Source organism: Salmo salar, chromosome ssa02, assembly GCF_905237065.1.
Source record: "Salmo salar chromosome ssa02, Ssal_v3.1, whole genome shotgun sequence".
NCBI classification, from domain to species: Eukaryota; Metazoa; Chordata; class Actinopteri; order Salmoniformes; family Salmonidae; genus Salmo; species Salmo salar.
The window spans coordinates 62,092,067-62,164,155 of NC_059443.1; the positions used below are offsets into that span (position 1 = coordinate 62,092,067).

The 72,089-nt window shown below is 45.0% G+C and overlaps 1 protein-coding gene and 1 non-coding gene across 2 annotated transcripts; both read right to left on the bottom strand.

Moving 5' to 3' along the window:
• Positions 1 to 7,870: 7,870 nt before the first annotated feature.
• Positions 7,871 to 59,581, bottom strand: LOC106593355 (B-cell lymphoma/leukemia 11A). Its single transcript, XM_045707291.1, has 3 exons — positions 59,172 to 59,581; positions 55,514 to 55,921; positions 7,871 to 13,259 (listed from the first exon to the last, which is right to left on the bottom strand). The coding sequence occupies exons 1-3, from the start codon at positions 59,224 to 59,226 to the stop codon at positions 11,272 to 11,274; spliced, it is 2,451 nt and encodes an 816-aa protein (XP_045563247.1). The 5' UTR covers positions 59,227 to 59,581; the 3' UTR covers positions 7,871 to 11,271.
• LOC123740251 (U7 small nuclear RNA) lies at positions 41,423 to 41,477 on the bottom strand. The gene has a single exon (XR_006768256.1). It is a non-coding gene; the product is annotated as a U7 small nuclear RNA (small nuclear RNA).
• Positions 59,582 to 72,089: the final 12,508 nt, after the last annotated feature.

The following is a 72,089-nucleotide window of genomic DNA, read 5'->3' on the forward strand; positions in this document are numbered from 1 at the left end:
CATCTCTCCCCAGTCCCCATCTCTCCCCAGCCCCCTCTCTCCCCAATCCCCATCTCTCCCCAGTCCCCATCTCTCCCTCCTGGACTTAGACTGTTTAGAAAGATTAGGTTAATATGAATATCCAGAAACAGAAAGGGACCCCCAGACTGTGAACGCTATCAAAAGCATATTTGCATCTAATTCTCCTCCCCCCCAGCCCTACTCCACACTCCCTCCGCTATGTCCGTCCTCCCCCCCAGCCAGTCGCCCCAGCCACCCCAGTCCAATTCCCAACCGTTACCCCAGCAAGGCAGTGTGTCCCCCAGACCAGACCAATCCTAGAGGGAATTATTTAGACTTAGCCATGATGAATAATGGATGGATATCTATCTAACCCTCTGGGCTTGGAACAGCCACCTCTCAATTGGCCTTGGCTTTGAGTCATTCACTGGCCATGTCTGTCTGTCTGTCTGTCTGTCTGTCTGTCTGTCTGTCTGTCTGTCTGTCTGTCTGTCTGTCTGTCTGTCTGTCTGTCTGTCTGTCTGTCTGTCTGTCTGTCTGTCTGTCTGTCTGTCTGTCTGTCTGTCTGTCTGTCTGTCTGTCTGTCTGTCTGTGCAATATATTGTCAATATATTGTCAGAGGTCAATACATTATGTTGTCAGTATATTGTCACAGTGTATGTTGTCATAAACAAGAGGTTAGGTTGGAGTTTCTGGGGAGCGTGGGAGAGTCGCTGAAAAGCAAAAGAGACACTGTCCTTTATTTTAAAATCTCCTTTTTTTTTTTTTTACACTTTATCTCTTTCACTCCCTCTGGTTTCCTCTCTCCTCCTCTCTTTCTTGTTTTCAATGGCACACTTAAAGGCATGGAGATGTCAGCCAGTGAGATGCACACACAAGGGCACACCTGTGTGTGAGAGGCCAGACCATCTGAATGGGACGAGTTCAGCCAATAGGGCTGTCTGTCCTCTCCGGGCCTCGAGGGCCGAGGGCCGAGTCTTTTGTGGCCCTTCTAAGGGCTGGGAGACACTTACACTTACAAACTCACCCCTGATTGGCCGGAAGACGAAATCCACCAAGGTGCAATTAGCAATTAGGCAAGACGTTTTATTTTGTGAGTGTGTGTTTTTGTGTACTCCTTATTGAGGTCTGGCTCGGGTTTCATGCTTTGTTTGTTTGTCCCTTTCAAGGAGCTCCTCCAGAGTAGCCCCACTCCCCTCTCCCCACTATCTTTGAACAGGCCACAGCAGCTGTGCAGCTAGGCTACATAAAAACAAGACAAGTTGACCACAATGACTGACAAAGTGCTTTGTGGGTCGAGGCCCATTCAGTTAGGGTTCTGCCAAGCACAAGTGTCTCAGGCAGCCCCCATAAAGGCCATAGAACCAGGGAATGGGTTATCCGAGGAGTGGCCCTCGGAAGGGACCCCTGGTTTACGGGGTGAGAGGATGGGGAGGCCTGCTGGTTAGGGGGTGAGAGGATGGGGAGGCCTGCTGGTTAGGGGTTGAGAGGATGAGGAGGCCTGCTGGTTAGGGGGTGAGAGGATGGGGAGGCCCGCTGGTTAGGGGGTGAGAGGATGGGGAGGCCTGCTGGTTAGGGGGTTTGAGAATGGGGAGGCCTGCTGGTTAAGGGGTGAGAGGATGCGGAGGCCTGCTGGTTAAGGGGGTGAGAGGATGAGGAGGCCTGCTGGTTAGGGGGTTTGAGAATGGGGAGGCCCGCTGGTTAGGGGGTGAGAGGATGGGGAGGCCTGCGAGAGAAAGAGAGAAAATTAGGGTTAAGTGCCTTGCTCAAGGGCCCATTGACATATTTTTCACCTCAGGTATTCGAACTAGCGACCGCTCAGTTACTAGCCGGTAGGTAGCCTAGTGGTTAGAGCGTTGGGTCAGTCACCAAAAGGTTGCTGGATTGAATCCCTGAGTTGACAAGGTACAAATCTGTTGTTCTGCCCCTGAGCAAGGCTGTTAACCCACTGTTCCCTGGGCGCTGAAGATGTGGCTGTCGATTATTTCAGCCCCCTGCACCTCTCGGATTCAGAGGGGTTGGGTTAAATGTGGAAGACACATTTCAGTTAAATACATTCAGTTGGACAACTGACTAGGTATCCCCCCCTTATTCTAAATGCTAGGCTACCTTAGGTAGTCAGGTTATTAGGTGTTTTCCTGACCAGGACAAACTATGGCCTGAGGTTTCTGTTAAGGTCACATGGTCAGGCATCAGGCAATGTGCATGTAATGTACTAGGTTGAAAGGTCAGTGGACTGCCCCACGCCCAGTTACAGAAATCTGCAGTGTCACTCCTTAATAGCACAGAAAAAGACAGGGGCTGAACTTTGGCCCTTTATTGATGGGGCTGTAAACTGGTGCCCTACTGTCTATTACTGTACTGTACTGTACTGTACACACAGCAGAGAGAGAGAGAGAGAGAGAGAGGGCGAGAGAGAGAGGAGAGAGAGAGGAGAGAGCGAGAGAGAGAGAGAGAGGGCGAGAGAGAGAGAGAAGAGAGAGAGAGAGAGAGAGAGAGAGAGAGAGAGACAAAGGGCCGAGGTCAGCGATAACATTACCGTTTTTACAGGCAGTTGGGACATTGTGCCACTTTGAGCTCCACGCTCCTGGTTCAAGGGCAGACTATGACCTAATTTCCTGTTCCTGTTAGGGGCGGACGGACTCTGAAATCTACCCCCCTCCGGGCGAACTAACCGACACCCTGCGTCCTGACCCGTGGAAAGCCCTAGAACACACTGACTCACTAACTGACAAACGTGTGACAATACGCTAAACTGTGAAAACATGATGTATGGTACAGACAGAAACAGACTGTTCAATACAGGTCAACGTTGTCCCAAATGCCCCCTAAAAAGCATGTCTTGGTGCCGCAGACACAGGGCCAAAGTTGAAACGTTTCTGTAACCAGTCCCACCTCTGCGAGGAGTTGTGTTTAAACTGCTGCAGGTCATTTCCTTTGCCTAAAGCTCTCAAAGGAACATTTCACAACCCAAAACCACCAGTCCATTGCCAAGACTTATTTTTCTCCCCCCACATATTGGCTTTGTCCCAAAATGGCACTCCATTCCCAATAAAGTGCACTACCTTTGTCCAGAGCCGTGGGCCCTGGTGAAAAGTAGCGCACTATAGGGAATAAATAGTGTTCCATTTGGGACGGAGCCACTGTCTCACACTTGAGTTGTCAGATGTTTCTGAAGGGGGTTCTGTGATCTGCTATACGCTTTACTCTTCTGGCTCCTTCTTCTCTCTGTGTGGCCATGGATGGGGAAGAAGCCCCGACAGGGCCGACAGCCATGGATCCCCCTCTGCGTGCCTGGCCACAGCCCCACACAGAAGCCACATGGTGGGGGAGGATGTGGGGGAGAGAGTGGGGAGGGACAGGGGGAGGGAGAGGGGCAGTTGGAGGGGAAGTTGATGTGGGGGGAGGGAAGAGTTTCTATACTTTTTCTAGCGGTTTTCTCTCTATCCCTCTCTATCTCTCTATCTCTCTTGCTCTCTCTCCCTTTCTTTCTCTCTTTTCACCCATCCCCTCTCTCCCTAACCCCCCCCCCACCTTCCCCATCTCCCTCACCCTCAGACAGACATGGCAAACCTCCTGGACGTTTCCTTTCTGCCGGCCTGCTCCAACAAAGGTGTTCAGTCATGTGAAACCTAATCTAGAACCCCCCAAAAGCTGACCTGTAACCCCTTCCATCTTCACACAAGGAGAGAGGGAGAGGAGGAGGGCAGGAAAGAGGGAGGCTTTTGGGAAAAGGTCACATTCCCCAAGACACTGTGTGCACACGTGTGTGTGTCTGTCTGTCTGTGTGTGTGTGTGTGTGTGTGTGTGTGTGTGTGTGTGTGTGTGTGTGTGTGTGTGTGTGTGTGTGTGTGTGTGTGTGTGTGTGTGTGAGCGCATGTGTTGGTGCATGCGTGTGTGTGTGTGTGTATGTGTGTCCGTATGCAAGTGTGATTGATTGGGTGTGTGTGTGCACTTATCAGTGCCTTCAGAAAGTATTCACACCCCTTGACTTTTTCCACATTTTGTTGTGTTACAGCCTGAATTTAAAATGGATTAAACTGAGATTGCTTTACCACTGGCCTACACACAATACCCCATAATGTCAAAGTGGAATTATGCTTTCTGAAAAAGTCAACATCAAATATCCCTTTGAGCGTGATGAAGTTATTAATTACACTTTGTATGGATACAGGCGTCCTTTCTAACTCATTTGCTGGAGATGAAGGAAACTGCTCAGCGATTTCATCATGAGGCCAATGGTAACTTTAAAACAGTTACAGAATTTAAGTGCTCCACATTACTAACCTAATTGATAGAGTGAAAAGAAGGAAGCCTGTACAGAATAAAGATATTCCAAAACATGCATCCTGTTTGCAACAAAGCACTAAAGTAATACTGCAAAAAAATGTGGCAAAGCAATTAACTTTTTGTCCTGAATACAAAATGTTATGTTTAGTGCAAATCTAATACAACTCATTACTGAATACCACTCTCCATATTTTCAAGCATAGTGGTGGCTGCATCATGTTATAGGTATGCTTGTTATCGTTAAGAACGGGTGCATTTTTCAGGATAAAAAAGAAAGAGAATGGCGCTAAGCACAGGCAAATTTCTAGAGGAAAACCTGGTTCAGTCTGCTTTCCACCAGACACTGGGAGATGAATTCACCTTTCAGCAGGACAATAAAATACAAGGGCAAATCTATCTATCAAATCTTACCAATAAGATAGTGAATGTTCCTGAGTGGCCGAGTTACAGTTTTGACTTAAATCTACTTGAAAATCTATGGCAAGACCTGAAAATGGTTGTCTAGCAATGATCAACAACCAATTTGACAGAGCTTGAAGTATTTTTAAACAATAATGAGCAAATGTTGCACAATCCAGGTGTGAAAGCTCTTAAAGACTTACATAGAAAGACTCACAGTTGTAATCACTGCCAAAGGTGCTTCTACAAAGTATTGGTTCAGGAGTGTGAATACTTATGTAAATGAGATATTTCTGTATAAAAAAAATGTCTAAAAACATGTGTTTGTATAGATTGGTAAGAAAAAAAATATTGAATCAATTTTGAACTCAGGCTGTAACACAGAGAAAATGTGGAATAAGTCAAGGGGTATGAATACTTTCTGAAGTCACTGTGTGTGTCCCAAGTTCTCTCACGTCACCCCGCTCCTCCGCTCTCTCCACTGGCTTCCAGTTGAAGCTCGCATCCGCTACAAGACCATGGTGATTGCTTACGGAGTTGTGAAGGGAACGGCACCTCCATACCTTCAGGCTCTGATCAGGCCCTACACCCAAACAAGGGCACTGCGTTCATCCACCTCTGGCCTGCTGGCCCCCCTACCTCTGAGGAAGCACAGTTCCCGCTCAGCCCAGTCAAAACTGTTCGCTGCTTTGGCACCCCAATGGTGGAACAAGCTCCCTCACGACGCCAGGACAGCGGAGTCAATCACCACCTTCCGGAGACACCTGAAACCCCACCTCTTTAAGGAATACCTAGGATAGGATAAAGTAATCCTTCTAACCCCCCCCCTTAAAAGATTTAGATGCACTATTGTAAAGTGGTTGTTCCACTGGATATCATAAGGTGAATGCACCAATTTGTAAGTCGCTCTGGATAAGAGCGTCTGCTAAATGACTTAAATGTAAATGTAAATGTCACTCTATGTGCCTGTATGTCCTCAAAGAAGTCTGCATTTCTACTCTCCTGTGTGTGTACCTGTGCCTGTGTGCCTGTATGTGTGTGTGTTTGCGAGAACACACCAAACACTCCCTCTCCTTCAGCCACTGAGCGTTGTAGCCTCTACACAAAACACAGACTTTGTTTTCTTGCTCCACCAGACCGCTGCTCTTGTTTGGGCAGAGCTCTCCTGGCCTCTCCACTCCTTCAACCTTACTGACAATCCTGACAACTATGTGAGGTTCTCTCCCTCTCCCTCTCCCTCTCTCCCTCTGTCAGCTGTCCAGGGTGATTAGGGCTTTTATATTGTTCCAAGAACCCACTCTTCTCTTCTTCTCCTCTCCCACTCTTCACTTCTCTCCTCTTCAGTCTGCAGCTGAAATCAGGCTCTCTTCTTCTTTTCTCTTCAGGCTACGAGACCACTACTAGGAGAGATGATAGATAGATAGATAGATAGATAGATAGATAGATAGATAGATAGATAGATAGATAGATAGATAGATAGATAGATAGATAGATAGATAGATAGATAGATAGATAGATAGATAGATAGATAGATAGATAGATAGATAGATAGATAGATAGATAGATAGATAGATAGATAGATAGATAGATAGATAGATAGATAGATAGATAGATAGATAGATAGATAGATAGATAGATAGATTTTTTTACAGGGGTGGAGAGGGGATGAGAGAGAGAGAGCGCTATGGGAAAAGTATATCTGCAATGCATGGATTATTTGGTGGCGGGATTTGTGGGGGCATAGCATTGTTTCTCCACTGACATTGAACTTGGGATATGGGAGACAGGGGGAAATCCTTCCCCTACCCTCCCTAAGCAAACACACACACACATACACAGACACAGATGCATGCACAGACATGCACACACAGCACCTTCTTCCACACCTCCCACTACCCCCACCCACACACAGCACCTTCTTCCACACCTCCCACTACCCCCACCCACCCACAGCACCTTCTTCCACACCTCCCACTACCCCCACCCACCCACAGCACCTTCTTCCACACCTCCCACTAACCCCACCCATACACAGCACCTTCTTCCACACCTCCCACTAACCCCACCCATACACAGCACCTTCTTCCACACCTCCCACTAACCCCACCCACACACAGCACCTTCTTCCACACCTCCCACTACCCCAACCCACCCACAGCACCTTCTTCCACACCTCCCACTAACCCCACCCATACACAGCACCTTCTTCCACACCTCCCACTAACCCCACCCATACACAGCACCTTCTTCCACACCTCCCACTAACCCCACCCACACACAGCACCTTCTTCCACACCTCCCACTACCCCCGCCCACACCCCTTTTCACCCCTACCCCCACCCACACACAGCACCTTCTTCCACACCTCCCACTACCCCCACCCACGCACAGCACCTTCTTCCACACCTCCCACTACCCCACCCACACAACACCTTCTTCCACACCTCCCACTACCCCCACTCACACCCAGCACCTTCTTCCACACCTCCCACTACCCCCACCCACACCCAGCACCTTCTTCCACACCTCCCACTACCCCCACCCACACATCCCTACAACTCGGCTTCATCTTAACTGTCAACACCTCACCAAAGCAGGAACCTCTATCTGTGGACTTTAATCTGGCCCTGCTCGCCAAACATCACTGGCTAGGACCAGAGGAACGATTAGTCTGTCATGAGGGAGGGAGATAGAGAGGGAGATAGGAGACGGGGGAGGGAGGGAGCAAGGTCAAATAATGAATGCATACGAGACCTAGGAAGAGAGAGAGGGAGGGACTGAAATATAGAGGGGAGGAGCAGTAGGGAGGGAGGGAGGGAGGGAAGCGGTTGGAGATATAATGCAGACACCCAGGTGACCAGACAAGACCAGAGACCAGAGATAAGGGAGTTGAACTTCCACCCCGTCTGACAACGACGACTCAAGTACAGCCGGGCAAACGCACCTGGCAGACGCTATCGCATGCAGACACACACACACAGACACACACACACTCACACACAGACACATGCATAACTCTCTATGGGTGGTGATGATATTCCAAGACAATGAGGTGTCATAGTTGTGTATTAACTGCAAGTGTGTGTGTGTGTGTGTGTGTGTGTGTGTGTGCATGTTTGCATGTGTGAGTGTCATCCCAAATTAATACCGTAGTTATTTAGGTAAACAACCAACAATTCCATAAATGTATGTAATACTTTTTATTTTTCATTTTTTCAAGACAAAATGGCTGAGTGTAGAGAATAACGCAGACAACCGTTGTTGAAAAAAGAGTGGCATCTCCAAAAGAACAAGAACTCAACAGAAGAGAGTAGAATTCCCAGAAACTGAATGGTGTGGTCAATGACATTTGGTCATTAAAAATAAATTAAAAAAACATCAGATATTCAACAAGAGAGAGAAAATGTATTGATTCCTAGCTGTGTGTGACTCTGTTTTGAACAAAGTTGTGTATAGTCATAATAAATAGGGACGTCCACTGTCGGAGGCCAAGTTCAAGTTCAGTTCAGAATAATCAGCGTTTAGAACAGACAGAAAAAAAATGGCTGAAAACCGCAAACGTACCAATGTAACATTGTCATGTACACAAAACATGTAGCCTACTTTACTTTACCAGCTCAAGCAGGCTTGTCTTTTTCCCACACCAATAATTTCTGTTTTCATTAGAAATGTTTTGCAAATGAGATTTACCACTTAAAAAAAACCATAAAGCACCATGTACTGTTTAGCAATGAAAAATAGATTTAAAAAAAAAAAACTGTTAAATTGATTTCCAGATTGATGTTTTTTTTAATCAATTGACTGCATAATGACTAGAATAGTTCTTCATTCATTGTTATGACTGGAATGTGGTCAGGTGGTCGAGAGGAACGGACAGTAAAAAGTTACACTACCAAGAACCCAACAATAGCTTGTATTACTGCATATAAAATGGCAGGAGAGGAAAAAATATATATAAAAAAAACACAAATAAAAGATATATACAACCACCTGTGTTACCATGTTGTGGCACATTCCGACGGGACTGCTTGAAAAAACCATTACATGGCTTCTCTTATCCATAGAATGCCACAACGTTTCAAATTTTCAAAAACATACTTAACTTTTGTTCAAGCATACAAATTATTCACACTATAATAGTATTATCCTGCCAAATTAAGAAAATATATACGGTGGCAGCTTGTTGGGCGTTTTTTTCTTCAACTACTGAAAAGAGTACATTGAAACCTTTTAAAGAGAACAAGCGAACAGTTAAAAATACAGGCTTCAACATAAATACTAGAAGTGCCTACGCTAAGTGAACATTAATTTCAAATACCATTCTAAATACAGGAAAAAGTAGACCGTAAATGTGTATTTTAGCATAGGAACATGAGTGTGCATTTTCCTATGTTTTTTAAGTTCTCTCTATATATTCACATATAATCATAAAATCTCTCGCCGATGAAAATGTTGTTAAACCTGAAGACCTGTGTATAGCAAAAAGGCAAAAAGATGAGAGTCATGTTCATTTCATATTCATAATATAGTGATAAAATCTTGAGCATAATCATCAAGATTTAACGAGAAACCAAAAAAATATAATCAAAACAAACTTAAATAAAGTCTCCCCTAAAGATATTGAAGTGTTACTTTAAAAAACAAAGTTTATTTTTTCATTTTTATAAAATTTGTAGTAGGAAAAAAAATCTTGCCCTATTTGAGCAGCAAGGTTTCTTTCTTTCTTTCTATCTGAAGCAGGAGGGAGTATGGCGGTTCCTGCATTGATACTGTATTACCCAGAGGCCCCAAAAACTGCTAGGCCCCCTGGGAAACAAAATGGCTGGCGATGGTTTCTCGTTTCACTCTTATCTGCATGAAGCAATGACACCACATCAATCGGTCTGCATTAGAGCAAAGTTTTCCCTTGAGTGTCCACCTGTAAACTGGGAAAATTGAACAGTGCACATATTTCATCCTGGGAAAAGTCCCAGTTCTTATTATTTTATACTCAACCGACTGTACCTCCGATTAGAGAGACAGATACAGGATCCAAGGCAGAGTGACAAGTGCTTTACCAACAACATTATGAAAGGGGGGTTGATGCAAGTCTGTAAAATAAAAACAACAGCTGTGAGGTCTAACGTGTCAACTCAAAGAGCACAAAACGATGTGAAAGATTGAAATTATGTCAAAATCGAGCGGGGGATGTGTTTTACTGAATACACTTCTCAAAATTGTTCTTAAATAAAAAAAAAATGAATTTCCAATATCAATTAGTTTAAGAGGCAACATTTCAGCTTTTAGGAAATCTGATATAACATGCGGAAAAAAAGAAAAAAGAGCTGATTAAAAAGCTTATAATGCATAAAAAAATTATGAATTGATCAAAATCTGGTCATTCCTTGCCCCCAACCTCACCCCCTTTTCAAAATCAGCCTGACATGTCAGAACTAAGAAAAACAAGTCTTCAGGTGCCCAGCCGCCACAGCAACACACTGTCATGGCCGACTCACAGAAGATCCCAGCAACAAGGACAACAACATAGTTTTGTGCTACTTACAAAAAACTGTAAAACCTTTCATTTCAAAACAAAACACTCTAACACATTAAGAGCTTAAGTTTACAGAATTATAACAACTCATTATTACATTTAGTACCCCTATGTAAGGTACCAAACAAAACACAAATAAAACCCTTTATATAAACACCACATAATCCCCAAATAGCATGTAGCTAGCATGCCAGTAAACAGAATGAGCATCTGAAGTATATTATACAATGAGTCAGGCAGATAAAATGATTTACCAGAAATATATATTTTTTGTTTCAACTGGTTCCTTGTGTTTCGCTGGGTCACGGAGGACGATGTCATATTGTACAGGTGCTTGATGCAAGAACCTGTTTTTTCCTGTTAAACACATGTCCGCTAGCTATCGTTTGTAGCTGAATCTCCGAGCTTATAGCAAAAAGGAGGATTAACTAATGCAGGTAAAATATTCCAAGGCACAATTATTTTGCTTTTTCAAACGATAACTATTCATTTCAAATTGACCACCACTATATCTTCTAAAAGAAAATGTTATGTTGCTAAGTGGCTACCATTTCCTAGGCAAACCCAATTGATATTCTTAACCCAGTAATGGACAGAAAATATTTTTAAAAGACTAGTCAAAATTTGACCCTGCTTTTTGTAGCTAGACCATTCAAACTGCCCACCATGTTTCCAACACCAAACTGTACAAGATATGTAAAACAGTATGTATATGCAGCATGGGGGTTTTCTTCCTCTTATCTTTTTCTTTTTTTTTAATCAAAAGTACCAACCAACAGCAACACAATTACAACCAACCAACCAATGAAGGACAATGTTCTCTAAGTAGCCAAAACACACTGAGCATGCCGTCCAGTTACAAAAGTACAAAACATGTAAATTATTGCACAATAGAAAGACTGAAAAGTTTTTGTGTCCGATGCAATAGTATTGCCCCAAATATGGATCAGCTTTTTCAAAGGTACGGGGTTTTTAACTGGTGTCTAACCCCTGTCAGTCTCCCCACCTTTTGCCATGATTCAGCGAATCAGGGAGCTGTCCTGCCTCCCCTACTCAGTCTTAATTTCCAGGGTGGTTGGCATGGGTTGATCGCTGTGCCACTTCTTCATGTGTTTCTCTAGAGTGCTGTACACACTGAAAGGCATGTGGCAGATTTCACATTTATAAACGTCCTTGCCCATCTGGCCGTGCGTCTTCATGTGGCGAGTGAGCTTGCTGCTCTGGGCGCAGGCGTAGCTGCACAGGTCGCACTTGTAGGGCCTCTCTCCCGTGTGGCTGCGCCGGTGCACTGTCAGGTTGCTGCAGTTCTTGAAGATCTTGCCGCAGTACTCGCACGTGTCGCTCCGCCGGCTGCCATCCTTGGAGCTGGGGCGCCCACCGCTCCCTGACAGGTGGGGGGTGCTGGCCCCACTGCCCGTCCCGCTGTGGCCCGAGGCCCCGCAGCCGCCGTCCAGCTCCTCTGGAGGCGTGGAGTAGCGCAGGCTGCCGTTCTCGGAGGAGTGCTCGGAGGATGTGGCGAAGGGCGATTGTATGGTGGAGTATTCTCCAAAGCTGAGTAAGGGGTCCTTGAGTTGTCGAGAGGCGGCGTAGCCGGCCAGCCACTGGGAGTAGACGTTATCTGTGTTGGGGATGGTAGGCGTGGGAGGATCCAGTTCTTTCTCCACCTTGATACGCTTGGTCATGGTGCTGAGGGAGCCGGGGCTCCCCATCAGGAGCTTCCTGGTCAGGGCCTCATTAGAGAGAGGACCCAGGCCATTGGCCATTGGGGTGGTGCCACAGACCTCGTCGGCCCGGTCCGACTCCAGGGCCAAGTCCTCTTCACAGGCGTCCCGGGGAGTGCTCCGTCGGTGGGGATGGGAGTGAGGGTGGAGGGCCTGGCTGTTCTGGTGGTGCCGGGCCCCTTCCAACAGCAGGCTGAAATGATAATCGTTCTTCTCACCTTCCTCAGTCTCCATCTCTTCCTCTGCCTCCTCTCCTTCTTCCTCTTCTTCCTCCTCTTCTTCCTCGTCTCCCTCTTCCTCTTCATCTCTCTCCTCCTCCTCTTCTTCCTCTTCCTCCTCCTCACCATTCTCAAGCAGCCCGTTGTTCTCGCTCTTGAACTTGGCCACCACGGACTTGAGGGCGCTGGTAGCGCTGCCCACCAGGTCGCTGGTGCCTGGGTCGGGTGAGCTGGCAGTGGACAGACCGTCATCCGACTTGGCGTTGAGGGAGTTCTTCTGAGAGTGCGTCTTCATGTGGCGCTTCAGCTTGCTGGCCTGGGTGCAGGCGTGGTTGCACAGGTGGCATTTGTAGGGCTTCTCTCCTGTGTGGCTGCGCCGGTGCACAATCAGGTTGCTCTGGAACTTGAAGGTCTTCCCGCAGAACTCGCACGACTTGGCCTTGAGCGGCGTGGTAGGCTGGGCCGGGTTGGGGGTGGAGCGGAAGCCGGACGAGGGCGACTGGGAGGTGGAGAGAGGAGGCGTGGCCGAGAAGGGGGGCTTGGAGCCCGGCTGGAAGGGCTGCAGCAGCCGTTGCATAGGGCTGGGCTTGTTGGGCGACAGAGGTGGGGAGGCCCCCGTGGGGTTACCCGCCAGCTCCCGCAGTCTCCTTGAGAAGTCCATTGTGGGCGGTGGGTCCAGGACGACTGAGTTGAGCCGCATCACCCTGTCGAAGGCGCTCGGGTGATGGGTGGCCAGCGCCAGGTTCTCCGGGCTCAGGTGGTGCCGTGGAGGCGGACTAAACAGAGGAGGCGTCCGGGGGTAGCGCCCCTCGTGGGGGACAGAGGCGGCCCCTTCCCGGCCAGACCCGGACCCAGGCAATCTCAGCAGACTGAAGGGGCTCCCATCGGCCAGGTGGACACCGTGGAGGGGGGGCTGGGAGGTGCAGTCACCTCCCATCCCGGGCGGGGCGGCTACCCTGGGGGTGAGGGGGCTGCCTGGCTCACTCTCCAGATAGATGCGGAAGCCGTGGGTGTTCTGGGCGTGCTGGAGCAGGAACCAGGCACTGCTGAACGGATGCTTGCAGGTCGTACACGTGTAACTACTGGGCTCATCCTTATCTGAGAGAGAAAGAGAGAGATAAGAGAGAGAAAGAAGAAGGGTTACTTGACTGAAAGAGAATGAGGACCTCTGGGATTGCTAGACCGTAACACTTCATATTTCAGTTCGACACCAAAGATATCCATTGTATTTGATAAATAATTCAGCTTCAGTTTTTACTAGCTTAATTAATACACTGAGACTTAAACATGCATTCGATTACACAGCCCATCTAAAACAACACCAGCAACGAGATCTCAATCAGTGTGTACAATTTACACAGACGAGGAGGTAATTAGGAATATTTTAAACAATAATTGAATTTCAATGGCCCTTGCACGATGACCTGAGATTTGCCTGACAATGCGTTTGCAATCTCGTTAAACACACTCAACCATCCTCCATAGATGTGTTTAGAGAATTAGAGGGGCTAAAGTAGAACATGTATCTGATGCTGACACATTTACATTTCACATTTTAGTCATGTAGCAGATGCTATTAGCCAGAGCGACTTACAGTTCATCTTAAGATAGATAAGTGGGACAACCACAGCCATAGTAAGTACATTTTTCCTAAACAAAGTAGCTAACTGCAAAGTCAGAGCTAGTAAGGGGGAAAAAAGTTACTGAAATACTTTTAATATATACACTGTGTGTGTATATATATATATATATATATATATATATATATATATATATATATACACACACACACACACAGTACCAGTCAAAAGTTTGGACACACCTACTCATTCCAAGGTTTTTCTTTATTTTTACTATTTTCTACATTGTAGAATAATAGTGAAGACATCAAAACTATGAAATAACACATACGGAGTAACCAAAAAAGTGTTAAACAAATGAAAATATATTTTATATTTGAGATTCTTCAAAATAACCAGCTTCATGAGGTAGTCACCTGAAATACATTTCAATTAATTGTTAAAAGCTAATTTGTAGAATTTCTTTCCTTCTTAATGCGTTTGAGCCAATCAGTTGTGTTGTGAGAACGTAGGGGTGGTATACAGAAAATAGCCCTATTTAGTAAAAGACCAAGTCCATATTATGGCAAGAACAGCTCAAATAAGCAAAGAGCAACGTCAGTCCATCATTACTTTGAGACATTAAGGTGGGTCAATCCGGGAACTTTTCAAGAACTTTGAAAGTTTCTTAAAGTGCAGTCGTAAAAACCATCAAGCGCAATGATGAAACTGGCTCTTATGAGGACCGCCACAGGAAAGGAAGACCCAGAGTTACCTCTGCTGCAGAGGATAAGTTCATTAAAGTTACCAGCCTCCGAAATTGCAGCCCAAATAAATGCTTCACAGAGTTCAAGCAACAGACACATCTCAACATCAACTGTTCAGAGGGGACTGCATGAATCAGGCCTTCATGGTCGAATTGCTGCAAAGAAACCACTACTAAAGGACACCAATAAGAAGAAGAGACCTGCTTGAGCCAAGAAACACGAGCAATGAACATTAGACCGGTGGTCTAATGAGTCTAAATGTTAGATTTTTTGAGAAGCAGAGTAGGTGAATGGATGATCTCCGCATATGTGGTTCCCACCGTGAAGCATGGAGGAGGAGGTGTGATGGTGTGGGGGTGCTTTTCTGGTGACACTGTCAGTGATGTATTTAGAATTCAAGTCACACTTAACGAGCATGGCTACCACAGCATTCTGCAGCGATACGCCATCCCATCTGGTTTTCGCTTAGTGGGACTATCATTTTTTCAACAGGACAATGACCCAACACACCTCCAGACTGTGTAAGGGCTATTTGACCAAGAAGGAAAGTGATGGAGTGCTGCATAAGATGACCTGGCCTCCACAATCACCCGGCCTCAACCCAGTTGAGAAGGTTTGGGATGATTTGGACCACAGAGTGAAGGAAAAGCAGCCAACAAGTGCTCAGCAGATGTGGGAACTCCTTCAAGACTGTTGGAAAAGCATTCCAGGTGAAGCTGGTTGAGAGAATGCCAAGAATGTGCAAAGCTGTCATCAAGGCAAAGGGTGGCTACTTTGAAGAATCTCAAATATAAAATAGATTTGTCACGCTTGTCGTTGGAAATGGAGGACCAAAACGCAGCAGGTATGTGCAGGCTCATCTTGACTTTTATTAACTATCAAAATGAACACCCAAAATAACAAACATAATTATGATCGACAAAAACAGTCTGGTAAGGCCCAAGGCTACACACAGAACAATCACCCACAAATCACACACACAAACACACCCTAATATATGGGACTCTCAATCAAAGGCAGATAGACAACACCTGCCTTCAACTGAGAGTCCCAACCCCAATTAACCAAACATAGAAACACACACACCAGACTAACCATAGAATACAAACACATAGACCATCAACCAAAAACCCGGAAATACTAAATCAAACACCCTTTACACAAACACACCACCCTGAACCACATAAAACAAATACCCTCTGCCACGTCCTGACCAAACTACAATACTAATTAACCCTTATACTGGCCAGGACGTGACAATATTTTGATTTGTTTAACACTTTTTTGGTTACTACACAATTCCATATGTGTTATTTCATAGTTTTGATGTCTTCACTATTATTCTACAATGTAGAAAAAAGTAAAAATAAAGAAAACCCTTGAATGAGTTGGTGTGTCCAAACTTTTGACTGGTACTGTATATATATATATATTAGCACTGAATACAAAAAACAAGGCCAGGTGTTAAAAAAATGGATAGTTTCATCTCTAAAAGAAAACACAAAAAAAGGAGAGAGCCAGAGAATGATTTGAGGGTGGTGCTATGAAAATGCATTTCATGTATTATTATTCTATTTGGGATAGTTTCATGGTTTATAGCTTTATTTGAAATCCTCTCAGGTGAATAGAAAAGAAGAATAGAGAAAGGAGAAGTGAGATATGCAAAGTAAGTAGCACATTCTCTACACCACTCCTCAAATGTGCCTCTTCTCTTTCATCTCTGCTTTCATTTCTTCTCTCCTTTTGTTTCTTATCCTTTTTTCTGTTTTGTTTTATCTGTCAGGCAGGCAGGCAGGCTAGGCAGACACTTAACCAAAAACATGAATGTGCTGCCAGCTATTAAGATTAGCCATTGCTAAGATGGCGGACGGGGCAGAAGCCCAGCCTTGCTGTACCCCACTGTGGCTGAGGAGGCTATGGGTGAGGAGGACACGGTGCAGGCTGGGCTCCTGCTGCTAGAGCAGCCTGAAGGAGGAGAAGAAGAATGCGGTGAAAAACAGATTCTCACGTGTCTGCCTCACTGCCACCCTGGCCCTCTCATGACAATTCCACTCAAAGAGTCACTCTTTGATATGTACGGCCCTTGTCAATGATATAGCTATACCCATTGATCCATTCATCCCTCAGCTTTATAGCAAACTGAGTGGGGCTGCCGTTTTGTTGTTTTTCGAATCAAGGGGTGGGCCTTTAAAGGCCAGCAAGCAACGGGGAAATGTGCACCCAATCAAAGGCAGCTCCACAGAACCTTTCTTTTTCTTCACTGAAAAGAGATCTGGGGGGCTGGCAAATTATGGATCATTACAATCTGCAAAAATTACAGTTAATTGCTGCCACCTGCAAGGGGCTCTGACCTCCTATGGATTTTTTCCATCATAAAAAGGCAATTTGCCCACGTTCTGCCTTTCCACATACTCACATATAAAAATGCACTGCGTTTTTTGGGGGTCATTATATTGGCTGAAGTAGTGGCGGTATAGCAGCCTATACATCTTATGTATTTCCAACATGTTTTTTTACTGAATGAAACCAAAGACACATATTACTCTTAAAACGTTCATTTACAACCAAGCTTTGTTGTCGAGTTCTGCTTGGATTCTATGGTGATCTGCAACCCTGCCCTGACAACACGTGTCAACCTACAGTCTCCCTATGTGGGGAAACTGATAGAAATGCTGCTGTTATTGAAAAGGACGAGGCAGGAAGAGAACGGCTCACGTGGCGTATACACCTTCTCTTCCTCTGAGACCTACACCTGTCTATCTGTCGGAGGAGGATCGAGGCACAAGCGTGGGGTAGCACGGCGTGAAGGTGCCAGGCGTGAAGGTGCCATTCTTAATGGCTGCCTGAGACGACAGTCGTGAAGGACAGCGGAGCGCCACAACACGGCCGGCCCCTAAATCATTTGCCTATACGTCAAAAACATCCATCTCTCGCTGTGTAATCATCTGGTCCAGATGACGTTTGAAACCTCCCTGATCACGAGACGACAACACAGAACAGTGTGGATAATTGATGCCCTCGTCATATTGATTGGCACCGAGTCAGACCAATGTGACGTACCCATTCCCACCCGCCTGTCCGGCAGACACACAACAACAAAAAGAAGATATCTAAATTGGCCTTGACTAGACTATGGGTGCTTTTCAAATGGCACTCTATTCCCTATATAGTTTTGACCAGGGCCCATAGGGGGCCATTTGGCACGCAGCCTATCCCTCTCTAATGATCCCGGCTCAAAGGGAAGGATAGTGTGTGAGGAAGCAGAGAAACACATCCTGACAGGGCATTTGATGGCCTTGAAGATTATAAAAAGGGAAGGAATATGTGAGCTTGGGGGAATTATCTTCTGAAATCGTCTCTGGTTTTCTCTAGTCCTCCAATGGAAAGAAAAAGAAGAGAACCCTTTCAGCAAATGGTCTCTAGATTGTAGAAGCTCTAAAGCTAAAACTAAGTCGAGGTCCCTTTGAAATAGGACCAGGAGAGGAGAGACTGGGCTGAAACCAAGGCTGGGGAGAAGGCTTATGGAGATAGGGGGAGGGGAGAGGAGAAAGAGAAAGAGAGAGAGAGAGAGAGAGAGAATAGAAGAGATAGAGAGAGAGAATAGAAGAGATAGAGAGAGAGAGAGAGAGAGAGAGAGAATAGAAGAGATAGAGAGAGAGAATAGAAGAGATAGAGAGAGAGAGAGAGAGAGAATAGAAGAGATAAAGAGAGAGAAGAGAGAGAGAGAGAGAGAGAGAGAGAGAGAGAGAGAATAGAAGAGATAGAGAGAGAGAATAGAAGAGATAGAGAGAGAGAGAATAGAAGAGATAGAGAGAGAGAATAGAAGAGAGAAAAAGAAGAATAGAAATGAGAGAGAGAGAGAGAGAATAGAAGAGATGAGAGAGAGAATAGAAGAATAGAGAGAGAGAGAGAGAGAGAGAGAGAGAGAGAGAATGAAATGAGAGAGAGAATAGAAGAGATAGAGAGAGAGAGAGAGAATAGAAGAGATAGAGAGAGAGAATAGAAGAGATAGAGAGAGAGAGAGAGAGAGAGAGAGAGAGAGAATAGAAGAGATAGAGAGAGAGAGAGAGAAGAAGAGAGAGAGAGAGAGAAATAGAAGAGATAGAGAGAGAGAATAGAAGAGATAGAGAGAGAGAGAGAGAGAGAGAGAGAGAGAGAGAGAGAGAGAGAGAGAGAATAGAAGAGTTAGAGAGAGAATAGAAGAGATAGAGAGAGAGAGAGAGAGAGAGAGAGAGAGAATAGAAGAGAGAGAGAGAGAGAGAGAGAGAGAGAGAGAATAGAAGAGATAGAGAGAGAGAAGAGAGATAGAAGAGATAGAGAAAGAAAGAACGAAAAGAGGAAGAACAGAAAAGATGACAAGCCTACCAAGGACATTGCAGCCCGTTGCAACACAAAGCAGAAGAGGGCTATTACAGTGTCTTTCTCTGTACAATGCACTGCTATCACCAGAGAATATGATCCGCAGCCATGCAAAGAACACAAGGCCAAATGGGAAAGGACATGTTAAACATCAAGATATTGCCCATATGGCCCATTCGGCAGGATCACATGTATTCCAATACTGTCTCAGCCAGTCAGACAGAAGGAGACTAGGTTGGACTAGACAAAGCAATAGTGATGGGATGATTATAAACAGTCTAGTCTAGGGAGGTGCTGCAGCCTGCAGCCACTTTGTACACGCAGATCCAGACCTTCTCATTGTTCCCCTGCTGCAATATGCACCTCCACACCCCCTACTCCAAACCCTCCGCCCCTGTAACCCCTCAACCCCCTACACTAGTGTCAGTCCCAGCCAGACCCCATCCACCCCAACTGAACCCCTACCACTCAAACACAGCGACACACAAACAACAGCCATTGGCTACAATCAACAATGACCTTGAACCCTGAGGTAACAAGTTCACAACGCCACGGTAACAACTGTCCTTCCCCAAGCCAACTTTCTACTGTTCCTGCAAGGACTTGACTTTTCCACCATTTTGTTTTGTTCTTGACCAACCCCTGCTAAGTCTCTCCCTCCTCCTCCCGACCGTCCCAACTGGCTCTCACAGATATTGGTCATTGAGGTAATGGAGGAATGTTGTTATAGGATTAGCAAGGCATCGAAGGAGGACAGAGAGAGGCAGGAGGACACTGTATGTCAGCTCAGTCGTTTTGGACTTCCACCTGAAAAGTGAAACCTGAAACGGTCCCTGCCAATATTCCTAAGTGTTTATGGGTGTTGGTAGGAGTGATCGGGGAGGATATGGAGACCTCTTCAGAGTGCTGTGATAGAAAGTGTTAATGTGACTACTAGTCTGTTCATGTCATTTGTGGATTCATGGACAGAGACTGGTGATGGAGGAGGATGGGGAGGTCCAGTCTGCCATTAGCCATCCCGTGTGTGTGTGTGTGTGTGTCTGCCCTCTCTCCATCAGTATTCACCCCAACGCGGTGGGTCCCAGCTGGTCGCGGCCCTGCTCGCTCGCTCTCCACACACACACACACACACACACACACACACACACACACACACACTCTCCCAAACACACTCACACACTGTTGCCTTTGTCCCAGGCCAGACTACTTTGTGGCGCACTGAGCCACTGGCCACCAACAAAGAGCCTGTTTGACCAACACTTGTTCTGAAACAAAGCCTGATGCAGGAAATGCGGCTTACCAACAAGAAAACACAGTGAGGGAGAAGAGAGAAGGGGAGAGCTATCCGGGGATTCCAGGTTTGAAAAACCAGACATTAGTGTGGCAACAGCAAGGTCCAGTCAGACTACTAACCCACTGACTACACACATCAAATGGAAAGGAAAGAAGAGAGTCTGAGAGAAAGAGAGAGAGAAAAAAAAGGAGTGCGAGAGAGAGAGCGTGCAGAAAAAGACAGACTAGACACATCACAAGGAAAGAAAAGAGTCAGAGAGAGAGAGAGACCGAGACAGAGAGAAAGAAAACTTGGCTGGCATGAAGGGAGATTTACTGTGAGATAACTGACTGCGTGAAGCCTGGTGGTCTTTGGTTTGGGCACTAGCTCTGTCTAGCTGTGTACCATGCCAGTAAGTAATGTGTTCTGTGTTGGTTAGACTCTCAAATCAGACTTTCATACTTATTACCTTTCCACAGTCATGAAAGATGATAGGAGCAGCCAGGACCGGGACTGTGTTTCTCTGACCCACTAGAACCATTAGACAGATGATAGGAGCAGCCAGGACCGGGACTGTGTATCTCTGACCCACTAGAACCATTAGAGACAGATGATAGGAGCAGCCAGGACCGGGACTGTGTTTCTCTGACCCACTAGAACCATTAGACAGATGATAGGAGCAGCCAGGACCGGGACTGTGTTTCTCTGACCCACTAGAACCATTAGACAGATGATAGGAGCAGCCAGGACCGGGACTGTGTTTCTCTGACCCACTAGAACCATTAGACAGATGATAGGAGCAGCCAGGACCGGGACGGTGTTTCTCTGATCCACCAGAACCATTAGACAGATGATAGGAGCAGCCAGGACCGGGACTGTGTTTCTCTGACCCACTAGAACCATTAGACAGATGATAGGAGCAGCCAGGACCGGGACTGTGTTTCTCTGACCCACTAGAACCATTAGAGACAGATGATAGGAGCAGCCAGGACCGGGACTGTGTTTCTCTGACCCACTAGAACCATTAGACAGATGATAGGAGCAGCCAGGACCGGGACGGTGTTTCTCTGATCCACCAGAACCATTAGACAGATGATAGGAGCAGCCAGGACCGGGACGGTGTTTCTCTGACCCACTAGAACCATTAGAGACAGATGATAGGAGCAGCCAGGACCGGGACTGTGTTTCTCTGACCCACTAGAACCATTAGAGACAGATGATAGGAGCAGCCAGGACCGGGACTGTGTTTCTCTGACCCACTAGAACCATTAGAACAGATGATAGGAGCAGCCAGGACCGGGACTGTGTTTCTCTGACCCACTAGATCCATTAGAGACAGATGATAGGAGCAGCCAGGACCGGGACTGTGTTTCTCTGACCCACTAGAACCATTAGACAGATGATAGGAGCAGCCAGGACCGGGACTGTGTTTCTCTGACCCACTAGAACCATTAGAGACAGATGATAGGAGCAGCCAGGACCGGGACTGTGTTTCTCTGACCCACTAGAACCATTAGAGACAGATGATAGGAGCAGCCAGGACCGGGACTGTGTTTCTCTGACCCACTAGAACCATTAGACAGATGTTAGGAGCAGCCAGGACCGGGACTGTGTTTCTCTGACCCACTAGAACCATTAGAGACAGATGATAGGAGCAGCCAGGACCGGGACTGTGTTTCTCTGATCCACTAGAACCATTAGACAGATGATAGGAGCAGCCAGGACCGGGACTGTGTTTCTCTGACCCACTAGAACCATTAGAGACAGATGATAGGAGCAGCCAGGACCGGGACTGTGTTTCTCTGACCCACTAGAACCATTAGAACAGATGATAGGAGCAGCCAGGACCGGGACTGTGTTTCTCTGACCCACTAGAACCATTAGACAGATGTTAGGAGCAGCCAGGACCGGGACTGTGTTTCTCTGACCCACTAGAACCATTAGAGACAGATGATAGGAGCAGCCAGGACCGGGACTGTGTTTCTCTGACCCACTAGAACCATTAGACAGATGTTAGGAGCAGCCAGGACCGGGACTGTGTTTCTCTGACCCACTAGAACCATTAGACAGATGATAGGAGCAGCCAGGACCGGGACTGTGTTTCTCTGACCCACTAGAACCATTAGAGACAGATGATAGGAGCAGCCAGGACCGGGACTGTGTTTCTCTGACCCACTAGAACCATTAGAGACAGATGATAGGAGCAGCCAGGACCGGGACTGTGTTTCTCTGACCCACTAGAACCATTAGAACAGATGATAGGAGCAGCCAGGACCGGGACTGTGTTTCTCTGAACCACTAGAACCATTAGACAGATGATAGGAGCAGCCAGGACCGGGACTGTGTTTCTCTGACCCACTAGAACCATTAGAGACAGATGATAGGAGCAGCCAGGACCGGGACTGTGTTTCTCTGAGCCACTAGAACCATTAGACAGATGATAGGAGCAGCCAGGACCGGGACTGTGTTTCTCTGACCCACTAGAACCATTAGACAGATGATAGGAGCAGCCAGGACCGGGACTGTGAATCTCTGACCCACTAGAACCATTAGACAGATGATAGGAGCAGCCAGGACCGGGACTGTGTTTCTCTGACCCACTAGAACCATTAGAGACAGATGATAGGAGCAGCCAGGACCGGGACTGTGTTTCTCTGACCCACTAGAACCATTAGAGACAGATGATAGGAGCAGCCAGGACCGGGACTGTGTTTCTCTGACCCACTAGAACCATTAGACAGATGATAGGAGCAGCCAGGACCGGGACTGTGTTTCTCTGACCCACTAGAACCATTAGAGACAGATGATAGGAGCAGCCAGGACCGGGACTGTGTTTCTCTGACCCACTAGAACCATTAGAGACAGATGATAGGAGCAGCCAGGACCGGGACTGTGTTTCTCTGACCCACTAGAACCATTAGACAGATGATAGGAGCAGCCAGGACCGGGACTGTGTTTCTCTGACCCACTAGAACCATTAGACAGATGATAGGAGCAGCCAGGACCGGGACTGTGTTTCTCTGACCCACTAGAACCATTAGACAGATGTTAGGAGCAGCCAGGACCGGACTGTGTTTCTCTGACCCACTAGAACCATTAGACAGATGATAGGAGCAGCCAGGACCGGGACTGTGTTTCTCTGACCCACTAGAACCATTAGAGACAGATGATAGGAGCAGCCAGGACCGGGACTGTGTTTCTCTGACCCACTAGAACCATTAGAGACAGATGATAGGAGCAGCCAGGACCGGGACTGTGTTTCTCTGATCCACTAGAACCATTAGACAGATGACAGGAGCAGCCAGGACCGGGACTGTGTTTCTCTGACCCACTAGAACCATTAGACAGATGATAGGAGCAGGCAGGACCGGGACTGTGTATCTCTGACCCACTAGAACCATTAGACAGATGATAGGAGCAGCCAGGACCGGGACTGTGTTTCTCTGACCCACTAGAACCATTAGAGACAGATGATAGGAGCAGCCAGGACCGGGACTGTGTTTCTCTGATCCACTAGAACCATTAGAGACAGATGATAGGAGCAGCCAGGACCGGGACTGTGTTTCTCTGACCCACTAGAACAATTAGACAGATGATAGGAGCAGCCAGGACCAGGACTGTGTTTCTCTGACCCACTAGAACCATTAGACAGATGATAGGAGCAGCCAGGACCAGGACTGTGTTTCTCTGACCCACTAGAACCATTAGACAGATGATAGGAGCAGCCAGGACCGGGACTGTGTTTCTCTGACCCACTAGAACCATTAGAGACAGATGATAGGAGCAGCCAGGACCGGGACTGTGTTTCTCTGACCCACTAGAACCATTAGACAGATGATAGGAGCAGCCAGGACCGGGACTGTGTTTCTCTGACCCACTAGAACCATTAGAACAGATGATAGGAGCAGCCAGGACCGGGACTGTGTTTCTCTGACCCACTAGAACCATTAGAGACAGATGATAGGAGCAGCCAGCACCGGGACTGTGTTTCTCTGACCCACTAGAACCATTAGACAGATGATAGGAGCAGCCAGGACCGGGACTGTGTTTCTCTGACCCACTAGAACCATTAGAGACAGATGATAGGAGCAGCCAGCACCGGGACTGTGTTTCTCTGACCCACTAGAACCATTAGACAGATGATAGGAGCAGCCAGGACCGGGACTGTGTTTCTCTGACCCACTAGAACCATTAGACAGATGATAGGAGCAGCCAGGACCGGGACTGTGTTTCTCTGACCCACTAGAACCATTAGACAGATGATAGGAGCAGCCAGGACCGGACTGTGTTTCTCTGACCCACTAGAACCATTAGACAGATGATAGGAGCAGCCAGGACCGGGACTGTGTTTCTCTGACCCACTAGAACCATTAGAGACAGATGATAGGAGCAGCCAGGACCGGGACTGTGTTTCTCTGACCCACTAGAACCATTAGAGACAGATGATAGGAGCAGCCAGGACCGGGACTGTGTTTCTCTGACCCACTAGAACCATTAGAACAGATGATAGGAGCAGCCAGGACCGGGACTGTGTTTCTCTGACCCACTAGAACCATTAGAGACAGATGATAGGAGCAGCCAGGACCGGGACTGTGTTTCTCTGACCCACTAGAACCATTAGACAGATGATAGGAGCAGCCAGGACCGGACTGTGTTTCTCTGACCCACTAGAACCATTAGACAGATGATAGGAGCAGCCAGGACCGGACTGTGTTTCTCTGACCCACTAGAACCATTAGACAGATGATAGGAGCAGCCAGGACCAGGACTGTGTATCTCTGACCCACTAGAACCATTAGACAGATGATAGGAGCAGCCAGGACCGGGACTGTGTTTCTCTGACCCACTAGAACCATTAGACAGATGATAGGAGCAGCCAGGACCGGACTGTGTTTCTCTGACCCACTAGAACCATTAGAGACAGATGATAGGAGCAGCCAGGACCGGGACTGTGTTTCTCTGACCCACTAGAACCATTAGACAGATGATAGGAGCAGCCAGGACCGGGACTGTGTTTCTCTGACCCACTAGAACCATTAGACAGATGATAGGAGCAGCCAGGACCGGACTGTGTTTCTCTGACCCACTAGAACCATTAGACAGATGATAGGAGCAGCCAGGACCGGGACTGTGTTTCTCTGACCCACTAGAACCATTAGACAGATGATAGGAGCAGCCAGGACCGGACTGTGTTTCTCTGACCCACTAGAACCATTAGACAGATGATAGGAGCAGCCAGGACCGGGACTGTGTTTCTCTGATCCACTAGAACCATTAGAGACAGATGATAGGAGCAGCCAGGACCGGGACTGTGTTACTCTGACCCACTAGAACCATTAGACAGATGTTAGGAGCAGCCAGGACCGGGACTGTGTTTCTCTGACCCACTAGAACCATTAGAGACAGATGATAGGAGCAGCCAGGACCGGGACTGTGTTTCTCTGACCCACTAGAACCATTAGAGACAGATGATAGGAGCAGCCAGGACCGGGACTGTGTTTCTCTGACCCACTAGAACCATTAGAGACAGATGATAGGAGCAGCCAGGACCGGGACTGTGTTTCTCTGACCCACTAGAACCATTAGACAGATGATAGGAGCAGCCAGGACCGGGACTGTGTTTCTCTGACCCACTAGAACCATTAGACAGATGTTAGGAGCAGCCAGGACCGGACTGTGTTTCTCTGACCCACTAGAACCATTAGACAGATGATAGGAGCAGCCAGGACCGGGACTGTGTTTCTCTGACCCACTAGAACCATTAGAGACAGATGATAGGAGCAGCCAGGACCGGGACTGTGTTTCTCTGACCCACCAGAACCATTAGAGACAGATGATAGGAGCAGCCAGGACCGGGACTGTGTTTCTCTGACCCACTAGAACCATTAGACAGATGATAGGAGCAGCCAGGACCGGGACTGTGTTTCTCTGACCCACTAGAACCATTAGACAGATGATAGGAGCAGCCAGGACCGGGACTGTGTTTCTCTGACCCACTAGAACCATTAGACAGATGATAGGAGCAGCCAGGACCGGGACTGTGTTTCTCTGACCCACTAGAACCATTAGACAGATGATAGGAGCAGCCAGGACCGGGACTGTGTTTCTCTGACCCACTAGAACCATTAGAGACAGATGATAGGAGCAGCCAGGACCGGGACTGTGTTTCTCTGACCCACTAGAACCATTAGAACAGATGATAGGAGCAGCCAGGACCGGGACTGTGTTTCTCTGACCCACTAGAACCATTAGAACAGATGATAGGAGCAGCCAGGACCGGGACTGTGTTTCTCTGACCCACTAGAACCATTAGACAGATGATAGGAGCAGCCAGGACCGGGACTGTGTTTCTCTGACCCACTAGAACCATTAGACAGATGATAGGAGCAGCCAGGACCGGGACTGTGTTTCTCTGACCCACTAGAACCATTAGACAGATGATAGGAGCAGCCAGGACCGGGACTGTGTTTCTCTGACCCACTAGAACCATTAGACAGATGATAGGAGCAGCCAGGACCGGGACTGTGTTTCTCTGACCCACTAGAACCATTAGACAGATGATAGGAGCAGCCAGGACCGGGACTGTGTTTCTCTGACCCACTAGAACCATTAGAGACAGATGATAGGAGCAGCCAGGACCGGGACTGTGTTTCTCTGACCCACTAGAACCATTAGACAGATGATAGGAGCAGCCAGGACCGGGACTGTGTTTCTCTGACCCACTAGAACCATTAGACAGATGATAGGAGCAGCCAGGACCGGGACTGTGTTTCTCTGACCCACTAGAACCATTAGAGACAGATGATAGGAGCAGCCAGGACCGGACTGTGTTTCTCTGACCCACTAGAACCATTAGACAGATGATAGGAGCAGCCAGGACCGGACTGTGTTTCTCTGATCCACTAGAACCATTAGAGACAGATGATAGGAGCAGCCAGGACCAGGACTGTGTTTCTCTGACCCACTAGAACCATTAGAGACAGATGATAGGAGCAGCCAGGACCGGGACTGTGTTTCTCTGACCCACTAGAACCATTAGAGACAGATGATAGGAGCAGCCAGGACCGGGACTGTGTTTCTCTGACCCACTAGAACCATTAGAGACAGATGATAGGAGCAGCCAGGACCGGGACTGTGTTTCTCTGACCCACTAGAACCATTAGACAGATGATAGGAGCAGCCAGGACCGGGACTGTGTTTCTCTGATCCACCAGAACCATTAGACAGATGATAGGAGCAGCCAGGACCGGACTGTGTTTCTCTGACCCACTAGAACCATTAGACAGATGATAGGAGCAGCCAGGACCGGACTGTGTTTCTCTGACCCACTAGAACCATTAGACAGATGATAGGAGCAGCCAGGACCGGGACTGTGTTTCTCTGACCCACTAGAACCATTAGACAGATGGCTACAGAGGATAAATTAACTGTAGGCACACACTGCACAATAGACAGAGCAGAGAGGGAGAGATGGAGAGATAAAAAATGTGTCTGTCTGAGTGTGTGTGCTTGTGTGTTCTTCTAAGAGTCTCAGTGTGTGTGAATTCCATTCATTTATGAGTGTGTGTGTTTTCTGTCCGCTGTCCATTTCCTTTCCCTAACCCTGGACCTCTCCATCTCCAGTCAGTTGAACTCTGTTTGAACTGACCAGAAAGGATATCCATCCATCTACATGACCCCCTGTCTCTCCCTAGCCCAGTCCGAGGGCTCCTTGCTCGGGCTTCTCTCGGTCCGACTGCCCCTGTAATGGGTCTGGTCTGTTTGTTCTCCCGTGTAGATCATTATATACTATCTGCTGCTTACTGAGAGCTGTGTGGTGTGTGTGTGTGTGTGTGTGTGTGTGTGTGTGTGTGTGTGTGTGTGTGTGTGTGTGTGTGTGTGTGTGTGTGTGTGTGTGTGTGTGTGTGTGTGTGTGTGTGTGTGTGTGTGTGTGTGTGTGGTCATAAGAAAGACATAATGGTACAGTAAATAGAGATCTGGGTCATGAGGTTTAAACCAGTACAGTTAACGAGCCAATCAATTACATAGCATAAACATTTGCATTAGACATGGTCTATGATGGACAATGATAATGTCCTTAACATTGCCATTGTCAACAATTTTGTCCTTAAAGTCAAGCAGAGTGGATGGACAACATAAATGAAAGGAGATACCAGGGAAACCCCAAACTGCCATGTGTCTGTTTCAATACATTATTCTACAGGTACTGCAGATGAGAAGACTTAATCAAGTCGGGATATTTTTGAACGACATCCCAGGCGGGCTCGGCTATGTATCTTAGGGAGAGAGAGCAGAGATGAACAATGCTGAAAGACTAGACATTAGAGACTAGAGTGGACGTATGGATTGCTCATTGGAAACACATACAGCTTTGCTGATATCAATGAGGGAATAACTGTAAATAGATATTTCCCTCCATTTAGTTGTGTATTTCTTTCTAAGGGAGGGGGCCCCTTTGAGCACTTCATGCAGTAGGTCAGCAATCACTGTAGAAACCTTTCACTGGAGGGCCCAGACAGTGTTGAGAGAAGGAGAGAAGAAGAGGAGGAGTGGAGGAGAAGAGGAGAGGAGAGGGTGTTTAGGATAGGGGGTAGTGGGGGTTAGGGCTAGGGGGCATCTACAGGCAGGGACCTGCAGACTGGCGAGGCCACGAGAAGCACACACACACATACACACAACTCCCTCCGCTCCCACTGTGTGTGAGAGGATCCCTCCAGGCTGAGCAAACACCACTGTCTGTCTGGGTCCGGTGTCTCTCTCAATTCAATTCAAAGGGCTTTATTGGCATGGGAAACATATGTTTACATTGCCAAAGCAAGTGAAATAGATAAGAAACAAAAGTGAAAGAAACAATCAAAAATGAACAGTAAACATTACACTTACAAAAGTTTCAAAGAAATAGAGACGTTTCATATTATTGTCTATATACAGTGTTGTAATAACGTGCAAATAGTTAAAGTACACAAGGGGAAATAAATTAACATAAATATGGGTTGTATTTACAATGGTGTTTGTTCTTCACTGGTTGCCCTTTTCTTGTGGAAACAAGTTACACATCTTGCTGCTGTGATGGCACACTGTGGTCTTTCACCCAATCGTTATTCTTTGTGGGTCTGTATAATCTGAGGGAAGTACATGTCTCTAATATGGCCATACATTTGGCAGGAGGTCAGGAACTCTCTTTCTCTCTCACTCTCTCTCTTTCTCTATCCCTACTCCATCCTTATATCTCTCTCTCTCACACTCTCACACTCCCTCTCTCTCTCTCTCACTCTCTCTCTCTCTCTCTCTCTCTCTCTCTCTGTCTCTCTCTCTCACACTCCCTCTCTCTCTCACTCTGTACCCCTCCACTCATACTTTCTCTCTCTCTATCTTCTCCCCCTCACGCCAGCATACTCCCCTGTTCCTCCTCCCTCCTTTCTTTACCAGTATTTTCTTATATTTCAGATGACAGCACTGAGAAGGGTCGGGGTAGGTCTCCGTCCCTCTCGCTCCGTCTCTCTCCATCTCCTCTTGCTCTGTTTTCCCTCTGAAGCCCTCTACCCTTGGCCTCACCCCACCCTGCCCTCCCAGCCACCTACTCTCCACTCCCGGTAAAGCCTGACTCTAAATCCTTCCATCAAGGTTAGGGAGGAGGAGAGAACTATACAGGTGTTTTCTATTTTCCACCCCCTCTCCATGCCCTCTGATCTAACTCACTTCACTGGAAATAATATTCCAAGAAGAAGACATAAGCTCATACAGGCCTAACCGAATGGACTGGGTCGTTCACAGGACGGCGGGAGAGAGGGGGATGAAGAGAGGGAGGGGGGAGGAAGGGAGGGAGGGAGGGAGAGAGGGGGAAGGGAAAAGGAGGGAGGGAGAGAGAGAGAGAGAGAGAGAGAGAGAGTTTCCTTCTCCCTCTGACCACCGTCCCCATCGGACAAGGTAGGAAGCCATTACTCACCAAGTCCGCTCTCATTCTCACAAGGATCTGGACGAAAGAGAAAGTGGCTATCAGAAGAATCTGACCTTTCTAAAGGGGGAAAACTCAATGTCTTTTCTACACTGGCCCAACATTTAGTCATGACCAAACATGACTCTCTCTGGGCACGTCGAGGCGCGAGACAACCAGTGGCTTGGAAAGGTCATGTGAGCCGCGGCCAATCAGAGGAGCCCGTTCGAGCATATGATGCCCCAAGGCATTGTGGGGAAATGGGGTAGAATGAAAGAAAATGGGACAGAAGACAACGAGACCAGTGTGTCGGAGGAGTCGCCCGCAGCGTCCTTAAACACGCTACCCATCTGCTGTGCTCCGACTGCGGTTACACGGTGGTCACAGTGTGGTCAGCTGGTTAAATAGTTCAAGGTCTATCACCGTCAATAGACGACCTCTGCTGCTGCTCTGGGGTTAAGGTTAGTTCAAGGTCAAACTCAACCAGGATAATAACTCTTAGTGAAGTAAAGCAGAGACGAGAAAGCTGAGTGTTTGTCTATAATGCAGGAACATAGTAAGTATTTCATTGGATGTAGTAAAGAGTTGGATTTCTTTCCTCTAATCGGGTTTAAATCAAACTGCCTTGAATCACGTCATACCAGAAATCTATTCCAGAGTAACACCGCTCACGAAGAAAACGTCAAATCTCAAGCAGTATGTATGTAGAGATAGCAAGACCAGCATACTGAGACCCCACAATGTCCCACTCCCATCCAACACCCCTACTGCCGTTTATTCCTAACTTATTCATAAAGGACTTGAGGGAAACGGCGCAAGAACCCGAAAACGAGTTCCAAACGGTATTTAAATTGCACAATCACCTCGTGTTCAACAAGCCACAACCCCCCCCCAAGTCATTGACAATAGCAGGAAGAGACACACAGCGCACTTTCGGAAGTGGTCATGCACGCTCGACACTGACCTACAAACCGTTTTGTGTCGGCTTACGCCAAGACAAGTTCACCGTTCAAACCACACGTGGCCTTCTCCTCACTTTCCTTCGCACTCCATTTGAAAGGCCACTTACTGTGAAGAGGAGTGCTGGAAAAGAGGGATGAAAAGGAGGGGTGCATGGGAAGCAGTAAACGCCATACATGTAACGTTTACCATCAATAACAGTCTGTAAGATGGATGGGCCATACGCTTGGCGAAGGCAGCCCACGCTCCCCACTATTCTTCATCTCAGGGCCTTGCCGTACCAGATTCCATGCAGTCTCTCTCTTAATTAGACACATGTGGTCTAAGACTCTAATCTATGCCATGCCACAGTACTGTGTAGACTAGAGCAGAGCAGGGCTCAAACTCACCAAACGCCTGATCTGGGATCAGGTCCCCTCCTCTTATTCACTATGACGGAAAAGTCAAACCTGATCCTAGATCAGAAGTCTTATTCAGAGACGCTTTGTTGAATACAGGCCCTGGGCAGAGCCAGGGAGGAGAAAGGGCGGGCGCTAGGACCCTTGGAGTTGAAATGGCCCACCGTCACCGCCTCTCTCATTTCTACCACAGCCTGGCCTGAAGTGGGTCTGCTTTGTATAAGCAGATGTATTTGATAGATGTTATTTTGTGATGGGGCTAAGAGTCACAGGCAGCACTACAATTTGAATGCTCAAATTCACTAAACATGTTGGTGTTCACCTCGGGTTTGAGCATGTTTTCAGCTAAATACATTGAATGCGATGCTACCAAGCTTTGTTGAGCTACGTGGAATCTAGCCAGGCTATTCCCAGAGAGTCTCTTCTCCTCATTCCTCATGCATAGGCATACTATAACACTAACACCAATGAGTTAATAATAATTAAATAGGTAGCCCCACCAGCCTGGAAGTTGGTTCCCTGTAGCCAGCTGGAGCCTATAAACGGTGATTTTAACAAGGCAAGGACCTAAGATCTCAAACCGTGCTGGAATGTTACCTGTGAACCCGTGCCAACAATCTGTCCCAAGGCCCTATAGATAACCACATAGCAGAGAAGTGTATAGCAGTATTGCAGCCCAGAACTAAGGGAGGGCAGAGGGGACGAGAGGAGGGGGCGAGAGAGAGGGCCGAGAGAGAGGTCCGAGAGAGAGCACAAAGGGCAAAGGGCAACCAGAGAAGCACAAACACCATTGTAAATACAACCCATATTTATGTTTATTTATTTTCCCTTGTGTACTTTAACTAATTGCACATAATATGACATTTGACATTTCTTTATTCTTTTGGAACTTTTGTGAGTGTAGTGTATATTGTACATTTTTATGCAAGTTAACATGTTTCCCATGCCAATAAAGCCCTTAAATTGAATTGAATTGAGAGAGGCTGCCCTTGCCTAGTGACTCTGACTCAAGCATTCAACGGTCAGCAGTTAAATCCAAAACAGACAAAGAATTCCTTATCTTTTTCCTTAAATACCATCTCACACATTTTCTGTTTAAACATTCCCCCCCGTTCGGTGAGGGGAGGGAGGGTTTGAAAGCGGGAGAGAGGGAGGGAGAGCAGGACTTCTAGAAGAGAGGCTATGTTCCTTTAGTGACAGCTGGATTTATACACAGACAGCTGCAACGAGCAGGATACCCATACTGTACTGTCCAGCCATACTCTTTAACACACACAGACAGGAGATCACTGACACACATACACACACACACACACACACACACACACACACACACACACACACACACACACACACACACACACACACACACACACACACACACACACACACACACACACACACACACACACACACACACACACACATAGGACCCACAAACTCACTGACAGACATTCCACACAGGCACTGGGCAAGACGGCACACATACGTGGCCATGCCGCGGGGCCAGAGTTGGATCAAAACATAATTTTGAAAGATGACTTCTGAGTTATAGATACATTTTCAGCGAGTGAGCAGAACAAGTACCGGCTTGAATTTTCTCTCCCCTTTTGCCAATGCCCACAGCGTGAGGAAATTGGGATGTACAGTGATAAAAGAGGGTACACTGTCAACGTTGTCTTAAACAGTGAAGAACAGCTAGGGAGACGATTTATGTGGCAGATGTTTGTGCCCTAGCTGTTTCTAGCAGACAATAAAACTGAATTGACAGAGAGAGTGAGAGAGCGCCATTTTTAAACAGTGGAGAGTGGAGCCTCACAATGGAACATTGAAGCAAAGTCAAAGTGTGGTACCACATGAGCTGTATCAATAGTAATCGACAGTAGAAAAATGATACACATGTACAGTGAAGCCTAACGTGTACATCTACAGACAACCAGTTCCAATGCAAATATACAGCATGCTCTTAGTTAAAAAGGTGCTATCCAGAATCTATAAGGGTTATCCAGCTGTCCCCATAAGAGGACCCTTTGAAGAACCCTTTTTGGATCCAGGTAGAACCTTTTTGGGTTCCATATAGAACCCTTTCCCCAGAGGTTTCTACATGGAAACTGAAAGTTCTACCTGGAACCAAAATGGGTTCTACGTGGAACTAAAAAGGCTTATCCTATGGGGACAGCTGAAGAACCCTTTTGGGAACTCTTTTTTTCTAAGAGTGTACCCGTTTCAGAGGGCCTGCGTCACACTAGGGGAAACTACCAGCACTCATGCCACACGAGTCAAGTCACACACACTTTGACACACGCACATACTCCGACACCCCTCTGGTGTCACCCCTAACGGCTACAGCTCTGTCACGCTATGGGGCTACACTGATCCCCCATGCGCCCCCGATAACGGCGGCCACTCATGTTCCCACGGCGACGAGGGGGGAATTGACGGCTTCTCAGAGACGCCGGTTCGACCTCGACTGCCTCGCCGCGTTGTGTTCCATTCTGGGAAGAGGAACTAAACATACTCAGAAGTTGAACTGTAACTTGGCTCGGGTTTATGCTGGGTCAAGATGTATACCCTATACTGGTCTCTAAGACTGATATGATGCTCAGGAGAAATACTGGGGGGAAATGAGAGATGAGAAACTTGCTCAGCGACTTGTTCAGAAATAGGGCGACGGGCGTAATCATTTCTGATGGACACCTTTACAGAAAGAGATAGTAGAAGAGGATGAAAAAAATATAATGACTTTGCCTATACAATTTATAATGATTGTTGTATGGCAAAAGTCCTACACTTTTACAACAATTCAAGGAAATAAAAACATGAAGGGAGGTAGTGGGGAATAGGGGATAGTATATACAATTTTTGACAGAGGGCAGAGGGAGAAAAAAGGAAAAACAAAAGAGTGTTGTTGGACAGAAACACAGACAGACAGACAGAGAGACAGCGTTAGCCACAACAGACAACCAGAGAGCCCATCCTTGAGGGGTGCTAGATTACATTAGCGCCAGCTGCTTCCTTTGTGTGGTTTTACAGTTAGGGCCCGAAAAGCTGCTAAAATTTCACTTAATCTGCTCCAGAAACCCAAGTGTCAGCCACTCAAATGGGGGCTAAAAGCACCACTCTCAGATAACTAAAGGGAAAATACGCTAATAATAGATGCCCACAGCTTCTCAGGCAGCCCATAGGCGAAGCCGTGAACGGGCATCCATTTTGTGTATCCGAAGTAGGTGGCGTTTTAGTGCATAGGAAACTGGCTGCCCCTGTGTGCGACTGGCCAGTGGTAGAGCCCTAATGGTGGTGGTGGTCAGAGCCACCAGAGAACCAGACAGCTTCCCCACCTCTCCCCCTGGTCTGTTCATCCTCTAGTGATTAGCCTATGCTAATACCCTGACCCACCCGCACTTTCTTTTAAGCCACCGGCGGGATCGCTACCCAACAACAGCTGTGGGCACTTTGGCTTTAAATTAAGCGGGGAGATATGGTGGGGGGTGTTAGGTAGTATGAAAACCAACAATGTAATCCTTGTAAAACTGAACAAAATTCCAGCAAACATTCTATACACAAATGTGTGTGCCTGTGTGTGCATGCAGTGTGCGTGCGTTTGGCGTGTGTGTGTGTGTGTGAGACAGAAAAAGAGAGGAAGAGAGGCCCCTCTGCGCCGACCCTCAGATACTGGATACTGACATGACAGGATCCAGGCAGGGTCGACGGAGTATAGGGGGAGGAGGATACGTGGTGAGGGATAGGGAGGATGGGGGGGGGTGAGGGAGGGGAGACGGAGGGAGGTTAGCAGGGGGAAGGCCAGTCAGTCCAGTCGGTCGGTGGGGTGGAGGAGAGGCAGATAGGGGGGAGGGAGGCACCGTCCATCAGTTGTCTGGGAGAGATTTTCCCTTCCAAAATGTTTGCAGGGAACACATACATCCTACTACACAGTGAGACCTTGGCTGGAGCTGCACTGATGAGGGGAGAGGGGGTTTGTTATCTCTCTCACACAGCTCTCGCCTTAACATCGTCCTCTACACTAAAGATACTGAAATCTTACCGGACTGACTGAAGAGACTGACTGACAGATTTTTCTACCTAAATATTATTGAAGCTATGTAAAGAATAGTGTACTGTTAAAGAAGAGAGAGAGAGAGAGAGAGAGAGAGAGAGAGAGATAGACAGAAAGGGAGAGAGAGACAGAAAGAGAGAGAGACAGAGAAAGACAGCGAGAGAGAGAGACAGAGAGAGAGAGAGACAGAGAGAGACAGAGAGAGAGACAGAGAGAGAGGAAGAAAGAGAGGAAGAAAGAGGGTTGTGCTTGCCTCCCAGTTTACTGTACCTTGGTTTCAGTTTCCAGGGAGTTAGATGTGTTGACTTAAGCTCCTACACTACTTGTTGGAACAGGAGTCGAGAATGAGAGGGAGAGGGGGAGAGAGAGAGGGAGAGAGCGAGCGAGAGAGAGGGAACGAGCGAGAGGGAGCGAGCGAGCGAGAGAGTGAGCAAGAGCAAGAGAGTGAGAGAGAGAGCAGAGAGAGAGAGAGAGAGAGAGAGAGAGAGAAATTGGAAGGAGAGACACGCTAAAGCAAATGAACCTTTTAAATTTGAGAGTGTAGCCCTCCTTGGACTCCGAGGTTGGATCCAGAGTGGCAACAGATGATGAGAGACAAATCACTGGCCTTATTACCAACCAGCAGTCTGTCCCTCCAACTTCGCACATCGCACTAGTGTGAACGTCTGGGGAGGGACGGGGCATGTACAGCATGAACAATGCTGCCCAGCACAGCACAGCAGCACAGACCAGCCAGTTTCTCATAGAAAAGTATATGTATCAAAGCATAAAAACATTTCTCTGGCACTTTGAACCTATATGATAAGGGTTGTAGTAAAGGTGTTTGGCTGACTTATCCCCTTGGCTGATAACACAATGCTGCCTGGCTGGTCAAGAGGACAGGTGATTTGTTGCAACAAAAGAGCCAACAACCGGATCAACAGGAATGAGAGGGAAAAAATAGCCAAAACCACTATAGAGAGAGAGTCCAGTGGTCACCTTGGACTCTGAGCCAAACTTCAGAGGCTTCCTGTCTGCCATGGTGTCTATGTTTACCTCTGGGCTACAAGGTAAACAAACATCAAGGTCAAGGAAACGTGGGAGTCTGTCCAGACCATAGCACCTCTGACAGGTCCGAAAGGCTGCTTCAATTGTTCTCAGACCTGTTCTAAAACCTGTCTACCAGATATGAAAGGTCTGCATGGCAGCTTAAACTGTTCTGAGACACAGGCCTTTTAAGATGATTTAGAAGGGAAAGTGCAGGGGTGATTTGGGGTTGGCAATTCTTTTCACTTTACCTTCATTTTTTATCAGTTGGAGGTACATATTCAGCTAGTTACATTGTAAGAAACTTCTCTAGGTAGGTATAGTCCATTTTCACTGAAATCACACTAAATCAAACCACATTTAACTAAATCACACCACATTTAACTAAATCACACCACATTTAACTAAATCACACCACATTCAACTAAATCAAACCACATTTAACTAAATCACACCACATTTAACTAAATCACACCACATTTAACTAAATCACACCACATTTAACTAAATCAAACCACATTTAACTAAATCACACCACATTTAACTAAATCACACCACATTTAACTAAATCACACCATATTTAACTAAATTTACATTCAGATTTTAGTCATTTAGCAGACTCTCTTATCCAGAGCGACTTACATAATGCATACATTTTATTACCTTTTTAAATACTGGCCCCCGTGGGAATCAACCCTTATGCGCCACGCTCTACCAACTGAGCTAGTGTATATTCATTTTACACACTAAATCAAACCACATTTAACTAAATCACTTTTTAACATATTTAACTAAATTTACATTCAGATTTTAGTCATTTAGCAGACTCTCTTATCCAGAGCGACACGTAGAGTGCATACATTTTATTACCTTTTTAAATACTGGCCCCCCGTGGGAATCGAACCCACAACCCTGGTGTTGCATGCGCCACGCTCTACCAACTGAGCTACAGTGGGAAAAGGTATAGGTATAGTCCATTTTCACAGAAATCACACTAAATCAAACCACATTTAACTAAATCACACCACATTTAACTAAATCAAACCACATTTAACTAAATCACACCACATTTAACTAAATCAAACCACATTTAACTAAATCACACGACATTCAACTAAATCAAACCACATTTAACTAAATCAAACCACATTTAACTAAATCACACCACATTTAACTAAATCACACCACATTTAACTAAATCAAACCACATTTAACTAAATCACACCACATTTAACTAAATCACACCATATTTAACTAAATTTACATTCAGATTTTAGTCATTTAGCAGACTCTCTTATCCAGAGCGACTTACAGTAGAGTGCATACATTTTATTACCTTTTTAAATACTGGCCCCCCGTGGGAATCGAACCCACAACCCTGGTGTTGCATGCGCCATGCTCTACCAACTGAGCTACAGTGGGAAAAGGTATAGGTATAGTCCATTTTCACAGAAATCACACTAAATCAAACCACATTTAACTAAATCAAACAACATTTAACTAAATCAAACCACATTTAACTAAATCACACCACATTTAACTAAATCAAACCACATTTAACTAAATCACACGACATTCAACTAAATCAAACCACATTTAACTAAATCAAACCACATTTAACTAAATCACACCACATTTAACTAAATCACACCACATTTAACTAAATCAAACCACATTTAACTAAATCACACCACATTTAACTAAATCACACCACATTTAACTAAATCACACCACATTTAACTAAATCACGGCCTGGTTGCTACGGTGACCCCATTAACAAGTAGGTTACCATGGGGACATCTTAACCCTGAGATAAACAACAATACCATGTCTGAAAACATCCAGACCTCATCTCCCTCCCTCCCTCCCTCCCTCATGCATAATGTATTTTAATGTATCCAGTACAAGGATGTGGGAACATGGCAGTTCCACAGTCTTTTGCGTTTCTCAGTCGGATGTCACGCGAATGGGTCCATGAACCCAACGAACTCTCACTCCTTCTCTCACCCTCTCTCTCTCTGGTCTTTCTACACTCTTAGAAAAAAGGTGCTATCTAGAACCTAAAAGGGTTCTTCGGCTGTCCCCATAGGAAAACCATTTGAAGAATCCTTTTTGGTTCCAGGTAGGGTTCTCCTATGGGGACAGCCAAAGAACCCTTTTGGGAACCCTTTTTATCTAAGAGTGTATCCCTCTCTCTTCTCCCTATCTCTCCATGCTCTCTCTCTCTCTCTCTCTCTCTCTCTCTCTCTCTCTCTCTCTCTCTCCACTTTCCCTCCCTCTCCCTCTATCCCACCCTCCATTCCTCTCCCTCCCCACCAGACACATGGCCGGAGAGAGCAGACAGCCATCTGGGAGTGGTGGCCGGCTTTGTCTGGGTCCATCGCGGACCCCCACCCCCCAAAAACACCCCTCACCCACTCACCATTACTATCCCCAAATGTGAAAGTCTATTCTCATACAATCTGCACATATACATATGCAAATGTGTGTGTGAGTGTGTTTGTGTGTGTGTGTGAGCAGCCATCATCACACACAGAGAGAGAAGGGACATATTCATCACGCCAAACCAACACCCGATGCATGTGCTGCTCAAGAAAATAAAGAAGTATGTTTGAGAGAAAGAGAGAAGGAGAGAAAGAGAGAAAGAGAGCTCATGTTTAAAGAAGAGGGGAAGACAAGAAGAACCTGCCCATATACAAAGAGAGTAATGGTCAGCGATTCGTGAAATACATGCACATTTTATGGTACACAAACACACACACACATATCAGTCAAACGTTTGGACATACCTACTTACTCCAGGGTTTTCTTTATTTTTAATATTTTCTACATTGTAGAATCATAGTGAAGACATCAAAACTTTGAAATAACACATGGAATCATGTAGTAACCCAAAAAGTCTTAAACAAATCAAAATATATTTTAGATTTGAGATTCTTCAAATTAGCCACCCTGTGCCTTGATGACAGCTTTGCACACTCTTGGCATTCTCTCAACCAGCTTCATGAGGTAGTCACCTGGAATGCATTTCAATTAAAAGGTGTCTTGTGAAAAGTTCATTTGTGGAACTTCTTTCCTTCTTAATGCATTTGAGCCAATCAATTGTGACAAGGTAGGGGTGGTTAACAGAATATTTGGTAAAATACCAAGTTCATATTATGGCAAGAACAGCTCAAATAAGCAAAGAGAAACGACAGTCCGTCATTACTACAAGGAAAGAAGGTCAGTCAATCCGGAAAATTTCAAGAACTTCGAACGTTTTTTCAAGTGCATCAAGCGCAATGATGAAACTGGCTCTCATGAGGACTGCCACAGGAAAGGAAGACCCAGAGTTACCTCTGCTGCAGAGGATAAGTTCATTATGCTTAACCTCACCTCAGATTGCAGCCCAAATAAATGCTTCACAGAGTTCAAGTAACAGACACATCTCAACATCAACTGTTCAGAGGAGACTGCGTGAATCAAGCTTTCATGGTGGTCGAATTGCTACAAAGAAACCACTACTAAAGGACACCAATAAGAAGAAAAGACTTGCTTGGGCCAAGAAACACGAGCAATGGACATTAGACTGATGGAAATCTGTCCTTCGGTCTAATGAGTCCAAATTCGAGATTTTTGGTTCCAACCACCGCAGAGTAGGTGAACGGATGAACTCTGCATGTGTGGTTCCCACCATGAAGCATGGAGGAGGAGGTGTGATGGTGTGGGGGTGCTTTGCTGGTGACACTGTCGGTGATTTATTAAGAATTCAAGGTACACTTAACCAGCATGTCTACCACAGCATTCTGCAGCTATACGCCATCCCATCTTGTTTGCGCTTAGTGGGCTATCATTTGTTTTTCAACAGGACAATAACCCAAAACACACTTCTAGGCTGTGTAAGGGCTATTTGACCAATAAGGAGAGTGATGGAGTGCTGCATAAGATGACCTGGCCATCACAATCACCCAATTGAGATGGTTTGGGATGAGTTGGATTGCAGAGTGAAGGAAAAGCAACCATCAAGTTCTTAGCATATGTGGCAACCGCTTCAAGACTGTTGGAAACGCATTCCAGGTGAATCTGGTTGAGAGAATGCCAAGAGTGTGCACAGCTGTCATCAAGTCAAAGGGTGGCTACTTTGAAGAATCTCAAATATAAATATATTTTGATTTGTTTAAGACTTTTTTGGTTACTACACAATTCCATATCTGTTATTTCATAGTTTTGATGTCTTCACTATTATTCTACAATGTAGAAAATAGTAAAAATAAAGAAAAACCTTTGAATGAGTAGGTGTGTCCAAACTTTTGACTGGTACTGTATATCCACAGTTGCCCTCTGGTACAAAGACACATATATGAGGAATTTCTTCATAAATATAAAAAAATAATCGATCAATGAAAGCTACTTGGAACAAGATGTTTCAACAACACCCACCATCTCCCTGGAGGATCCCATAGAGAATGGCCACGATGGGAAAGAAACACATCTTTTCATAGATCAGACATGAATATCTCAATGAATATTTCATAAACAAATGCCTTAAGACAATGAAATAGTCCATTGATTAGTTGGAGGGGTGGTTAGTCCATATGGGTTAGAATGGGGTTTTCTTGGTTAAATGTTAAGGCGATCTTCTAACTACTTAGCATGTACGATGTGATGTGTTCCCACATAAAGAAATACTATAGTATATACTTTTTTTTTTTACTACAGTATTTATACTGTAGTAAACTGTTTTTGCAGACTTTATTGAAGTCTGCAAAAACACTACAGTGAATACTGTAGGATTTACTGTAGTATACTAAAGTATTTACAGTTTACTATAGTATAAAACTGTAGTAAAAAAAAGAATAGTATATACCGTAGTATTTACTGTAGTGTTTTTGGGGACATTACTGCAGCATTTACTAAAGTGTTTTTGTTTTATTATCTTTGACATAGAAGTGGGGGGCTTTGTCCTTTAGGAAACCTACTGGAGAAATACTCAAAGAGCAAATTTTCCATAACCTGTAGGTAGGTAAGTAGGTAGGTAAGTAGGACTAGGTCCTGAACAGAGAGTTCAGAACTTCTGCTCTTTTTCATAACCTGTAAGGAACACAATATATGGTCTACACTTGACATGTAGGTTTCTCATGTGTGACACAAATTTGGATATGGGGGAGGGGAATGGGCAGGGTATATGCAACTTAAATACTGTAGAATTTACTATAGTAAAAAAAAATTGGGCGGAGTGTAGTGTTTTTGCTGACATTTCTGTATTTACTACAGTGTTTTTTTGGTGGATTGTACTATAGTATTCTACAGTATACTACAAAAATCTATAGTAAGTACTACATATGATCAAGGGATACTACAGTGTGTAGTATAGTATTCTACAGTATACTACAGTTTATTACAGAATTCTGTAGTAAGTACTGTAGTATTCTATAGTAAACTATAGTCTTCTTTATGTGGGTTAGAACGGAATTTCTAGCCTGATCCCAGATCTGTTTGTGCTGTTTTGCCATCTCATATAGTCACTGTCATGCCATTAATGACCATAGCAAGACAGTAAAAACAGATCTGGGATCAGGCTACTGGATATCTGCCTGAACTTCAGTCCCGTGTCTTGTGACCATTTCTCATCAGCTAAATACACCAGACCTGAGTACAGGAAGACAACAGGAGCACCTGGGAAGCAAGTGCAGAAAGGTGACTCCTCTAAGCCCTTCTATTCTCACCATCAACACCTTCAGCATAACACTACGTCACACACGGAACAGAGTAACACACACACACACCTGAAATGAGAAGAGAAAAGTTATTTGTAGTACAATGTTGACCAGCCTGTTCTAGAAGTCTCCGGGACAGTCCCTGAGGGGATTAAGTACAAATTAGAGAACAACATGTTTCTGTACATTACTGTATAGGACATTAAACACACACACACAACCGTTTGAGGCAGGAGGTTATAAACACACACACACACACACACACACACACACACACACACACACACACACACACACACACACACACACACACACACACACACACACACACACACACACACACACACACTTGCATACCAAGGGCCTTTATGTGTGTCGTCCATATCAAATCCATTCTCTCTGTCCTCCTCTCCACTCTCATGTTAGCTATAATGTTTTCTGTACTCAATAGGAACTAAAGCTGTGAGCATCATATTGCCCACCAAAACCCCTCCACTGCTGTCCCCACACGTTTATGAGGACTTCTTGTTCATCTTTTAATTTATTCACACACTCCTCCCTTTCAATTCACTCTTTCTCTGTACTCTTTATTTTCTGTATCATCCTGGCCTGTGGCCCCAGGTTCGAGGTTCTGTTCCCTGTGTTTCCTACACACACACACGCACACACGCACACAGGCACACAGACACACAGGTACACAGGCACACAGACACTGGCTGGCTAACCAGTCTGAACTGGTTCTGACATAGGTGAACCAGAGCCTTGTCCTTTTTGGCCTCCAGACAAAAAATAACCTGGTGGCATTCGATCTCGACTCAGCAGGTATGAGGGAGATGTGTGTGTGTCTCCCTAGACCTTCCAGGCCTGGACCACTGCCAAGTTCATCTGTTAATGGACAGCCACTCTGAGGGCCGAGCCGTCCCCCCTTCCCTCTCTCGAGTCATCCCCCCCTCCAGCAGCCGTCCCCCCTTCCCTCTCCCCCTTCAGCAGCCGTCCCTGCTCACGACCCCCCCCCCCCCCCCACCCAACCTCCCCAACCTCCCCAACCCACCACGCCTGCCCAGATACAGCCCTCTCCCCTCCTCTCTCCCTCTCTCTCTTTCCTAGACGTAGATCACTCCTGCTCCTTTCTCTCTCCCTCTCCCCCCTTCCTCTTCTCTTCTCCCCCTCCCCTCCTCCCTCTCTATTCAAGATAAACAAAGTGCTTCAAGTTCAGGGGACACCCTGGGACCCTTTAACAAAGCCATCTATCATCCTGTCTGCCAGGCCAGGCCTCTCTCTCTCTCTCTCTCTCTCTCTCTCTCTCTCAGCCACCACCAGCCCTGCTGCTGTCTCTACCTCTTCTGGTCTCTGTCTCCATATAGTACTCTCTCTCTCTCTACCTCTCCTCCTGCTCTCTCTGCCTCGGCCTCTCAGGCAGCCTCTATGTTCCAGCCGGACAATTTCCCCTTTGTGCTCCCGTCAGAAACCCACCAACCCCCACGGGCCTAGGAGACTAGCCCCTCGCCCCCGCGCTCCTACCCCCCCCCCACACACACACCTCATGCCAGGGGGCTTGAGGAGGGCTTGACCAGTCACTTTGAATGCCTTGGAGCTACTCCTCCGTCTCTGGCCCGTCTCTCTTACCACGGGTAAGGCTGTACTAGGACAATTAACAATACTGTTAACGGCTTGATAGGTGGTAGAAAGAGGAGTACCAGGAAGGGGTATCAGGGCTGTAGGACTATGTAAACACAGTGAAGTCTATGCAGGCTGTGTGGAGTAAGATATCAACACAGCTGGGAGGTAGTCTATAGGAGAAGTCTCATTCAGTTATACTGAGAAGGAATCAGTCAATGTAATGTGGTCTACAGGTCTCTACTACTCTCCTTCCTAAATGTGCTCTGAGGAAGAGAGAAAAGGAGAGAAAGAGAGGGAGGGAGGGAGGGGTTTTTCCTGGCTAACGATTGCGATGAGAGCCGGCTAATCAACTCTTGACACCTAGAACTCACTCCAGGTGAGAGAGCCAGCATGACAGTACACACACACACACACACACACACACACACACACACACACACACACACACACACACACACACACACACACACACACACACACACACACACACACACCACCTGAGAGATCAGGGAGCTACTGACAACACACACTCATTAGCAGTTAATGTGGACACACGGCCACAGTGTCCACAGCCCCTCCAACGCTCTCTCTTCAGTCTCCTGTCGAAGGTCTGGCCTGTTCATTTTAGAGTGCTAAATTATCCATTAGATGTTATCAAGTCTGAATTATTCATTAGATGTTATCAAGTCTGAATTATCCACTAGATGTTATCAAGTCTGAATTATCCATTAGATGTTATCAAGTCTGAATTACCCATTAGATGTTATCAAGTCTGAATTATCCATTAGGTGTTATCAAGTCTGAATTATCCACTAGATGTTATCAAGTCTGAATTATCCATTAGATGTTATCAAGTCTGAATTATCCATTAGATGTTATCAAGTCTGAATTATCCATTAGGTGTTATCAAGTCTAGGCAGGCCAATGCCATTCGTCTTGGAGACATCAATGATTCATAAACTAGCAGCATCATCACGCTGCATTCGGAAGCACTACTGGGAGCATGACTCTGCACGCACCATAGGCAAAATACATGCACACATATTTAGGATACTCACACACTCAGGATGACACAGTCAGACTGACACACCAACACACTCAGGATGACACAGTCAGACTGACACACAAACACACTCAGGATGACACAGTCAGACTAGCACACACACTCAGGATGACACAGTCAGACTGACACACACACACACACACACTCAGGATGATACAGTCAGGCTGACACAGACACACACACTGAGGATGACACAGTCAGACTAGCACACACACTCAGGATGCCACAGTCAGACTGACACACACACACTCAGGATGACACAGTCAGACTAGCACACACACTCAGGATGACACAGTCAGACTAGCACACACACTCAGGATGACACAGTCAGACTGACACACACACACTCAGGATGCCACAGTCAGACTGACACACACACTCAGGATGCCACAGTCAGACTGACACACACACACACACACACACACACACACACACACACACACACACACACACACACACACACACACACACACACACACACACACACACACACACACACACACACAGCACACACACACAGGATGACACAGTCAGACTGACACACACACTCAGGATGCCACAGTCAGACTGACACACACACTCAGGATGGCACAGTCAGACTGTCACACACACACACACACTCAGGATGACACAGTCAGACTGACACACGCACTCAGAAGACAAGTATGAATGCTGATGTGTAAGACAGCTATGCCATTTTTTGGCAACCTACTCTCCTGCATTGTTCCCTTCAACCCTCTTTCTCTCTCGCGCTTCATCCCTCCATCCATCCATCCCACCTCTCCTTCTCTTCCCCCTCTTTTCACTACCCTAGGTCCTCCTTTTCCATCTCTCTCTATCTCCGTCTCTCTCTCCCTCTCTCTCCGTCTCCGTCTCTCTCTCTCTCTCTCTCTCTCTCATCTCCTGCTGTGTCCTAGCAGCCAGGCAGAGCAGACATGTTCAGAATGCACGGCAATAATGGCCTAATCAAAAATGCAAAACAATTGGCAATTACCGTGAGGAGGCCTAACGCTCATTAGAATTTACAGCAAGGTAATGAACTGCGAGTCTGGCTGCCCACGCCATGAATATTCATATATTCAGATAAAGCAATCAGGGCTTTGAAGATTAAAGAAGAGGAACGCTTCAAATTCAAATGAGGGACGGAGGAGAGGAGACCGGCATATTATCAGTGAGATTCAGGATGAACGTAAAGAGTGGATGGATGGAGGATGGAAATAAGAGGATGTGTAGTGTGTGTGTGTGTGTGTGTGTGTGTGTGTGTGTGTGTGTGTGTGTGTGTGCTCATTCACTTAAAATCCTCACACCAAACTACACATACATCATGATGGCTGTTTTTAATGGATCAACCAAAAGCAAAACATATCAACTCTACCACAGCTTCATGGTCCTACTGACTGAAACCAGAGTCTCTGAAGAACCAGACTCTCTGAAGAACCAGACTCTCTGAAGAACCAGACTCTCTGAAGAACCAGACTCTCTGAAGAACTGATCAACTCCTCATCGTCTGATCATCATTTAACAGATTTGGGATTTGAATCGGAGATAAAATATTCTCTTAACTTGGCCTATTAGGAACCCAAGAGGCCCAGAAACTGCACTGATACTCGCTCTCTCTCTCTCTCTCTCTCTCTCTCTCTCTCTCTCTCTCTCTCTCTCTCTCTCTCTCTCTCTCTCTCTCTCTCTCTCTCTCTCTCTCTCTCTCTCTCTCTCTCTCTCACTCACTCACTCACTCACTCACTCACTCACTCACTCACTCACTCACTCTCACTCACTCACACACCTGTGAGTTTTCACACATATGTAAAACGACACATGGGGCCTCTCAGAGTCGTATCTCTATCTCTGGACTGAAGATAAGAGCTCGCCAGCCACCGCTGTAGACGACCACCCACCCACCACACACACACACACACACCCTTCCACTGGGCCCAGTGGGAACAGTATCTGACAGGTCACTGATACTGCAGTAAGACACTATGAGACACTGAGCAGCAGCAGGGGGTTAAATGTTGTTTCCCAGCATCACTGAGACACTCCTCAGTCCCTCAGGCCAGAGGGTGATGATGTGGTTGGGAAACAACACAGAGTAAATGGTCGTTACTGACAGTCTATGTTAATCAAATGGGATACTTCCATTTATGTCAAAAAGTACAAAAGAAAATGTATGAAAGTTATTTCACAAACAGAGACAACGCAAAGTCACTCGAGCCAGGAGATATAATATCTTCATGACTTTCTGGATAAAATGATCAAATCAGTGTACTGTAGACGCTATGGATATGCCATTTTTCTCTCCAGAGTTACCAAACTAATGCAGAACCTTACTTCTGTGACCTGTGGCAGTATCAAAGACAAGCTCTTCTGTGTCAAATACGTTTTTTTCCCCTTCAAAAATCTAAAAATAGCGCCCTTAACCTGGCAGCTAAGAGCAGTGGTGGAGAGGGCGTGACAGCATTGGCATGGTGACGGCCGGGACAGAGATGACCTCTGACCTCTGTATCAGCCTGTCTGCCACAGTATTGACCAGACGGGATGGGAACGTGTTTACTTCTGACAGGGAAAAGGGTGATTTTCTATCCTGGTTTGTGTAAACAACGCTCTCTCTGTCTGAGGAGGAAGCAGAGGTATTTTTTGGAGTGTGTGTGTGTGTGTGTGTGTGTGTGTGTGTGTGAGCGTGCGTGCATGCATGCGTCCAGGCATCACATTGACTCATGCTGGTGTGTGTGCATGTATGTGTGTGTGTGTGTGTCTTCTGGCTCGCTCCAGAGCCAAGACAAGGCAAGGAGAATTAGTCCTGACTGAGTAAATGTTGGAAGCTGATGAGAGGTTGAGATGTGCTTATGTGGACTGGGCTAAGACTCCATGTCCCCTGGGACTAGACCAGACCTGGGTAGAGAGGAGAGGGAGAGAGAGAGGGAGAGAGGGAGAGAGAGAGAGAGCAAGAAAGTGAGAGAGAGAGAGAGAGAGAGAGCGAGAGTGCGAGAGAGAGAGAGAGAGAGAGCAAGAGAGAGAGAGAGCAAGAGAGAGAGAGAGCAAGAGCAAGAGCGAGAGCGAGAGCGAGAGAGCGAGAGAGAGAGAGCGAGAGAGAGAGAGAGAGGGAGTAGAGTCAGAAAGAGAGAGAGAATGTGAGTAGAGTCAGAAAGAGAGAGAGTGAGGGTAGAGTCAGAGAGAGAGAGAGAGAGTGGGAAAGAGAGAGAGAATGGGAGTAGAGTCAGAAAGAGAGAGAGAGAGAGAGAGGGTAGAGTCAGAGAGAGAGAGAGAGAGAGAGAGGGTAGAGTCAGAGAGAGAGAGAGAGGGTAGAGTCAGAAAGACAGAGAGAGAGGGTAGAGTCAGAGAGAGAGAGAGAGAGAGAGAGAGAGAGAGAGAGAGAGAGAGAGAGGGGGTAGAGCCAGAGAGAGAGAGAGAGAGAGAGAGAGAGGGTAGAGTCAGAGAGAGAGAGAGAAAGAGAGAGAGAGGGTAGAGCCAGAGAGAGAGAGAGAGAGAGAGAGAGAGAGAGAGAGAGAGAGAGAGGGTAGAGCCAGAGAGAGAGAGAGAAAGAGAGAGAGAGAGAGGGTAGAGCCAGAGAGAGAGAGAGAGAGAGAGAGAGAGAGAGGGTAGAGCCAGAGAGAGAGAGAGAGAGAGAGAGAGAGAGAGGGTAGAGCCAAAGAGAGAGAGAGAGAGAGAGAGAGAGAGAGAGAGAGGGTTTGGCCAGAGCTCAGGGCTGAAATAGGGATCATATGTTCCTGTCTTACAGCACTCATCATCACACAGCTCCGCATCAGGGAGCCCTAGTAACACAACACATTTACTACAGACAAAACACAGGGGGGAGTGGAGAGGAGGGGAATGTGTGTGTGTTCCCCAAACTAGCCTCCACCTGAAGACCCTGGGGCCGTGGCGTTGGGGTTGTTAAGACAAACACTGAAACAGGAAACTCAGCCAGGAGCCCTACAGGGACACACACATACACTCACACACACACCCATTACCGAACCTGTCCCGTCCACTCCTTATCTCGCAGCCCCCGACTACCGCACACCTCCTCCTCCCCAACACACACACCTTTATCCCCTGCCCCCATTCCACAGCAGCCCCCCCCTCCGGGACGCTGCGCTCTGTTCACAGTCTGCCCTGGCACGGTCCACAGAGGAGTGTCCTCCGGCTACGCTTGCCAAGTCAGAGACCCTTTCATGTTCAGCTCAGCCTGCATGCTCGGGCTAGTAAAACGTTAACACACACACACACACACACTGATACCCCCATACACTCACACACGGATATCCACACACACACTCAAGCTGTACACACACACACTTGGAAACTCAGATGTATTCAAGTACACTAACACTCACTAACCAAACAACAGAGCCTGCTGGTGAATCTCTGTAGACAACATGTGTGTTTATTTAGGACTCAGGCTTTGGAACACAACATTCTTCATGAACAATTCATATTCAAAACGTGAATGTGGCTCTATGGTTAAAACGTACTATTAGAACCCAGGTGTGTACATTATTGGAGGAGGAAGTACAGAACCATCACATCATTACTCGTCTGTAACAAGCTCTTCTCCCAGAACAAATTAGACATTTTAGAAGGGGAAATAAACATCTCTCTCTACTTCAAATCTGAATGATAGCACAAACAGAAGGATATACACACTCTGTCTCTGCACTTTGAATTCTCCGTCACACAAGGGAAAAATATGTCACTAACGAGGAGTCGGACTCCTTCGCCCCTACACCGCCCTTCCACTGCCCAACCCCCAACCCCCACCCTCAGTCCCTCATCCAGGCCTGACAGACACCCCCAGTGAAAGAGGGGCGGATGGGGGACTGGTGGGAGAAAGGTGGCATGGTGCCAACACAGCCTGGCTAAATACCTTTGTTCCCCCAGAAACAGGATGGGCAGAAAGTAGGCTCAGCTAACGAAGATACACTAAACCACTAGTCTGGTGTATGTTTGTTAAAATATGATTCCTTTCCTTCCTTAAAGGGAAGGTTTGATGGGGTGTTGGATGGTTATAATGTGAGTCCTTTTCTACCTTAAAGGGAAGGTTTGGTGGGGTGTTGGATGGTTAAAATGTGAGTCCTTTTTTTCCTTAAAGGGAAGGTTTGGTGGGGTGTTGGATGGTTAAAATGTGAGTCCTTTTTTTCCTTAAAGGGAAAGTGTCTGCTCTGTACATGTAATTGACTGAGTATTGTGTCTGACCCCGAGGCTGCCTGTGTCTGTGCCTGACCCTGTCTGTGTCTGACCCTGAGGCTGCCTGTGTCTGTGCCTGACCCTGTCTGTGTCTGACCCTGAGGTTGCCTGTGTCTGTGCCTGACCCTGTCTGTGTCTGACCCTGAGGCTGCCTGTGTCTGTGTCTGACCATGTCTGTGTCTGTGCCTGACCCTGTCTGTGTCTGACCCTGTCTGTGCCTGACCCTGTCTGTGTCTGACCCTGTCTGTGTCTGACCATGTCTGTGTCTGACCCTGTCTGTGCCTGACCCTGTCTGTGTCTGACCATGTCTGTGCCTGACCCTGTCTGTGTCTGACCATGTCTGTGTCTGTGCCTGACCCTGTCTGTGCCTTACCCTGTCTGTGCCTGACCCTGTCTGTGTCTGACCCTGTCTGTGTCTGACCATGTCTGTGTCTGACCCTGTCTGTGTCTGACCCTGTCTGTGTCTGACCCTGTCTGTGCCTGACCCTGTCTGTGTCGGACCCTGTCTGTGCCTGACCCTGTCTGTGTCTGACCCTGTCTGTGCCTGACCCTGTCTGTGCCTGACCCTGTCTGTGTCTGACCCTGTCTGTGTCTGACCATGTCTGTGTCTGACCCTGTCTGTGTCTGTGCCTGACCCTGTGTCTGTGCCTGACCCTCTCTGTGTCTGTGCCTGACTCTGTCTGTGTCTGTGTCTGTGCCTGACCCTGTCTGTGCCTCTGTCTGTGTCTGACTCTGAGCCTGTCGGTGTCCTTCTGATCATCTGCTCTGTTTATAATGTGGAGCCGGCCTGTGTGTGTCCCTGTGCATATCTTAAGTTGTTTATCATGCAAATGGAAGTACGCTGTTCTGTTCTGTTCTGTCTGCTCCTCCTAATGGTCCATAACACAAACAAACACACACACATACAGGATTCAATTTTTCATAGAGAGACATCAGCCCTGTTGGACTCTGCATTTCAAAAAGGGGATTGCGTGTGTGTGTGTGTGTGTGTGTGCATGCGTGTGTGTGTGTGTGTGTGTGTGTATACGTGTGTGTGTGTGCCTAAATGTAAGGGTGTCAGTATCACGATGTCCCCTTGTCTGGCCATGGGACACCCGCACTAGGTGTCCCCTATTCCCTATATAGTGCACTATAGTATGTTTCCCCAGGGCTCATAGGGCTCTGTTCAAAAGCAGTGCACTATAGAGGGAATAAGGTGTAATTTGGGACGTAGCCGTGGAGATACTGGGGACAGTATGTATCCTAGATCCATCATGACGACATTCACAGTACAGTATGAATCGCACACTGATTAAAACAGACACCATTAACAACACCACGTCTCATATCATGCTACCTACCCTCTTTAGCCCCGTTCAACATGTCATCGATATGGATCATCCTTAGTTTCCTAGGACAGATGACATTAACATGGACGTGGCTTTCGTGGAATCCCAGCGGCTAAACATGGGAGGTGGCACGATACGGGTCCACAGTGTCTGTTTGAGTCAGTCCATTAAAGCGAAGAACAACATTTAGAGGAATATCGTGTGTATTTCTATATATATTTCTATATTTGACTCTCGTCATCCCAATCTCCTTGGACCTCCTTTCTCTCTCTCTCTCTCTCTGGACAAGGAAGATGGCAACGAAGTCATAAGATGGGCGTGAGGATGACGAAGAACGGCTTCATCAATCTCACTTCACGCAACACCACACACAAACCCAAACACACACCCACCACACACACTCACACCACACACACTCACACCACACACACTCACAGATGATCCATTAGGCTTGTGCTGTTAATAAAAGGCCATTGCATAACGTTAGTGACCCAGTGATATCATGTGGAGACGTTATGCATCATGATCTAAATGAGCATAGAAAGATTGTAGAGGCAGCTGACTAGAGCCAAGAGGCATAGTGGGCCTGTGTCTGTCTGTCTGTCTGTGTGTGTGTGTGTGTGTGTGTGTGTGTGTGTGTGTGTGTGTGTGTGTGTGTGTGTGTGTGTGTGTGTGTGTGTGTGTGTGTGTGTGTGTGTGTGTGTGTGTGTGTGTGTGTGTGTGTGTGTGTGTGTGTGTGTGTGTGTTGCTTAACAAACGGATGCATAATTACTGATAAAATACAAGAGGTCATTAGATTTGACAGAATAGAGGATAACTAGACCACAGCCCAACACAGATAGCATAGCGACATAGACACTGTATTGTACAAGGAGCTATATCTAGGCCTATGGGGTCTATACCAATAGCCACTGTATTGTACATTAAAGGGATACTTCGGGATTTTGGCAATGAGTCCATTTATCTACTTCCCCCGAGTCAGATGAACTCGTGGATACCATTTATATGTCTCTGTGTTCAGTCTGAAGGAAGTTAGAGTTAGTATCGGGGGCCAATGCTAACTAGCGTAATGACTGGAGTCATTACACTAACACTAGTTAGTAATTGAGCTAGCGATAGTTAGCAACTTCCTTCAAATTGCACGCAGAGACATAAAAATGGTATCCACAAGATCATTAGACTCAGGGGAAGTACTGTAGATAAAGGGCCTCATTGCCAAAATCCCAAAGTATCCATTTATGCTATATCTTGGCCTTTGGGGTCCATACCAATAGACACTGTATTGTACATGGAGCTGTGTGTTTGCCTATACTCCACTGTATTGTACATGGAGCTGTGTGTTTACCTATACCCCACTGTATTGTACATGGAGCTGTGTGTTTACCTATAACCCACTGTATTGTACATGGAGCTGTGTGTTTACCTATAACCCACTGTATTGTACATGGAGCTGTGTGTTTGCCTATACCCCACTGTATTGTACATGGAGCTGTGTGTTTACCTATACCCCACTGTATTGTACATGGAGCTGTGTGTTTACCTATAACCCACTGTATTGTACATGGAGCTGTGTGTTTGCCTATACCCCACTGTATTGTACATGGAGCTGTGTGTTTACCTATACCCCACTGTATTGTACATGGAGCTGTGTGTTTACCTATAACCCACTGTATTGTACATGGAGCTGTGTGTTTACCTATACCCCACTGTATTGTACATGGAGCTGTGTGTTTACCTATAACCCACTGTATTGTACATGGAGCTGTGTGTTTGCCTATACCCCACTGTATTGTACATGGAGCTGTGTGTTTGCCTATACCCCACTGTATTGTACATGGAGCTGTGTGTTTACCTATACCCCACTGTATTGTACATGGAGCTGTGTGTTTAACTATACCCCACTGTATTGTACATGGAGCTGTGTGTTTGCCTATACCCCACTGTATTGTACATGGAGCTGTATGTTTGCCTATACTCCACTGTATTGTACATGGAGCTGTGTGTTTGCCTATACCCCACTGTATTGTACATGGAGCTGTGTGTTTGCCTATACTCCACTGTATTGTACATGGAGCTGTGTGTTTACCTATACCCCACTGTATTGTACATGGAGCTGTATGTTTGCCTATACCCCACTGTATTGTACATGGAGCTGTGTGTTTACCTATACCCCACTGTATTGTACATGGAGCTGTGTGTTTGCCTATACCCCACTGTATTGTACATGGAGCTGTGTGTTTGCCTATACCCCACTGTATTGTACATGGAGCTGTGTGTTTACCTATACCCCACTGTATTGTACATGGAGCTGTGTGTTTAACTATACCCCACTGTATTGTACATGGAGCTGTGTGTTTGCCTATACCCCACTGTATTGTACATGGAGCTGTATGTTTGCCTATACTCCACTGTATTGTACATGGAGCTGTGTGTTTGCCTATACCCCACTGTATTGTACATGGAGCTGTGTGTTTGCCTATACTCCACTGTATTGTACATGGAGCTGTGTGTTTACCTATACCCCACTGTATTGTACATGGAGCTGTATGTTTGCCTATACCCCACTGTATTGTACATGGAGCTGTGTGTTTACCTATACCCCACTGTATTGTACATGGAGCTGTGTGTTTACCTATACCCCACTGTATTGTACATGGAGCTGTATGTTTGCCTATACCCCACTGTATTGTACATGGAGCTGTGTGTTTGCCTATACCCCACTGTATTGTACATGGAGCTGTGTGTTTGCCTATACCCCACTGTATTGTACATGGAGCTGTGTGTTTGCCTATACCCCACTGTATTGTACATGGAGCTGTGTGTTTGCCTATACCCCACTGTATTGTACATGGAGCTGTGTGTTTGCCTATTGGGTATTTGTCATTTGGAGAACCCTCACTGATAAAACATTGAACTGAAAACCAGCCTCACCTCCGCAGAAGCATTGATAAGTTCAATGCAGCATACTACTTTTCTTTATACTAAGCCCGCATTTATAGCCATAATTGTTTTTAGAAATGTTTATAATAATTCAAAAAGGAAAATGAAACTTTCAAACACACAAAGTTCATTTCCACCAACGTCTGTAAGGCAGAACTATTTGTTTGAGCTGCTCATCATGTTTTTTTCTCGCTTGCTTCATTTAGCTGTGGTTAGACAACCGCCGTAAGAAGTCCTTAATTAACTAAATGAAGACTAAGAGAACCCTGACAATTAGCGGCTCGAGTAGGATTCCTCAAATAAATGCCTCTTCCTTGACAGTTCAGCGTAATTACTTTCCTACACGTTTTTTTATTTTATTTTATATTTTAGCGCTGGAGTATGAATTGGCAGGCATGTATTTGAGGGGAAGAGATATGTCTCTGTGAAAACCACAGCAAGATTGCGATACATCTATCGAGACCACATGAGACAGAAACTAGGGCTGCGTCCCAAATGGCACTCTATTCCCTATACAGTGCACCACTTTTGATCAGAGCCCACTATATATGGGCCCTGTATCAAAAGTAGTGCACTATATAGGGAATATGGTTCCTTTTGGGACGCAACCCTTTCTCTCTTTTTCCGTCTCTCTCTCTCTCCCTCTCTCTTTCTTTTGGAGAGTAGAATGGGAGTTATATTGGGCTTCTATCCCCATTTCAGAGATAAACTCAACAACCCTACACCCAGCAGTGTAGTAAGAATGTCATACCTCGTGGATATCCATATTCACCAGTCAAAATTGAACCCAACTCGAAGTCCATCTGCTCTGTGCAGTTTGTACTGTAAATCCTTTTATTGGTCTATGATCCAATAATCTTGCTTTAAGCGTCACCAAAACGAAGGCACTTACTCACAACTAGGGCTTTAAAATTCCCAGGTATTCACAAAACTATCCTGTTGGGAGAACAACGGTTCGAGGAATCCCTGTTCATTCCTTCCTGATTCCGGGATTCCTCCAACCTGGATTTCTGGAAACCTGAGGAATTTTGCAACCCTACTCACAACGTTAAAGTACCATCCAAGTACCGTCAACACCCAAACCTTACAGTAAACCTCAGACCCAAACACCTGGCTTGTCGCTTAAGTTCTTTACATCGGCAGCCATATTTGTTACATTCGTCATCATCATCGTCATGGTGACGTCATTACCTGTGATATTCTCCTGCTTGGGGATAATTCCGTGGGTGGGCGTCGATAAACAATCCTCATCATCGTTGCGCGGCGACACCTGAACGGCTACCTCCACGGGGCGCCTCGACGGGTGTTTGTCTCGGCATTTGTTTGAGGAGGGACGGGGCGAGGCGAGGGGAACGGCGGAGGGCGACCGCCTGTGCCCGTCGTCTAAAATTTTGTCCGTGCAGGGGGCGCCACGACACTGCCGCCTCTTGTGCTCGATGAAGAGCAGGATGTGGGCAAGAGGGAAACGGGCGTGGCACTGGCCACAGGTGAGCAGATCCTGGTCCCCCTTGAGGAGGATCCTGTTGTCCCCATGCTGCCCCAGCCTGGGGTGGTCCTCGTGCTCCTCGTCTGGGGGGAGAACGGCCGACAGGGGCTCAGCTGGAGAGGAGCGAGAGGAGGGGAGATAGACAGTTATACTTCTATACAGAATACATGACAGGGTTTAAATCTACATAGAGGACTATGACATTTCATCCAAGGCAGCTGACAAACTGTGGTGGAGAGTTAGGTACTTTATAGACCGTGGACACAAAACACTGATTGAGATCTACACTCAAGTATCATTTCAAGGAAGAGTGAGACACAGTATATAGGTTACTAAAGTGTTGCAAATCTGCATATGCATCTCTTGCTATCGTTTTTATGACTATTATTACTGATAATATAGAAGGCACAACCAACGGAGAGAGAGGAATGAACACCCAGTAGCAGGCCCGCAGAATCAAATTCAATTCTATTACAGTCCTATCGTTTTAACTATTATTATCAGTGTTATTGTCATGATCATTTCCAGTGTTATAATGAATATCACCATAATCTACAAGGCTCCTGTGGTTTATAGTGATTGCATTTCCAGGTGATGCACTGTCTTAGAAAAGGTATGAGAGACAGATTTGAAAGGGGGGGGAAGGAAGGAAGGAAAGTATGGAGGAAGGAAGAAGACTTAGACAAGACTACTACACTGTTTTTCGATAAGCCTGCCAGTGACACCGTTCAGTCAGCGTGCTGCTTGCTGCCTGAACGATTAAGGCGCTTGACCCTCTTTATTGTGCTGCCAATCTCGCGTTTTTAATGAACCTAACACCTCGGAGAATCAAAAAATAGATTCTAATTTGAGTTCAAGATGATTGGACCCCATTTTCGTTAAAAGTGCTGGGATCTCGTGAACCGAGGTTAGATATTGAGGGGTGTATGTGGAGTAGGTCCCTGAAGTATACAAGCAGTCAAGGAGCATTTTTTAAAATAGTTCATCTAGCTACAGTAAACGACATCTCGAGGCCCAACTGGGATGTTAAGATAAAATGTGATGAATTCTCGCTGTCTGTTCTGAACCTTAAATTCTGTGTCGGGTCAGACGAGAAGGAGGCAGGGAGGAGGGGCTGAAGGAATATTTTTCCTTCTTATTTGAGTTTAATTCCTACAGCTTATGCTGTTAGGACATAACAGTCTGACTGAGGCTCTGTGCGAAAAAGTCTACCTTCAAACCCAAATAATCTAATTTGTTGTATAGGCAACTGGTTACAAAAATAAGTTACAAAAAATAAAAAAGTATATATTATTCCTCAACATCCAAGAGAGCACCAGAATTTCAGCTGACTGAACTTAATCAAATAACTACTGAAATTAGGAAACAGGCTATTAAATAGCTATTACCTAATTATAACATGGTAATGATCCCTTATTTCAAGTACCCTAGCTGTTATTGCAGGGATTCATACAACGCAGCCTAATATGGACAAGGAGGAATCTTACTTGAATGGAAGCTATTTTCAATAGGCCATAACGAGCTATTCAAATACTTCAAACTATGCATGTAAATTACAGAGTATTCAATTTGAATACTATTACCATGCATTTGCCAGTAAGGCTGTAATCCTATAGGCCTATACGTCTCATTTGTCATATTTAAATGATGAACTAGGTCCCTCATGAGAATGTGGATATAACTAAGGATTTGGCAATTAGGATACATTTTTGTCATATTTTGGCATTTAATTGAAAGAAACTGTGATAGACTAAGATTTTGTTGAAATAGGAGACTAATATACCTGGAAGAGTGAATAGGCATGCAATATGCTCTAGGGTCCAATGTGAGGCTACTTAACCGAAAACGATGCATATCACAGAGGTAGCCTACAGTGGCCTATGGATGTTTGAAATGATGTCACATTTTGCCTACTGATCATTTCTTGCAGAAAATAAAACGCTCTCAGCTGGCTATTGTTTTATCCATCTTCGAATGAAAGGGAAAATACTGAATATCCATGAAGAAATCTATTCAAAATGATTCCCTTATAATTGATTTGGAATACTATAATAGTTAATAATTGATAAGATATCACAACGGCATAACAAGGAACATCAAATATACGACCACGAACAACGGCGCTTGGTCTAGCAGGCGACGTAGATAAAGCTAGAAAGTAGCCTAGATCAAGTTCAAGTTCATCGACGTGTATGTCCACAATCATATTCTGCCCCCTACCGGCGCCGTCCATAAATATACTACAATTGAAGGCATATGTTACGAGAACCTAATTTGCTTCCTCCGAGAATTGAATGGTAAAAGAGAAACAACCGTGTGGAAACATTGTAGCGATTTACAGAATATGTGGAACAAAACAAAAACATGTTTTAACGGAAAATCATACTATTTAAACTCGTTTCCAAATGATCTAGCCCGGTAACGTAAGAAAAAAGAAATGAGCACAGTTGAAAACATGCCATTATACACCACGGCATAAACAGCATAAAAGCAATAGCTTATTGAATATACATGTATAACTCATAAATTACTCTAAAACACCACTTCAGTATGCCTGCCCAAATGTAATATGTTATTGCATAAAAGCCTAACCTCCCGTGTCCTCTCTCTGAAATGAACCTCCTCGTTAAACGTAACGTACCGGAGTGTCCAATAGTAGATTTAATAGAACGTCTCCAATTATTCCAACGCTTATTGTATCCACTCACATTAACTCATGATGTAAACGATAACAACGTAATTGGATCACTAGGTTATACGGAGGTGCAGTGGTATTCTTGGATCGTGAACTCTATCCTATATTCCTCGATATCAAAGCTGGCTAGGTTCCACACACGAGGTCTTCTGTATGGGCTATGAGTATGTAAACATCCCTTCTCCCCATTCAAAAAAGAAAACATCTCTCCAAAAAAAATCTACGGTATCAAATAAATAGTAATAACAAAGTGGAATTGCTTATTTGGGGATAAACTTTGCTTTTCGTAGCGTATTCCATATCGGAATCTGATATGACTAAATATAAATATCCACAGGATACCTTGATAGGCAAAGGTATCACTCCACTACAGCCTAGATGTCCTTTAATAGCGAACGACGCCTGTGTTGTAGTATCGGCACATACATGCAAAATAGCCTTATACGTTATTGTTTACCAAATATACAATATTTTCCAAGGTCCAACTTTTTTCGATAGAAAGTTATCCGATTCAATGACAACGTTCTTTGGCACGCTTTTAAATTATGTCCACGGGTCCGCGTCATGTCCAGTTGCCTACAAACATTCTCCAAATAAATTGAGAAGAGGCTGTGTGTGTTTTATAATCTAACCAGATTATAGAACAAGCAATTTTCAATTCTACTTACGCGAAAACTCCCGCTTGCTCAAGTGCTGGGGTTTGCCTTGCTTGCGGCGAGACATGTTGGTAAGTGGTGGCGTTCAGCTTAGTTCACATTGGCAGAGGCGTCCTACAATGTAATAGACTCCAGATAAAATATCTTCATCGATGCGTTTGACATCCAAAAATGAATTATAGATCACATCACGATGACGCGCGGGGTACGGGCTGTGCGGCAGTCTTCATGACTTTTTTGCAAAGACAGAGAGAGGGGTATGAGCAAAGCCCCCTGAACTGCAAGTTCAAGTGCGGACGTGACGTTCCTACGAACTTGAACGTCAGTCGATGGATGGACATAGAGATACAACACATGGGCAGGGCAAAGCTGCGGAGTAGGAGGTGGAGATAGAATAACAAAACCAATGGACAGTCATTACGGGATCCGTATATGAAAAAAGAAAGGGACCCCGAAGACGCCAATGGACAGAGAGATCAGGGGGGCCGGGCCAATAAAGAAGGAGAGAGCGAGAGAGAGAGATTGGAAATGAACGTGAATCTTGGGATACAGCACATCCAAGTGGAAGGTTTCTTGGCAACAAATATGGAGAAAATATGGGGACCATTGTATATGATCCTATATGAACCATCACCCTATTACTGCATGGAAAACAACCATTTATAGTGGAGAGGAAAGAATCCGAGTGCACTTTACGGATCGATTTAATTGGATATAATAAAGTAAATAGTTCTATTTAATTCATTTTGGACATCGATCTCCGTGCCTTCGGTAAACAATGGGTTAAAGAAACGTATGTTACAATGATACAGCCGGATAGGCTAAAAGCTTTATTAAATAGGCTATATTTAAGAATGTCATATTTTAGCAGTCCATAGCCTACCACCATATTTTGTCCATTTAATAATACCCTAATGTTGGTTCTTGCGCAAAAGCACTCCACATCTTGCACTAACGATATAATACTACGACGTCACATTATAGGCCAACATTCCATTTCAAAGGTTAATAAATCATAAAATAACTAGGCCTATCAAATCATTTAAGTTTATTGGTAGTGATATCATCGGTGTTCCGAAGACTGTCAACACCAATTGACCAATCACAGGCCTATAACAGGCAGGTTACTTCATCAAAGTGGACACTTTTGACATTTGAATTTAATTTCAAAGCATGTCGACATGAGAAAATAGATATTCGTATTGTTTTTGCTATCAGATGATCCAGTTCACACTATCACTATTCAATGAAGTAAAATAGCCTACAGTAAAATACAGATATTCTGTAGGCTACAGTACAGCTGTTAGTATTTGTTTCTCACGGACTTGGGTTGTCATGCCATCTTGAAGACAATTCATAGGCTACTGCTTCACAGAAATATATATACATATATATTTGACGTTCTTCTCTTCATTGCTTTAATGTCCCTTGCATTATTATTTTGTTTTTGAAGTTTAACCTACATTTCACATATGAACAAAAGTCGACTATAATAAAATAAGTAGCCTAATTAACAAATAGGTTATTATATGTGTTAATTATGTGTTATTTCCTCATGAGGAAATGTATTTGTGTAGTCGAATCCGCATGCGTAAAGTTATCGTTGCCCACTGGGATAAAAAAATATATACGACATATTTCTGTTCATATGGCCCACTGTTAGTGTAATATAGTGTCATATTTCACACAACGTAAACATGCTAATTAAAATGTTTGATACATCGTAACATAGCTTAAATTACAGGCGAGCCAAACAAACAAAACAGGCTAAAACTGGAGATGTTATCAGCCTTGCAGAAGTTTTTTTTTTTAGTTTTTGGAAAATAAACTATTTTAATGTAAGCAGTGTGCGCTTTGACAGGCCACTGTTGACAGCTTACTTGCGCTTGGCCTCTGAGTCTTAAGCACCCTGTGTAGAGTGTAGCCTTCTACTGCACCCTCACACGGCTATACAACGGCGCTTTCTAGCGGTCCTTTGCTAATACTGCGAAGGAGACATTGTTTGAAGCCCACCCTGCACTTTATGTTATCTTCCAGTGGATGATGCTAAAGGATCAGAGTAGAATCCACATCTGCCTTGCATAAGCCACCAGGAGAATGTTCTTGTGCATAAGACCTCTGTTCACCTACTAACGAATTGACACTATCCTCCACTACTCGACCCTGCCCCTGTAGCCTATAGTTTATATTAGACACAGTTCAACACAGTTCAAAGAGCCATTCAACATTGTTTAATTTAAGCTATTTCTTGTGTGCTTTGTACAAATAATTGTATTATTAATGAATTGTTATTATCAATTCAGTCTTCTCATTGGAACCCGTTCTACTTCTATGTGGATAAATTAACAGAAGTTGCCTGGATTTTAAACTAAGGGAGATCAAACTAGGGGAGATTCTCAAATGGAAAGAAGTCCTTCGTCTTCTTGAAACGGATTAGTGGTCCAGGGTCGAGTAGTGGAGGATAGTGTCAATTCGTTAGTAGGTGAACAGAGGTCTTATGCACAAGAATATCCTCCTGGTGACTAGCGCAAAAGTCTTTTAAAATCTGCCACCCATTTGAATCAGCTGTTGTTTTCTTAGAGCAGAAAATAATGCACACATTTAAAAAATATACTCTTCTTATCCTTTCATTTATGAAGTGTCTTGCACGACTAGCTGAATTATACTGAACAAAAATATAAACGCAACATATAAAGTGTTGGTCCCATGTACCATGAGCTGATATAAAATATCGATGAAAAATGATTCATACACACAAAAAAACGTATTTCTCTCCAGTTTTGTGCACACATTTGTTTACATTCCTGTTAGTGAGCATTTCAAATTTTTCCAAGATAATCCATCCACCTGACAGGTGTGGCATATCAAGAAGCTGATTAAACAGCATGATCATTACACAGACTACACCTTGTGCTGGGGACAATAAACGGCCACTCTAAAATGTGCAGTTTGCCACACAACACAATGCCACAGATTCCTCAAGTTCTGAGGGAGCGTGCAATTGGCATGCTGACTGCAGGAATGTCCACCAGAGCTGTTGCCAGAGGATTTAATGTTCATTTCTCTACCATAAGCCGCCTCCAACATCGTTTTAGAGAATTTGGCGGTACGTCCAATCAGCCTCACAACCGCAGACTACAGGTAACCACGCCAGGATAGGACTTCCACAACCGGCTTCTTCACCTGCGGGGTCGTCTGAGACCAGCCAGCCGGACAGCTGATGAAAATGAGGAGTATTTCTGTCTGTAATAAAGCTCTTTTGTAGGGAAAACCTCATTTTGATTGGCTGGGCCTGGCTCCTCAGTGGGTGGGCATGGCTGCACCCCTGCCCAGTCATGTAAAATCCATAGATTAGAACCTAATAAATGTATTTAAATTGAAAGATTTTTTCATGTGAACTGTAACTCAGTAAAAAAGAAAAAATGTGAGTTTTTTTGTTGTTGATTAGTGTAGTTTTTATCACTTTACCCATTATTTTAGAATTCCATTTGCCTGATGACGTGTGAGTGGAGAAAATGAGTCTTATTTCATACAAGAACATTTGTTTCCACAAGAGATTCTCAATTGGCCAGCTCAACTCCTCTGTCTTCCATCCTCTCCTCGCCTCCTATTGAAAAAGGTCTAAGGTAACAGAGGGGAGGAGCCAGACGTCTGTATATACAGTGCCTTCAGACAGTGTCCATACCCCTTGACTTATTTCACATTCTGTTGTGTTACAGCCTGAATTCAAAATTGATGAAATATTTTCTTCTCAACCATCTACACACAATACCCCATAATGACAACATGAAAACATGTTTAGAAATGTTAGCAAATGTATTGAAAATGAAATACAGAAATATCTAATTTACGTAAGTATTCACACCCCTGAGTCAATACATGTTAGAATCCCCTTTGGCAGTGATTACAGCGGTCAGTTTTTCTGGGTAAGTCTCTAAGAGCTTTCCACACCTGGGTTGTACAATATTTGCACATGATTATTTTCAAAATTTCTCAAGCTCTGTCAAGTTGGATGTTGATCGTTGATCTTGCCATAGATTTTCAAGCTGATTTAAGTCAGAACTGTAACTAGGTCGCTCAGGAACATTCAATGTTGTCTTGGTAAGCAACACCAGTGTATATTTCGCATTGTGTTGAAGGTTATTGTCCTCCTGAAAGGTGAATTTGTCTCCCAGTGTCTGTTGGAAAACAGACTGAACCAGCTATTCCTCTAGGGCTTTGCCTGTGCTTAGCTACATTCCATTTATTTTTATCCTAAAAAACTCCCTAGTCCTTGGAAATGACAAGCATTCCCATAACATGATGCAGTCATCACTATACTTGAAAATATGAAGAGTGGTACGCAGGACATAAAGTTAATTTGTTAGCCAATTTTTTGCAGTTTTACTTTAGTGCATTATTGCAAACAAGATGCAAGTTTTGGAATATTTTTTATTCTGTACAGGCTTCCTTCTTTTCAGAATTAGATGTTCATCCATGTTTGTTCAAAACTTCACATTTTGACGTGTTCAAATCAAAGGCAGATGCTTACACCCATCCACCATCTCGTTTCCACACAACAAAGCCAAAACTTACTTTAAGGTAACAGCACTCACTGTTACCCCTAGTTGCCGGGTTCCACATCATCTCCCAACGTCCTCAGACATGGATGGACATTGAATTCTGACATGTATCACAAGTGACCTGCTTGCATCCTCAGTTTTCTCTTATCACAGCCATTAAACTCTGTAACTATTTTAAAGTCACCATTGGCCTCATGGTGAAATCCCTGAAAGGTTTCCTTCGTCTCCGGCGACTGTGTTAGGAAGGACGTCTGTATCTTTGTAGTGACTGGGTGTATTGATACACCATCCAAAGTGTAATTAATAACTTCACCATGCTCAAAGGGATATTCAATGTCTTCTTTTTTTAATCCATCTACCAATAGGTGCCCTTCTTTGCGAGGCATCGGAAAACCTCCCTGGTCTTTGTGATTGAATCTGTGTTTCAAATTCAATGCTCGACTGAGGGACCTTAGAGATAATTGTCTGTGTGGGGTACAAAGATGATGTAGTCATTCAAAATAGTCTGCTTTACAACAGACACTGGGAGACAAATTCACCTTTCAGCAGGACAATAACCTAAAACACAAGGCAAAATATACACTGGAGTTGCTTACCAAGTTGACGTTGAATGTTCCTGAGTGGCCTAGGTACAGTTTTGAATTAAATCGACTTGAAAATCTATGGCAAGACTTGAAAATGCTTGTCTATCAATGATCAACAACCAACTTGACAACTTGAAGAATTTAAAAAATAATAATGTGCAAATATTGTACAAATCCAGGTTTTCACTTTGTCATTATGGGGTATTGTGTGTAGATGGGTGAGAAAGAAATACATCTATTTAGCCAATTTAGAATTCAGGCTGTAACACAACAAAATGTGGAATAATTCAAGGGTTATGAATACTTTCTGAAGGCAATAAGCATTGGTGCGTGCATTTTTGTCTCTGACTGTCTGTCCGTCTGAGTGTCTGCTCCTCTCTCGTCTATCCCCGCCGGTGTGCCTGCCCGTTCTTCAGTCTAAGCCCGTGTCACAGTGAGCCAGGAATGATGGATGACAATTGAGCCAGACACGGAGTGAACAAGATAAGATTGCATTGTACAGCTGAAAAATCTATAGTGAATAGAGACTAAAACAAGACCTACGTCCCACCGCTATGGCAGGCTGCCGGGTCCAATCCCTCAGCCCCCTCCATCACTACTAAAACCTGTCCCAGGGGGTGGCATGCTGCCCTCATGGGGGAGAGGAGTCACCTAGCTGGGGGTTTCCTTCTTAGGACAGTTGGGGGAGGAATAAAACAGATAAGTGGAAGAAGTAGTCAGTGGACCACACTAAGTAAAATGTGTGTTAGAAAAAAATAAGGGTTTTGTTTAATACAATAATAACATTATTCATTGAACTTCCAGTCTTTCTCTATTCACAAGTCTTCAGGTCTTTAAAAAAATAAATAATAATAATGGTCCATAGCTTTCCTCTGGGTCCTCTAACAGACTGGCAGAAGACCATGGCTGGGTTTCAATCCAGAAAGATGTTCTCTCCCCCTGCACTCGTTCTCTCCCTGTCTCGCTGTCAGGACTGATGGAACTGGATAGGGGAAAGCAATGTAGCGGATCCTAGGTGGAGCTGTTTCTTTTACCTATACAGTACCATGCAGACCCATAAAAAGGGTCAAGGTCAGAGAAGGAGGAACATCTTGCTGGAATGAAACACAGCCAACTTGGCTTGGGTCTGGGGCAGTGGACCCTCTCCCCATAAACTAGAATAGAGTGTCACCACCCACCACTGGAGTAAGTATTGCTCTCTCTCTCTTTCCTAAATGGTTTTACAATAACAGCGGTGGAATGGGACTTTAACGACTCGTTTTATGCCCTGATTAATGTGGTGGCAGAGAGTGGTCATTAGTGTGTTGAACTGGGCTGTGGTTCTGACTGCTAACGAGGAGAAGGGGAGTGTCCTATGCTGATTCGGTTGAGAAACACTTCTTCAAGCCTAAAAATATAGCCTGGTTCGCGATCTGTTTGCGCTGTCTTGCCTCAGAGACCATGGGAGTTGGCAAGATAGCACAAACAGGTCTGGAACCACAGGATGTAAAAACATAGTTGGCAGGGAGGAAATAATAATAATAATTAGGTGGGTGAATACATTTGTTGTATTTTACACATGTACAAGAGTGTATTATATACATTTATTGTATTTTACACATGTACAAGAGTGTATTATATACATTTGTTCTATTTTACACATGTACAAGAGTGTATTATATACATTTGTTCTATTTTACACATGTACAAGAGTGTATTATATACATTTGTTCTATTTTACACATGTACAAGAGTCTATTATATACATTTGATGTATTTTACACATGTACAAGAGTGTATTATATACATTTGTTATAATTTACACATGTACAAGAGTGTATTATATACATTGGTTGTATTTTACACATGTACAAGAGTGTATTATATACATTTGTTCTATTTTACACATGTACAAGAATCTATTATATACATTTGTTCTATTTTACACATGTACAAGAGTGTATTATATACATTCGTTGTAATTTACACATGTACAAGAATGTATTATATACATTTGTTCAATTTTACATATGTACAAGAGTGTATTATATACATTTGTTTTATTTTACACATGTACAAGACTCTATTATATACATTTGTTGTATTTTACACATGTACAAGAGTCTATTATATACATGTGTCAATTGGAAATGTGTTTTTTACATATCCAAACTTCCCTTGAGACACCCTCTGAGAGTGGGGGATAGAGTGACATAGTCAGACAGATAATTATAGTGGAATTATAGTGGTGTATAGTAGTGGTACATTATTGTAATGCTAATATAACAACTAGTAGTCTGTCAATTATGACATTATTTAAATACAAACTATACTATTGTGAGATGAAATTGCAATTCCATTCAATCACTTCCATAGTTGCATATGATATAAAATATTGGGTCATTAGGTATTGGCCTACTGTATCTCATATTGATCTATCTGGGGTTTGTGGACTGGAGCCAATTTACCAGCTAGTTTCTGTCTTGCAGTCTCTGCTCTATCTGACCCGTGACTCAGTGTGGATCGAACATGGAGCAAGAGAGGGATGGAGAGATAGATGGAGAGAGGGATGAAGTAGGATGAAAATAAAGAGGACATTTTAAAGAAGAGCATACAAATCAGTGCATTGGAATTTAGTTCTACAACATTTCCATTGATCATCTGATGCTTGTTTTACATTTCTGAAATGATCAACCTTGCAATGTTACTCAGATGTAATCCTGCTTGTACAAGAGATAGTGGTACTTAAATTGTCAACCAGTAGGTGGCAGTGTGAGTTACTGTATCATGACTACCAGGTACCCATGTGATTTACCTGGTTCACTCAGAATAAACTCAGATAAGCACATAATGTTGAGCTGAGGGAGGTTTCCACTCTAGATAGAATACATTGAGATAACTACATAATGTTGAGCTGAGGGAGGTTTTCCACTCTAGATAGAATACATTGAGATAACTACATAATGTTGAGCTGAGGGAGGTTTTCCACTCTAGATAGAATACATTGAGATAACTACATAATGTTGAGCTGAGGGAGGTTTCCACTCTAGATAGAATACATTGAGATAACTACATAATTTTGAGCTGAGGGAGGTTTCCACTCTAGATAGAATACATTGAGATAACTACATAATGTTGAGCTGAGGGAGGTTTTCCACTCTAGATAGAATACATTGAGATAACTACATAATGTTGAGCTGAGGGAGGTTTCCACTCTAGATAGAATACATTGAGATAACTACATAATGTTGAGCTGAGGGAGGTTTTCCACTCTAGATAGAATACATTGAGATAACTACATAATGTTGAGCTGAGGGAGATTTCCACTCTAGATAGAATACATTGAGATAACTACATAATGTTGAGCTGAGGGAGGTTTAAACTCTAGATAGAATACATTGAGATAACTACATAATGTTGAGCTGAGGGAGATTTTCCACTCTAGATAGAATACATTGAGATAACTACATAATGTTGAGCTGAGGGAGGTTTTCCACTCTAGATAGAATACATTGAGATAACTACATAATGTTGAGCTGAGGGAGGTTTCCACTCTAGATAGAATACATTGAGATAACTACATAATGTTGAGCTGAGGGAGGTTTTCCACTCTAGATAGAATACATTGAGATAACTACATAATGTTGAGCTGAGGGAGGTTTCCACTCTAGATAGAATACATTGAGATAACTACATAATGTTGAGCTGAGGGAGGTTTAAACTCTAGATAGAATACATTGAGATAACTACATAATGTTGAGCTGAGGGAGGTTTTCCACTCTAGATAGAATACATTGAGATAACTACATAATGTTGAGCTGAGGGAGGTTTCCACTCTAGATAGAATACATTGAGATAACTACATAATGTTGAGCTGAGGGAGGTTTCCACTCTAGATAGAATACATTGAGATAACTACATAATGTTGAGCTGAGGGAGATTTCCACTCTAGATAGAATACATTGAGATAACTACATAATGTTGAGCTGAGGGAGGTTTTCCACTCTAGATAGAATACATTGAGATAACTACATAATTTTGAGCTGAGGGAGGTTTCCACTCTAGATAGAATACATTGAGATAACTACATAATGTTGAGCTGAGGGAGGTTTTCCACTCTAGATAGAATACATTGAGATAACTACATAATGTTGAGCTGAGGGAGGTTTCCACTCTAGATAGAATACATTGAGATAACTACATAATGTTGAGCTGAGGGAGGTTTAAACTCTAGATAGAATACATTGAGATAACTACATAATGTTGAGCTGAGGGAGATTTTCCACTCTAGATAGAATACATTGAGATAACTACATAATGTTGAGCTGAGGGAGGTTTTCCACTCTAGATAGAATACATTGAGATAACTACATAATGTTGAGCTGAGGGAGGTTTCCACTCTAGATAGAATACATTGAGATAACTACATAATGTTGAGCTGAGGGAGGTTTTCCACTCTAGATAGAATACATTGAGATAACTACATAATGTTGAGCTGAGGGAGGTTTCCACTCTAGATAGAATACATTGAGATAACTACATAATGTTGAGCTGAGGGAGGTTTAAACTCTAGATAGAATACATTGAGATAACTACATAATGTTGAGCTGAGGGAGGTTTTCCACTCTAGATAGAATACATTGAGATAACTACATAATGTTGAGCTGAGGGAGGTTTTCCACTCTAGATAGAATACATTGAGATAACTACATAATGTTGAGCTGAGGGAGGTTTTCCACTCTAGATAGAATACATTGAGATAACTACATAATGTTGAGCTGAGGGAGGTCTCCAGAGTTTACACTGTAAGTGAGCTATGGAATCAGACCTTGAATACCAAACAGGGAAGTGTTTATACAGCTAATACTGATGTAGGATATCCATCAATATTATAGCATTATGGTAAATATGGGATCGAGGGACCAGATTTCTAATCTGTTCCCCAAATGTCGAGGGAGAGAGAGAGACAGAGAGAGACAGAGAGAAAGAGAGAGAGAAGGAGAAACAGAGAGAGTGCGAGAGAGAGAGAGAGAGAGACAGACAGAAACAGAGAGAGTGCGAGAGAGAGAGAGACAGACAGAAACAGAGACAGAAAGAGAGAGAGAGAGAGAGAGAGAGCAACAGAACGACAGACAGAGAGAGAGCACCCCCCTGTACAGTAATCAGCATACAGCAGCCATATTTAATGTATGCGGTGAATGTGTGCGACAGACAGTGTGCAGCTAGGAGACAGATTGAATGGTTGTGTGTGTGCATGTGTGTGCATCTGTGAATGTGCCTGTGTGTGTGTGACAGATTTAAGAGTAGTTCTGAGGGGACAGCAGCAGCAGCAGGGCTGAAGGGCTGAAGGTCTTGGCCTTAGTTAATTATTGACACCATAGAACACTCAGCTTTGTGTGGGGCTCAGCATACATGTCACTTCCTGTTGCCAAAACACACCTCATTATGTAATGGAGGTAAAGGCTTTGAAATCTCTAAGTGTCTGTCTGTCTGTCTGTCTGTCTGTCTGTCTGTCTGTCTGTCTGTCTGTCTGTCTGTCTGTCTGTCTGTCTGTCTGTCTGTCTGTCTGTCTGTCTGTCTGTCTGTCTGCCTGTCTGTCTGTCTGTCTGTGTGCGTGCATGTGGGGGGTGTGTTTAAGTTAAGAGAGTAATCTGGTCAGATGAGATACCTTTGGAAACGAGTTTCACTTGAGAGAAAGAGAGACAGAAAGATGACAAAATTCCTGCCCAGTTGGTAATGGCTCTCATCAACACCATTATCCCAGAAACCCTAGACCCACTCCAATTTACATACGGCACCAACAGATCCACAGATGATGCAATCTCTATTGCACTCCACACTGCCCTTTCCCACCTGGACAAAAGGAACACTTATGTGAGAACGCTATTCATTGACTACAGCTCAGCGTTCAACACCATAGTACCCTCAAAGCTCATCACTAAGATAAGGATCCTGGGACTAAACACCTCCCTCTGCAACTGGATCCTGGACTTCCTGACGGGCCGCCCCCAGGTGGTGGGGGTAGGCAGCAACACATCTGCCACGCTGATCCTCAACACTGGAGCTCCACAGGGGTGCGTGCTCAGTCCCCTCCTGTACTCTCTGTTCACCCACGACTGCATGGCCAGGCACGACTCCAACACCATCATTAAGTTTGCAGACGACACAACAGTGGTAGGCCTGATCACAGACAATGACGAGACAGCCTATAGGGAGGAGGTCAGAGACCTGGCCGTGTGGTGCCAGAATAACAACCTATCCCTCAATGAAGCCAAGACTAAGGAGATGATTGTGGACTACAGGAAAAGGAGGACTGAGCACACCCCCATTATCATCAACAGGGCTGTAGTGGAGCAGGTTGAGAGCTTCAAGTTCCTCGGTGTCCACATCAACAACAAACTAGAATGGTCCAAACACACCAAGACAGTCGTGAAGAGGGCACGACAAAGCCTATTCGCCCTCAGGAAAATAAAATGATTTGGCATGGGTCCTGAGATCCTCAAAAGGTCCTACAGCTGCAACATCGAGAGCATCCTGACTAGTTGCATCACTGCCTGGTACGGCAATTGCTCGGCCTCTGTCCGCAAGGCACTACAGAGGGTAATGCGTACGGCCCAGTACATCACTGGGGCTAAGCTGCCTGCCATCCAGGACCTCTACACCAGGCGGTGTCAGAGGAAGGCCCTAAAAATTGTCAAAGACCCCAGCCACCCCAGTCATAGACTGTTCTCTCTACTACCGCATGGCAAGTGCCAAGTCTAGGACAAAAAGGCTTCTCAACAGTTTTTACCCCCAAGCCATAAGACTCCTGAACAGGTAATCAAATGGCTACCCAGACTATATGCATTGTGTGCCCCCCCCCCAACCCCCCCCCCCAAACCCTCTTTTTACGTTGCTGCTACTCTCGGTTTATCACATATGCATAGTCACTTTAACTATACATTCATGTACATACTACCGCAATTGGACCGACCAACCAGTACTCCCGCACATTGGCTAACCGGGCTATCTGCATTGTTTCCCGCCACCCACCACCCGCCAACCCCTCTTTTACGCTACTGCTACTCTCTGTTCATCATATATGCATAGTCACTTTAACCATATCTACATGTACATACTACCTCAACAAGCCTGACTAATCGGTGTCTGTATGTAGCCTCGCTACTTTTATAGCCTCGCTACTATATATAGCCTGTCTTTTTACTGTTGTTTTATTTCTTTAGGCCAGTTGAGAACAAGTTCTCATTTACAACTGCGACCTGGCCAAGATAAAGCAAAGCAGTGTGACACAAACAACAACACAGAGTTACACATGGAATAAACAAACATACAGTCAATAACACAATAGAAAAGTCTACATAAAGTGTGTGCAAATGAGGTAAGATAAGGGAGGAAAGTCAATAAATAGGCCAGAGTGGCGAAATAATTACAATTTAGCAATTAAACACTGGAGTGAAAAATGTGCAGAAGATGAATGTGCAAGTAGAGATACTGGGGTGCAAAGGAGCAAAAAATAAATAACAGTATGGGGATGAGGTAGTTGGATGGGATATTTACAGATGGGCTATGTACAGGTGCAGTGATCTGTGAGCTACTCTGACAGCTGGTGCTTAAAGTTAGAGAGGGAGATACGAGTCTCCAGCTTCAGAGATTTTTGCAATTCGTTCCCGTCATTGGCAGCAGAGAACTGGAAGGAAAGGCGGCCAAACGAGGAATTGGCATTGGGGGTGACCAGTGAAATACACCTGCTGGAGCGGGTGGGTGCTGCTATGGTGACCAGCGAGCTGAGATAAGCTGGCGGGGCT

Excerpts from the sequence above, each read along its gene's own strand:
- LOC106593355 (XM_045707291.1), bottom strand. The coding sequence starts at position 59,226 with ATGTCTCGCCGCAAGCAAGGCAAACCCCAGCACTTGAGCAAGCGGGAG. Across the intron at positions 55,922-59,171 it reads GAGCAAGCGGGAGTTTTCGC|CTGAGCCCCTGTCGGCCGTT; the intron begins GTAAGTAGAATT and ends GCTCCTCTCCAG. Across the intron at positions 13,260-55,513 it reads CAAGCAGGAGAATATCACAG|ATAAGGATGAGCCCAGTAGT; the intron begins GTAATGACGTCA and ends TTTCTCTCTCAG.